General features: G+C 34.5%; 4 protein-coding genes and 1 long non-coding RNA gene across 5 annotated transcripts in view; 1 reads left to right on the plus strand and 4 right to left on the minus strand.

Moving 5' to 3' along the window:
• Positions 1-2,851: 2,851 nt before the first annotated feature.
• LOC139522146 (kelch-like protein 12) lies at positions 2,852-21,885 on the minus strand. Its single transcript, XM_071315811.1, has 10 exons — positions 21,800-21,885; positions 16,769-16,895; positions 15,839-16,022; positions 14,941-15,057; positions 14,501-14,662; positions 13,452-13,622; positions 11,748-11,856; positions 6,597-7,213; positions 3,813-3,974; positions 2,852-3,290 (listed from the first exon to the last, which is right to left on the minus strand). The coding sequence occupies exons 1-10, from the start codon at positions 21,814-21,816 to the stop codon at positions 3,151-3,153; spliced, it is 1,806 nt and encodes a 601-aa protein (XP_071171912.1). The 5' UTR covers positions 21,817-21,885; the 3' UTR covers positions 2,852-3,150.
• LOC139522162 (pre-rRNA-processing protein TSR2 homolog) lies at positions 21,703-30,247 on the plus strand. Its single transcript, XM_071315812.1, has 6 exons — positions 21,703-21,984; positions 25,460-25,550; positions 25,952-26,043; positions 27,399-27,536; positions 28,028-28,166; positions 28,551-30,247. The coding sequence occupies exons 1-6, from the start codon at positions 21,910-21,912 to the stop codon at positions 28,610-28,612; spliced, it is 597 nt and encodes a 198-aa protein (XP_071171913.1). The 5' UTR covers positions 21,703-21,909; the 3' UTR covers positions 28,613-30,247.
• Positions 30,248-35,505: 5,258 nt separating this feature from the next.
• Positions 35,506-36,030, minus strand: LOC139522178 (uncharacterized). The gene is made up of 2 exons (XR_011664356.1): positions 35,844-36,030; positions 35,506-35,587 (listed from the first exon to the last, which is right to left on the minus strand). It is a non-coding gene; the product is annotated as an uncharacterized lncRNA (long non-coding RNA).
• A 151-nt stretch (positions 36,031-36,181) lies between these two features.
• On the minus strand, positions 36,182-40,072 carry LOC139506425 (uncharacterized). Its single transcript, XM_071295454.1, has one exon. It carries the CDS (start codon positions 40,070-40,072, stop codon positions 36,182-36,184), a length of 3,891 nt encoding a protein of 1,296 aa, XP_071151555.1.
• Positions 40,073-62,747: 22,675 nt separating this feature from the next.
• The window catches only part of LOC139522355 (F-box only protein 7-like), a 14,532-nt gene continuing 5,190 nt past the window's right edge, over positions 62,748-72,089 (minus strand). The window contains exons 4-10 of the mRNA XM_071315888.1: positions 71,003-71,074; positions 70,200-70,289; positions 66,412-66,464; positions 65,745-65,868; positions 65,250-65,287; positions 64,162-64,348; positions 62,748-63,006 (exon numbers count right to left, since the gene is read on the minus strand). Of these exons, the coding sequence (XP_071171989.1) occupies positions 62,831-63,006; positions 64,162-64,348; positions 65,250-65,287; positions 65,745-65,868; positions 66,412-66,464; positions 70,200-70,289; positions 71,003-71,074 (740 nt within the window). The 3' untranslated portion in view covers positions 62,748-62,830. The remainder of the gene's footprint in view (positions 63,007-64,161; positions 64,349-65,249; positions 65,288-65,744; positions 65,869-66,411; positions 66,465-70,199; positions 70,290-71,002; positions 71,075-72,089) is intronic.

Below are 72,089 nucleotides of genomic sequence, written 5' to 3' on the forward strand. Positions count from 1 at the left end.
CACTACATATTCACTTTCGTTTCGTGGTTTACCAAAATACACAACAACATATTCACTATGTACTTGGTAACAGTAATTAATTAATTGAATAGAAAATATTATATCAAATATTATTGGATGCCGAATTGACGTCGAATAGGTGCCGATTTGACTAGATGCCAATTTAACAAGGTGCCGACTTGACTTGTACGTTTCAATTCCTCTGCGATCGTTTGCGGTATTTTCTTGAGAAAACCTATTTTCCATCATCAAAGAGAAGAAGAAACTGCTTTAAAATGATCCTGGAACGCTTCATGATTGTTAAAATAAGTTTAATTCACTCAAAAACAATTTTAAAACTTGCGATTAAACAGGAAGTTTCCAAAGCACGTGTAAAAGAAGAAATTAACCGGTGAGAGTGGAAATCCGTATATGACAGATATCCCTATAGTACGACTTTGAAAGTAAAACAGTTCAATCCTTTTGTAAAACAATCTTTAATATACCTATCACATTAATGTTTGAATGGTCTTAAGCTTATTCAAACCATATAAGTCGGTATGAAACACCAAAACGGAATGAACAATAACCGATTACGTTTTGTAGTTTACAAATTCTAAAACTGGTTCCCGTCAAACTACAACACTTTGTTCGAGCATGGAAGTAATATTTAGAAGGAATAACAACGACTAATTAGCATGTATTTATAGCATGCTGAGCTCTGTACTAAAGTCATACAATTTTATCCAATTATAGTCTCAGCGGTAAGACCCCTTTGGTTACTATCTGCGTTACCGCGGTTGTAAACTGGCATCTTGAATTTCTTATCAGTCACGTGGTTTTATCGAGTCCGTTAATTATAAAGTACCTGTGTGACATCCGCGGTTAATTAATAAGAAGGTGGCACTGTATCATATAAAACATCTACCTTCCAAACGAAGTCGTATGACGTAAAAAACTTGAAAAACGGATGAAAATTGTTCAAACTACAGCAGTTTAACATGGAAAATTGTATTTAATTTAGCTTATTTTTGCTTTTTACCATTTGTTTTAAACTGTTCTAAAAGTGTTTTCCGGTTAAAAGCGGATCCCGAGTTAAACAGGTAAATACCGATGAATCGATCAGGTTTCACATGATGTTTAACAAAATAATGTAGGCAAATGTAGGCATATATTTTTTTACTGTTGAAATGTGCAAAGTTTATCGAGATTGAATAAAATAATATTTACTTTCAAGTATTCTAAATTTATGTATATGTCATAAATGTCATTGATTGCATTATTGAAACTGGACAACTAAAACGGGGATAATATTTTCGTAAATATATATTTAAAAAGTGTTTATTGTGGAATGCTTGTATTAATATAATAAGCTATACAGCAAAACATATAACAAGCCGACGAAATGGGCTTGAATCTATCTGTCTTACGGTAAATTCATTTTTACACAAATTAGTTTATGTATCAAGAACTTAAATTGAAGGATAGAACCGTTAAGAATTGTGAATATTTTAATTGATAATAAAGGGGGTCCAAACGTATTTTTGTACAATCATCTTCTTAACTTTATACGGAAATGGTTTTTTAATTGTCTGTTAATATTAAAATTGAAATGACACAACTTTGTTCTCCAATTTCGTATGTGAAAGCTGTCGGTTTTAACTATTAGGATCAAACTAACAAAAAATATGGAAAAATTGGACTAAAATAAAAATTGAACGAATGACTTTTTTCGGCAGCGTACATCAACGGAATGTAACGATTGACTATTCGGGTTACTTCGCAAGTATATTCGACAAAACTTGTCTGTTCGTAGTTCTCCGTGAACACGAAAATGACCGATAAGTGTCAGTGATTTGATCGATCACATGCGGAGACTAAACTTCCATGCTAGATATTGAACCAATTAACAAGTTATTGAAAGATGGGCGGTAACGCAGATGAAACCTTTGAAGTGAAGTCGTTGTTATTCCTTCTAAATATTACTTCCATGGTTCGAGTGTAGTGGAATACAAGCAAAAACCAATGTAAACTGGGTCCTGGCTGGTTTAATACTACACAATGATGCATAATGATAACACAAGCAGATACCAGTTTGTTTGGAAAATAGAAAATACGAAACCAAGCGCGGTAGGCAGAGCAATGTAATGAAGTTCAGGTCGGCAGTTATGGAACAATGACTGCGTCATTTTCCAAAAACTATTTGTGTTTATCTTTTAAAACAAAAAAGTTATGTCTTTCTTTCTAAAGGGAAAATACGGCCACAAATCTGAATTTTTAGCAAATATACAAAATTTCAACCTCATTTTAATAAAAAAGTAGCACATGAAGGTATACTTTTTATTACATATTTGATTTAATCAGGTAAAAAATAGTCTATATGGAATTTTTCATCAAATGTAAATTTGGAATCAAAACTGTATCGTATGCCTAGCAAGCTAGATAGTCTAGTATTCCAATAGATGATGATGAAGTTGGTTGGATGTTTGATGTCCAGTGGCAAATTACATACACATACATGTAAATGTAATATGAAAGTGATCCTTGCTTTGTACCACACAGAAACCCTGAGCCAGATTTTGAAAGTGCTAGTTCTCAAGGTTACAGTCCTCAAGAAGACATGGACACTACATTCTGACCTTGAGCTGACCAGGCTTTGGTCCTACTTCTTAATGCCACACGGTTAGTGAAGAAGCAGCATTTTTGATTCCACCTGGTTAGTGGAGAGGCGGCAAAATACAATTTTAAAGTCTGGTTTGACCTGGTTGAACCAACTGCTTCCTGCACTCAACGCAAGAATATCCAATCCAATGGATTGTAGAAGCCCTTTTATACAACATTAGTTACGTAAGCTAAGGAAATCATTAAAACCTACTTTTTTAGTTTTATACATTTAAGTTGTTTTCAACAATAAAATTGGAAAAAACACATAAATATTCATGTCTTTCACAACTTTTTTGAGACAATGATAAAAAAATAATAATAGTATCTTATAATGTCATAAAAACACCATAACTTGAAGAATAAAGTGCTGAACTTATTTCAGGTCCAGGTAAAGAAATGCATTAAACTGTTACCGGTATGCATCATTTCTTGACAATTGTTTATCTCTCCTTATTGTATTAAAGCTATTATACAATAATAGTAAAAATTTTAAGTACAAATAGTATATCAAAACAATTCAGCCCCAAAAAGACATCTGGCCTGGTTCATTGGTGCTGTATATGTCCACATGTCTGTTTCAGGATCATAAACTTCACAGCTACTCAACACTTTTCTTGCTCCTCCTTCATATCTGGAATAGGATTTACCTGTAAAGAAAGTAGTGGTGTCAATGGTTAACTATAAAAATTAAAAAAAAGCCTTCAAACATCAACTTAAACTACAGGTTTACTGAATAATATGTCGAACAATTATCCGAGTAATTGGTTAGGCAAAACTGTACGATTTGACCAATCACTGATATCTGGCATGTGTGGAAAGTGAAAACTTGCAAACTTAAAAAAGAAAATTTAATGCGCCAAATTCATTTTCCAAAAGAATGTTGTCCTCTAGACCTAATGCTAAATGAAATTTCTAGAAATCCAAAAAGGAGAAGGTAAGCTGAAGTTACCTGTTTGGCTCTTAAATTCTTCTTCATAGCAACTGAGAGGTGATAGTGTTAAGACTTTCAAAACATTCAATTACAATTTCAATAATTTCAAAGTAGACCGAAGAAAATACAATAAACATTTAGTTCAGAAAAAACACTTGAATAACAGTTGAAATGACAACGTAACACAAAAATATATAAATCAGAAAAAATAATTTTGTATTAAACATTTTCAACTCACCACCCATTGCATAAATTTTGTAAAGGTGAACAAGACATTTGAAATGTGATCTTTCTTTATTCATACTCTCAATATATCTCCATGTGTCTGTCACTGGGTCATATCTCTCAACTGACCGTAAACGTCTTGAATTAAATCCACCAACTGCATAGATATAATCATCTGAAGACAAAAAGGATACTGTAATGTTATACTTCTCAATATTTAAAATAAAAAGTTTTTCAAAACATTTTTTAAAATCGACTTCAAACTTAGTACACATGTTCCCTATGATATGATCTTTCTAATTTTAATGCCAAATTAGAGTTTTTACCCCAATGTCACGGTCAACTGAACATAGAAAATGATAGTGCGAATGGGGCATTCATGTACTGGGGACACATTCTTGTTTTACAAATAGTCTGCTCAGCAATTACAGTGTATTTATTGGATTAGAAACAATTGTTAATTTCTTCCTGCTATAGAGTGCACATACAATTATTGTAATTTTCAAAATATCAACATTTCCTTTTTAAACGGGTTGAGATTAGAATTAACAGAATACCTCGTTCTCACATTTTGTCATTTTAAACATAAAACTTTGGATTAAAAGTTTTTGTTATTACTGTAATCCAATACTAAACTATATAAAGTGCTTTCAAATAAATTGGGAAATCAAATTTATATTAACTTTATTCCTTTGGGAGAAAAAAAGAAGAATGCTGAGCATGTTTATTGATTCAAATTAGCTTATCTGAAAAATTAAAGTTTGGTCATTAAGGTTTTATGGTCTATTAACTGATATTATACTATACCAAAAACTGCATAAAGTTTATATAAATCTGCACTTAAGATGATCTTATAATCTTTGTCTGATAGTATTGTACTTGATATCAATTGAAGTTAACTTTTAATAGTTTTATATACTTAAAACAACAAGAGTGCACCCACTGAAATGTCTTGCCTTCTTAAATAATCATTATGTTGATAGTTCTAAATATAAAAGCTTTATTACAATTAACTGTCACATAAACGTGTAGGACTCTAAAGTGCGATGGGGACACTAAAGTACGATGGATACGCTAAAGTGCGATGGTGTACGCTAAAGTAAGATGCCTTCATACGCTAAAGTGCGATGGTCCGCGAAAGTATAGACGTACTAAACGTACTTAGATTATGACATTAACAGTCGTTTATACAAACCAAAAATTAACTTGCTGGAAGATGAAATAAAAAAAAAATGGAAGCGAAAAGATGCATATTAATGTTAAATTAAGTTTACGTTAAAATATTGTCCATTTTATTGAAAGTATAAACGTCGGTAAAATTAATGTACACGTTTTCTAGCGTAAATCATAAATTGTCCATTAAAATATCAGTGGGTACATTGTAGTAAAATACATGTTTAAATACTCGCTACGAAAAAGAGGAAAGCTCGAACAACAACCCTATTCTCTCGCATTTGAATTAAAGCATGTACAAATAAATTTTATCTATTCTGACAATGACCAAATTTTGTATTTGAAACTGACTACCGGTAAAGTAAAAGCCTATCACATTATATGTTATATCATAGCAAACTAGATTTTGCACAAAAGACTTGTTTTTAAAATTAGTGCTGTTGAACCTTTCTCTTTTGTTCCATCACACTTTAGTGTGCTATACCATCGCAATTTAGGAAACAAACAACCATCGTACTTTAGCGTGAGACACCATCGTACTTTAGCGTACACCATCACACTTTAGAGTCCTACAAACGTAACATTAACAGAGTAAACTAAACATTGACCAATGAACCAGGAAAATGAGGTCAAGGTCAGTTGAACCATGCCAGGCAGGCATGTACAGCTAACAATTCTTCCATACAACACAATATAGTTGACCTATTGCAAACAGTATAAGAAAAAAAGACCGAAACTCAAAAACTTAACTATAACCACTGAACCACGAAAATGAGGTCAAGGTAAGATGACACCTGTCAGTTGGACATGTACACCTTACAGTCCTTCCATACACCGAATATACTTGACATATTGCTTATCGTATCTGAGATATGGACTTGACCATCAAAACTTAACCTTGTCCACTGATCCATGTAAGGTTGAGGTCAAGTGAAAACTGCCTAACAGGCATGAAGACCTTGTAAGGTATGCACATACAGATACAAATATAGTTATCCTATTATTTAAAATAAGAGAGAAATAACCATTACAAAATATTTAACTTTTTTTAAGTAGTCACTGAACCATCAAAATGAGGACAAGGACATTGGACATGTGACTGACAGAAACTTCGTCACATAAGGCATCCATATAAAAAGATTGAAGCATCCAGGTCTTCCATCTTCTAAAATATAAAGCTTTTAAGAAGTAAGCTAATGCCGCCACTGCCAGATCACTATCCCTATGTCGAAAATGTCTGCAACAAAAGAAGCAGGCTCAACAAAAATTAAAGAGCAGTAAAAATACAAGGTTTTTACTAGAAAGTGAAAAAAATGTTTCACAGGATTTAATGATTACTAGAAAATCTTGTGTACATATATTTAAGAATGTCAGGAACTGTCAATCATTAGTTCAAATTTTTATAGTGGGGAATAAACATTTCCATTCTGAAATACAGAGCTTTATATATATATAGGACCAAAAGGGACAATTACCAATCTTTCTCCTTAATTTGGCAAAAAATATAGTCTATACACTTCATATTCATTTTTACACAATAAAAGACACACCCTTTTTTCCCCTTCTGAAACAGACAATATCAAAAATGATTTTTTCTAACATAAGATAACTATTATCCACTGACCCATGACTACGGCTGAAAATCTAGCTCTTGGTTCTTGCATACTAGTTTTTGTTATCCATTTGTTTTCAGAGCAATCAAACATAAAAACAGAAGCCACAGGAAATATTTCTGATGCTGATATTCGTCTGTCCCCTCCTAACACATATAAATCATCTTTGTGTAGTACAGTCGCATGATTTGAGTAGGACTCCAACTCTTGAAGACTTGGTAACTGTTCTGCTTCACTGAAGCTGACCTCTCCATCATTAACTGTGCTATCAATACAGTAAATATCTGTTTCTGACATAATATAAATTTTATTGGTCCTTGGACAAACTGCTAGAGATCCACTCTTTTGTAAACAGTCATGTATAACTTTAGCAGCACTTGGAGCAAAACAATAATTTGCATCTTTCCATATGTTTTGTATATTGTCATATTCATAGAAACCTGGGGTAGAAGATACATATGGCATGAGACTATCTCCATGGCTCATTTCAAATGAAGTGGTAAACAATTTCCCATGAATATTAAAAACTTGTACACCTGATGCTAACACTGGTAAAGTCTCTGATTGTTTCCATACATTGTCTTTGAAGTTATATCTTTCTACAGTTTTTAATCTAGGACACATTGGACTGAAAGTAATATTAAATATATAATTGGTTCAATTTGCTTTCTCAATTACAATTCTGTAGTCAAGGAAAAAATAAGCAATAAAATGCTCTGCAGGTGCAGCTTGATACGATTGCAGAGGTCCAACCCTGACAGTTGGGGCAAGTATGGACACAACATTCAAGCTTGATACAGCTCTGAATTTAGATTGTGATCAAATAGTTGACACAGCATAGGTTTCTGACACAGAATGAAGGTGGTCTATGACTTTCAAAATTTTAAATTGGACATTTACCTTTTATGGTCCAATAAGTCCAAATAATTATGACGTCTGGCAAGGCTTTTTTTTTCTGGGACGGCTTCGTAGGAATTTTTTTTTTTTTTAAATAGCCTTGCCAGATGTCATAATTATTTGGACTATGGTCCAATATCCAAAATCTAAATACATGGTTAGATTCAGCATATCAAAGAACCCCATATATTCAATTTTTGTTGAAATCAAACAAAGTTTAATTTTGGACACAATTTGGACCAACTTGAAAACTGGGCCCATAATCAAAAATCTAAGTACATGTTCAGATTCAGCATATCAGAGAAACCCAAGAATTCAATTTTTGTTAAAATCATACGAAGTTTAATTTTGGACCCATTGGACCTTAATCTAGACCAATTTGACGGGACCCAAAATTAAAAATCTAAATATACACTGTTAGATTCGGCATATCAAAAAACCTAAATAATTCAATTTTTGATGAAATCAAACAAAGTTTAATTTGGACCCTTTTGGCCCCTTATTCCTAAACTGTAGAAACCAAAACTCCCAAAATCAATCCCAACGTTCTTTTTGTGGTCATAAACCTTTTGTTTAAATTTCATAGATTTTTATTTACTTATACTAAAGTTATTATGTGAAAACCAAGAAAAATGCTTATTTGGGCCCTTTTTTGGCCCCTAACTCCTAAACTGTTGGGACCAAAACTCCCAAAATCAATCCCAACCTTCCTTTTGTGGTCATAAACCCTGTGTTTAAATTTCATAGATTTTTATTAACCTATACTAAAGTTATTATGTAAAAACCAGGAAAAATGCTTATTTGGGCCCTTTTTTGGCCCCTAACTCCTAAACTGTTGGGACCAAAACTCCCAATATCAATCACTTATACTAAAGTTATTGTGCAAAAACCAAATGTCTTTTGACGACAACAACGATGACTTGATACCAATATATGAACGGAAAATATTTTTTTTGCAGCCATATAAAAATAAAATACCAGGACAATTTTCAAAATATATAACATTAAGGATTATTAGAAGGTTCTAATGATTAAAAACATGGAACACAAGTTTCAATAATGAACAACTGTTAAAATCTCCCTATCTCATTCGCTATAAAACCAGCTTCAATCCACCATTTTCTACTTTTGTAAATGCCTGTACCAAGTCAGGAATATGACAGTTGTTGTCCATTCGTTTGATGTGTTTTATCATTTGATTTTTCCATTTCATTAGAGACTTTCAGTTTTGAATTTCCTCAGAGTTCAGTATTTTTGTGATTTTACTTTTAACTACAGAAGATCCACATGTGTGTGGTCATATCACATCCAAGACAGACCTCCAACCTGAACATATGCCTTACCTATGCTTTACTGACTCTTCCATGGTTATCAAAAAGACAACAGCAGACCACCTCTTGTAAAAAGTTCTGTATACACCATGGAAGTGGTCTTATACAGTTTGCAGACTTTCATATTGACACAATATCAGTCCTTGTATTACTTAAGTTCCACTGGAATCTCTAATGCATTGAGACTGAATAGGGAGAAATGCCAAAACTTCAGTTTAAGATGAGGTTACATAAAGCCTTCTACATGTTTTCCTGGAATCTCTAATGCATTGAGACTGAATAGGGAGAAATGCCAAAACTTCAGTTTAAGATGAGGTTACATAAAGCCTTCTACATGTTTTCCTGGAATCTCTAATGCATTGAGACTGAATAGGGAGAAATACCAAAAGTTCAGTTTAAGATGAGGTTACATAAAGCCTTCTACATGTTTTCCTGGAATCTCTAATGCATTGAGACTGAATAGGGAGAAATGCCAAAAGTTCAGTTTAAGATGAGGTTACATAAAGCCTTCTACATGTTTTCCTGGAATCTCTAATGCATTGAGACTGAATAGGGAGAAATGCCAAAACTTCAGTTTAAGATGAGGTTACATAAAGCCTTCTACATGTTTTCCTGGAATCTCTAATGCATTGAGACTGAATAGGGAGAAATGCCAAAAGTTCAGTTTAAGATGAGGTTACATAAAGCCTTCTACATGTTTTCCTGGAATCTCTAATGCATTGAGACTGAATAGGGAGAAATGCCAAAACTTCAGTTTAAGATGAGGTTACATAAAGCCTTCTACATGTTTTCCTGGAATCTCTAATGCATTGAGACTGAATAGGGAGAAATGCCAAAACTTCAGTTTAAGATGAGGTTACATAAAGCCTTCTACATGTTTTCCTGGAATCTCTAATGCATTGAGACTGAATAGGGAGAAATGCCAAAACTTCAGTTTAAGATGAGGTTACATAAAGCCTTCTACATGTTTTCCTGGAATCTCTAATGCATTGAGACTGAATAAGGAGAAATGTCAAAACTTCAGTTTAAGATGAGGTTACATAAAGCCTTCTACATGTTTTCCTGGAATCTCTAATGCATTGAGACTGAATAGGGAGAAATGCCAAAACTTCAGTTTAAGATGAGGTTACATAAAGCCTTCTACATGTTTTCCTGGAATCTCTAATGCATTGAGACTGAATAGGAAGAAATGCCAAAACTTCAGTTTAAGATGAGGTTACTGTGAAAGTACTTTAATTCGTGGGTATCAATTTTCGTGGATTGAGCAATATTTACATGTTCGTGGGTTTTTTAATTCGTGGATTTTATTTTATTTTTTTTAAATTAAAAATTAAAGCCTTTAGAAACGAAGGTTACAAATGTTTTGAATGGTGGAAATTGCAAAGTAAGCATTGACCCCTGTAAATTGAAGTGATAACACTAATGAACCCATGATAAAGTGATCATCAAAGGTGTAAATTAGGCCATAAACATGTCACCTAAAGAAAATAGTAACATAAAAAATGATATAAACGTATCTTAAATTTTGAAATAATTCTTATCAAAATCAAGCCCAGTATGAATTTATTATTTCCCATATGTACGAGCACTATGAGGATATGAAATGAATACTTTATCATACTAGCATATCAATACCAGAAATCTGACTTTCATCGATCAAAAATATTTTTTATGAGAATTAAAAAATCAAAAGTTGTACAGTTTAGGCTATTAAAGATTAAATGAGTATAATCCTGCATGTGGTTGTAGTTCTGTGACTGCTATTAAAGTATTCTCAGATTTGGCGTTATTCAATATATTTTCAAGATTATATCAGTAGTCAAACCTACCGACGGGGATCTTTCCATGTCTTGATTTGGACAATGGTTGTTTTATTTCGTTGGAAACTTAAATTCGTGGATAAAGTCATCCACGAAAACCACGAAAATTGGTACCCCACGAATAAAAGTACTTTCACAGTACATAAAGCCTTCTACATGTTTTCCTGGAATCTCTAATGCATTGAGACTGAATAGGGAGAAATGCCAAAACTTCAGTTTAAGATGAGGTTACATAAAGCCTTCTACATGTTTTCCTGGAATCTCTAATGCATTGAGACTGAATAGGGTGAAATGCCAAAACTTCAGTTTAAGATGAGGTTACATAAAGCCTTCTACATGTTTTCCTGGAATCTCTAATGCATTGAGACTGAATAGGGTGAAATGCCAAAACTTCAGTTTAAGATGAGGTTACATAAAGCCTTCTTCACGTTTTCCCCTTGTTATTTTTGCCTGTTGTTGTTTTATAAGTTCCCATTTTGGATAAGTTACAGTGGGGTAAGTACTTTTTGCTTTATACAATATAATAATTTGGCTTAGATGTGGTTTTTGTTATCTTTTTCACTGTATCTTTTGTTATCTCTTTCACTGTATCTTTTGTTATCTCTTTCACTGTATCTTTTGTTATCTCTTTCACTGCATCTTTTGCTTAAAGTATAGGCATTATCCTATTTTGATTTTTTTTATGTAAATTTTGTTACTAAACTGATTAAGTTTATATGGAGAGGATAAGATCTTAAAATTGTTTCACTTTGTCCTTTGTCACAAACTCATGTGGTCAGGAGCTTTGTCAGTGGTTGTCAATTCTGATATTTGTAGAACATGGTGTTTATGGATTATCTTTAATTGATTGTTGCTAGTAATTTAGCATCAAATATTTACATATTCTTGATAATTTTTTATCTATTTGCAATTTTACTGACTATGACTAACAGCTTGGCTAAGTCGTTTATTGTATAGACATCTGATTACTGTGTTTTGGTTTTTCTTGTCGTTTGGTTGCTATTTCATTGAGTATATCCTAAAGCTTCTTTTATTTATATCTCTGTAAGCATTTAATGGCACAACTAAATTCACTTTTTAAGGTAAGAGCTAGTTTATGTCTAAGTTTCCTTACCCTGTTCTAGATTGAAGGTAACCCCCAACAACATAAATACATTGTATTGGGTGACGTGGTGGACAGTCCTTATCAGTACTTCTTCGGAAATTAATTGATGTCATTATATCTGAAAAATCATCATAATGTTACTCTTTACTACATATATGGTTCTCTTAAATGTACACTTATTTTCATTTATTTAGCACTTTAAAATCAAAATTCAACACTGAAAACACTTTCAACAAATATATCAATGTAGCAGTTCAAATGAGCCTAGATCTCTCATGTGATAATTAATTAGTGCATTCAGATCTAGCTAACTTTGACCTGATATGCAGTTTAATAGGGAGAAGCTTTGTCTTAAATAATTATTGTTTTCAAAGTACAAATGTTTTTCCTATCGAAGGTCATGGTTTTCTCCAGGCACTCTTGCTTCCTCCACCAATTAAAACTGGCTGCAATGAAATATCCTAAATGCAGTGCTTAAAAGTGGCGTTAAAACACCAAAAATCAATCAATCAAATCAAAGTACAAATGTTACTCAACTTGATGAATCACAAGGGAGATAACAATCAAACTTGTTTATCATAAGGGGGATAACACTTAAACTGATCAATGATAAGGGAGATAACACTCAATCTGAAAAATAATATGGGAGATAACACTCAAACAGATCAATTGTAAGGGAGATAACACTCAATCTGAAAAATAATATGGGAGATAACACTCAAACTGATTGATCATACCATAAGGGAAATAACACAAAAACTGGTCTAACCTAAGTGAGATAACACTCAAATTGATCAATGCTTATGGAAATAACATATAAACTGTCAATGATAAGATAGAGAACACTCAAATAGATCAATGCTTATGGAAATAACATATAAACTGTCAATAATAAGCAAGAGAACACTCAAATTGATCAATTATAAAGAAGATACTACTCAAACTTATCTATCATAAGGGAGATAACTAGTGTTGTGAATTTCGATAAACAATAACTAATGGAGTACTCATTGATCTTACCAAATGATACAGTACTCGCTCAGGAATATATCTACAACACGGAAACACAAAAATTTGTAATTTACATTTTGTGGTTTGTTGTTCAACAGACAAAAAAACCTCTGCATAAGTATCTGAGAAAAGAAATTACACACCATAATTAATCAATATAATTTAATGTTAACTTTTTACAAATTGTGATATGTTTAGTTTATAGTGTAAGCCTAGGTATAGCGGCTATAGCCCACATATTTTTGGAGGCATTTTAAATTACTATTCAGCACAAGCATTCGAAATTAAATGAATTGTATTTACTAGATATATATGATATCCTAAATCAGTGATGTCATCTTAATTTTTCCAACAATGTTCTCAAGAAGATATACTTTATATAATGAAGACACCAATATTCTAACAGGAAACTGATTAATTGAGTATCTAACTTGTCTAACATACAGGATAAATCACCCTAACTGATCAATGATTAGAGAAATAACCCTCTAACTGGTCTAACATAAGGGAGATACATTTGTATCACGATAACTGATCAATGAGAGAGAAATAACACTAAAACTTATCAAGGATAAGAGAAATAACCCTCTAACTGGCCTAAGTTAACATAAGGGAGATAATTCACAAGTTGATCAATCATTAGGGATATAACAAAATAAACTGTACATGACAAGTGAATGTGAACTAGCCATATTAACTTACCCAGATTTTCTTGCATAAACATCATTTGTTTTAGTTCATTGATAACTTGTGAGGAGACATGAATCAGTTTGACCAACTTCAACATATCTTTGAAACAGTCTATTCTTTCTGTCACATCATGTTCTAACCACCTGACTACACCCTTAAACACATCATCTTCTCCATTGTTACCTATAGGAAGACAAATATGAATCAATTAAACTAAGAAAATTTATAGTCAACATAACTAAAAATAAGTATTTTAAAAAGCTGTTTCAGAAATAAATGAATGATAAGGATGGAGGGTTAGAAGGCACTTCTATATTTTTGTATTAAAAATTTGCATTGATCTTTCAAACATGCTTCATGATGGATATGCTCCAAATTAAAATTTATTATTTACTGGATGTCTAATGGTTGTTCGTTTTTGAGGCTTGTACACAAAGGAGTAGGTCCGGTAAGGACCAATTTTTGCCTCAAATTTCAGGTTCATCTGACGAAAGATTTTGACCACTTTTTAAACACTTAAGGGTCTTTGAATTAATTAGTTTAGGCGAAAGATTTTAACAGATTTAGTCATTAAAAACGATCCAATTAAAGCTAAAAAAAATGTCACTTTTCAGATGGTTTTTGGAAAAAATGAAAGTGGCCGCATCCGTGTTCATCCTCAATCTTTATATATATGTTATGTATTATCATAAAATACAACTTACATTTCAATATTAAGGATGAACACGAATGCAGCCACTTTCGTTTTACACGAAAACCGTCTAAAATTTAACTAAAATGCTAGAATAATGAGGATTTCAGTAATTTAGCATGACTTAATGGTGCTAGTACCGGATATATGTGCATTGTATTGTCAAAAACAGCCCATATTTATGTAGCAGAAGCATTCTACTGTCCAATAAATAACTAAAGGTTTACATTTTAACAATTTTGTAAAACTGCTATATTTTGGGGCCAAAAAGGGGTCTTACTGAACCTACTCCTTTGTAATGTGACTTCCTGCAAACATATTGATTGTTTTAATCACTTCTAGGTATGATTCTTATTCATTATAATTATACCTAATGATAAGTCTTCAAACTTGAGAATTTTTCCAAGCCTTGATGATGAAATATTTAAGAATTCTTCAGTTTTTACTATAACAGGAAATCTTCTTTTCACTAAGCAAATAGCTTTCACTAACAATGTTGTACTGCCATATGTCTCTGCAAAGTCCCACATACCTATAAAAAAAAAAACAATCATTATTAATGTTAAATTTTAGGAAGCTTTGTAGTCCAACATACCTATTACAAATACAATGTAGAATATTAGGAAATATATACGCTTATTCTATGACTGATATTTCTTCTGCTTTCACCATCAGCATGCATAATATCTTCCTTTTATTTTTTTTATTAAAAACTGTTATTGATATCATGTGACAATAATTTATGTGTAATTTTAGTGCAATAACAATGTCCACAAGTACTTCATTTTAGAAAACACATAAAACAGAAACCTAAACAATTGGTGACATCCAAACTTTTCTCCATGTACAGGAAACACTGTTCTTTAACATCTCTCATTTGAAGTAAATCTGTTAATACGATCAAATCTTGTACTGTGTCATTGGTTACTGCAAAACAAAGTGAAAAGCACATAAGCACTTAGCAACAAACAAGAGCTGAAAAAATAGTGAAATGAAGCTACTTTATTACTTCAATTAATGTTAAAATGCTATATATTAAAAATAAATTTAAAAAACTTCCATGCCTGTTTAAATGTTTACAATTTGTACAATGTTAATTCAAATAATGGGGAGATAACTCTTGAAAATAAAAATAAATAATAATATATCTGATACATGTAATACATTTTGTACATGAATTAATATTATAGAGTGTATACACCTTAAAATCTGTATATTGCATTCTGATAAAATAGCTTTTCTTAGTAGAATATTTTGTTGACTTTCACAAATTCTTTATTTTTTCACCTAATTGGTATGTAACTGGTGATGTTTTATATGACAAGTATTGTCCAATGTCTCACACATATATGTATATGCATCATAATGAAACTCTTATATAATACATGTATGATGAAATAATGGTCAAAATTGGAATTCAACAAACACACTCCTATGTTACTATTTAGATTTTAGATATATTAGAAAATTCCAGATGACACATGATTTATTAAGTTAAGGTTATCTCATCATAGTGAATACCAATTTTTCTTGATATCGTGGGTACAGGTGAACCATGAAATTAAATATTGACAAATAACAAATGTTCTATAGGCTTGTATCCAGAATTTGGGAAAACCATGAAATTAAATGTCCACAAACATGTAAGTTATCCTTAATCCACAAATTGGTAACAACGAAATTGAATATATCCACAGTAACTACTTACCAGACAGAGATCCTGTATACATGTAAAGTAATAGAGATTTCAAAGCTTCAGGTGAGGCTTCATCTAACTGTATATGTGGCATGGATTGTGATGATTCTGATAAACCAATAGTAAACATGGCTTTAAAGTAGTCACTGTAGATCAACAGCATGGAACGATGGGCATATATTTCTTCATTATGACACTGGAATGAAAATTGTAATTTTAAAATGTAACACATAGCAATGAATTTATTTGATGTTTTCGTTTATACGTACTACTCACATTATATATTTTCCCTGATTTTAACTTTCCTCAGTACAAGAACTTCTATTTCTTGTTTTGGTTTATACATACTACTCACATTATATACTTTCCCTGATGTTAACTTTCCTCAGTACAAGAACTTCTATTTCTTGTTTTGGTTTATACGTACTACTCACATTATATACTTTCCCTGATGTTAACTTTCCTCAGTACAAGAACGTCTATTTCTCACCTTCATGAATATACAAATATAAAAATTTTCCTACCTTTACATTTTATGAGATATGAATCTGGATATAACCAGTGTATTCCAAACTCATGGAATGAGCCAGACAAAAAATCATTTGGACAGACAGAAATTTTAAAATATTTTGGTTGAATATATAGTAGAAAAGTCCAAATTTCTCTTTCGGTCAGACAAACCCTAAAACAGTTTGTCACAGACTGTATGACCATGAAAGATCTATGCATTATCATGATTATCTAACATGTGTAATGACCAATCTTCAATAACTTAAACTTGTAATGTACCGGTATATAAGACAAAAAAAATTACCATAAGTTTAACATCACACAATAACTTTAACTTGCAATGAATATAAGGCAAAAAAAATTACCATACATGTAAGTTTAACATCACACAATAACTTTAACTTGTAATGTATATAAGGCAAACAAAAATACCATAAGTTTAACATCACACAATAACTTGTCCTTCCACAGATTGTAGAATCCATCCAGAACAAGTCCACCAACATTCTTATTGTTAATTTTTATTCCATTATCTGTAGCTTTTACAACCAAACTTTCTCTGAAAATGAATCATAAACAGATAGTTAACATAATTTATAAAAGCTGTCTTAATATAATGTATTAAACCATAAGCAATTAAGTAATCATGATAATAAAACTACATTAATCCTTTTCTAAAATCTTCTTTAAACTTGGTTTTCTGGGTTTGAATAGGACATAACATGTTTTTTCAGGTGAACTTTTCCAGTGAAAAACTATAAAGTATAGCTGTTTGTTCCGAAAAGGAAAACAAAAAATGTGTAAAATGAGTGAAAATTTAGTAATAAATGGTGAAAAACATATGAAAGGGAGATAATACTAGTTTTGGCTAACCATCAATGTGTTCTGTTACACAAGTAACTCTTCAAACCTGTACAAATCATGTTGAAAATAAGTGTAGTATTTACATTGTTGATATTTATCAGTTCAAGTTTGTTTACGTTAATCAGCTGTCGGTACTATAACTGTATGCATCACCGGATGCAGTGACATGAGTTATGACTTTATCTTAGATTCCCACGATATGTATTTCTCCTTAATGATATTTAATGCTTGTTATAAAATCATGTGTATTGCTGTAGATGCTAGTTAGTTTATATTAAACCATGTAACCATAAAGTCGTATGTTTATTCCAAGGTGCCTTGAGCGCATACCCGTAGCCAGGTGGGGTTCGAGGGGTTCGGACGAACCCCCCCTTGAAAACTAATAAGCACTGTTAAAGTCGATGTTCTGTTCGAATTGTGACTGTTAAAGTCGAGTTTGTGAGTCAAACGAACCCCCCTTTGGAAAATCCTGGCTACGGGCCTGGAGCGCGTACACTACAATTTGGCGACGAGGAAAATGTATTTTTGTAAATGGATTTAGAATCCGGGAATTATTGTTTAGATATCTTATTCGGTGAACGTGATTACGAAATTATTATGGCAAAATTACTGGATTTACCAACTGTGCAATCTTTTGATTGTAACGGAGAACAATCTTCACTTTCGCAAAGATGGACTAAATGGAAGAAAAGTTTCGAATATTATATGACCGCATCTGGTGTATCCGAGGGAGCACAGAAACTAGCCTTACTTTTACATTTAATTGGACAAGATGCACAAGACATTTTTGAGACATTCACTGAAACAGGAGATACATTTGAAGATGCCGTGGCAAAGTTCGACCAATATTTTCTTCCGAAGAAAAATCAGCCGGTAGAAAGACACGTATTTGGGTCATTTTAAAAAAATGTCGAATTTTGAAATTGAAAAAAATATTAAAAGTTACTTATTCAAACAACCCTCTACATAAGCAAATCAAAACAAACAGTACTTTAAAAACAACATATTAAAAGATGCAATCTTAATGATGTCATACAAGAATATGTTGAAACATTTTTTGATCGGTGGTACATTATTTTGTCTATCCTGTTACCATTTTCAAAAGAAATTTTGGGCTATTAAGAAAAGGTTTAGATAAAATGTTAAGCTTGTTTTACGTAGACAATTAGATGGTTTTCAAGATATTAAACTTCTATATATATTCATTCTGTAATATGATAGATTATTTGCCAATTTTCCAGGTTGTACTGAAAAATGCCTCTAAAAATTGGTTTTCAAAGGTTGTAAAAATTACCACCAGTAATGCAAGTCTAAGATAGCAATTTATATTGTTCGGCATTTTTTCACCCTTTCAAATAAACCCAACATCAAGTAAATCCCTCATAAGTTAGTTTACTTTTCTCTATATTTCATTGGTAACAGGAACGTACGTTTCTGATATATTACTATATAAAAGTCTATCCTGTTACCTTTTTGTCTATCCTGTTACCGATATCAGTATTGCACCTGCGAATGCTTAATTGGGAAGATTAAGACGTTATAACCTTACGATGACTTCAAACAACGAAATATTTCATTCGTTTTCCACCTATATGTTAAGATAAAAAAAATAACCACGTTTTTGTCTACAATTGTCTATCCTGTTACTGTAACCATGGCAACCATTGTAACAGGATAGACATAACAGGATAGACAAATTTCTTCGTTTTTGATTGCTGTTGTGAAATAACTACTCCCTTTGGTGAAGTGATTATGTTTTTCTATTGTGAATTTGGTTTCCAACACGTTATTGCACTTTTTACAAGTATACTGTTGGTGTATTTAATAAAAATTGGTGGTAACAGCATAGACATGAAAAAAAGTACGCTATATTTTTTTCACTAAATGTCTTAAAATTTCTTTTCTCTACACTGTCGTTCAAGAAACGAGGCGTTTTAAATGTAAAGATTACTTTGTACTTTTGAGATCAACACTGACTGATTCAATATTCATAGGGAGAATAATTTAACGGCTGATTTAAGTAGCGGTAACAGGAAAGACATGAACCTCCTGTACGCAGATTCGATGTAGTTTGTAGATAATATGTTACATACAATGATAAAAAAGCTACGATTTTTCGTTAAAGTAATATTTAACGATCTTAAAAAGTCCCTTTTGCAGATATCAAGCTGATCAGAAAATCGCAAAAAAATCATTTGAAATGTGTTTTTCTGACACTGTACGCAGACAAATACCCCCAAAATGGGTCGTAAATGCAGTTTAATCTTATCAAAATAGATGTAAGGTGTGTTTATTATTAATGTTCTGAATCACAAATCTGACAAGCTTTCATTTAAACCATTACAACTGAAATTTCCATTAGAAATAAAAAAGTTAGCATGGGTGTACTGAAAATTCGACATTTTTTGAAAACGACCCATTTCGTAAATGTAAGCAGAACGAAAACGAGTCAATTGACAATTACGTAACAAGACTTAAAAACTTAGCAAAAACTTGTGATTTTGGAATAATGCTTAACGATGCCATTCGAGACCAGGTTGTTGATATGTGTTATTCTGCAAAATTAAGACGCCGACTTTTGCGTGAAAAGGATTTGACACTTGAAAAAGTACAAGATATAGCGAGAGCAAGTGAAGCAGCAGATCAGCATTCCGCACAATTTGAGGAAGTTCACATAAACAGAGTTCAAGTTAAACGCGACTTTAATCCAGCGAGACACCAGAGACATGACTATAATAATCACTCTAAAAGAAAAGATATCGAGTGCCATCGATGTGGCCGTACGGGGCATATAGCTAGAGAATGTACAGTTGCCATGGATAAGACGTGTCACAAATGTGGCAAGAAGGGACACTTTGCAAAGAAATGTAAGAGCAAGAAGACAACAAAGGAACAAGGAACGTTTTACAAGAAGGAAAAAGTTAGATACATGGAAGAAGAAAGTTCCGACGATTCAGAAGAATATGTATTCGCGATTGATCGATCCTCCGAAAAAAGGATTACTTTGAAAATAGGAGATGTTGTTATTCCATTCTTAGGCAGCAACCATTTGATTTTCTGGGGGGGGCTATGGTTTTTTTTTCTGGACAAATTTTTTTTTTCGCCTGCGGCGAAAAACAATCTATTTTTTTCGCAACAAGTCGAAAACAATTTTTTTCTTTCAATTTTAGCATTACATATAGTGGCAGCTGAGGGTGAAACAAACATTTTTTTTTTCTCATAATCAAAAACAAATTGTTTTTTTCTCCAAAAACTGGAAACAAACTTTTTTTTCCAAAAAAAAACATAGCCCCCCCCCCCCCCCCCCCCAGAAAATCAAATGGTTGCTGCCTTAGTTGATTCTGGAGCTACGTGTAATATCATAAATAGTGAAATAATGGGCAAATTAAAGAAATGTGGTGTCAATAAAATTCCGATTCAAGGTGCCTTGAGCGCGTACACTACAATAAGCAAATAAATTTCTGTGATATTACATCTAAATAGGATGAAAAATTTTGTCCTGCATATTTTTTTAGTTGTAATCTCTGTCCTGCATTTTTATTTTTCACTCTATTCGGTCCTGCCTTTTTTTTTTTTAGTTTATCCTGACTTTTTTTTACCTAAACATGCTAAATTGCCATCCTGACTTTTTCTTTTAAAGTGTCTCATCCTGCCTTTTTTTTAACTCAAAATTCCCGTCCTGCCTATTTTTTTCAAATTTCATCCTAGCCCCCCCATAAAAATCAAATGGTAGCTCCCTTAGTTCAAAACAGCAATAAGACAACATGTGTTGTGTTTATAAATAAATGCATGATATGTGTTCATCGAAATAAATACAATGTACATTGGTGTTTTTGTTTTTTTTCTCTGTTTGGCACTTTTTACAGAAAGACAATACTAGCGTAAATTGGCTTATTGGAAATTCTACATGATGCATTATATATAAATAAAAGTATGCTACAAACCGGTAACTAAATTTAACAGTATTTTAAATTGAAAAATTCTTTGAGTAATTTCTTTTCTCTTATACTTTCCTTATATTATCACCTTAATAAGTAGATAATAAAAAAATATAACTTGTCGAAGAAGTGTCTTTTTTATTTCGTTGTAAAATTATCTCCCTTTGAAATCAGTGCTTCAGTAATTATTAAGGAAAACTTACTCACTTTACTAGTACACACACATGTTTTTTCTCAAAACAAAGCAATAAATCATTCCTACATTCCATTATAATTACAACTAAATTACTTGTATATGTAATATCACTATGATTGAAAAATGATAGCTTGATTAAAATCAAACTCTTTATATAAGGGTATTTTTCCTTTTTAAATAGGTTTTCAATATGATGAAACCTTGAGATAAAACTATTTAAAAGTCAAACATTGCAATTAGATGGGGACAGATTTTTTTATTTTATTCACTAAATTTGCATTTCAGTAATAATTAAGGGTTCATGGTGTACAGTTGCTGTTGATAGATATTATGTAGGTATTCAGATGCTCCATCGCTTTTACAACAAATTTTTGTTTAATTCGATTTATTTGAGGTGGGCAAAATAAGCAAATAATCATAATACAGCAACTGATGAACATGCAATACAAAAAAAACAGTAAAAACCTCTTTTTTCCAGTCATTTTCACAATTTTCTACAGATTTGAAAACCGGATGTTGACATTTTTCGGAGGATTTCTATTTGAAGACTCTAGAGGGGTTCCAAGTTAGAAGGAATGGCAACCTCTGCGAATACCACGTTGTTTCAGACTTCACTTAGTCAAATTTTGGACAGTTGGACTGTCCTCAAGGTACATAATGCTTAATATGTACGGTTTTTATACGCCCGTCAAAATTTTGACGGGACGTATTATGGTATACAAATGTCCGGTGTCCGTCCGTCTGTCTGTCCGGCTGTCTGTCCGGCGTAAACATGTCGCACTGTAACTTGAGAACAACTTATCCAAATTTCATGAAACTTAATATAGTTGTTTCTTATAATGGTCAAATGATCCGTATACTTTTTGGTGAAAATAAGATTTAAACTTTTTGAGTTATGGCACTTTGTAACTACAACAGCCTGAACAGGGGTGTGTTTTTTTTCACATGTCGCACCGTCTCTCAAAAACGATTCTTGATTATAGTTTCAAACTTTACACACTTCTTAGTTATATTAATCTTAATATCTGTATACTTTTTGGTGATGATTCAAAATTTCATTTTTAAGTTATTGAGTATTTTGTAAAAAAGGGGGAGGGTTTTTTACATGTTGTGCCGTATCTCAAAAACAATTTATGATTATTGCTTAAAACTTTACACACTTCTTTGTTAAATTAATCTAAAGATTTGTATATTTTTTGGTTTTGATTCAAAATTTCATTTTTAAGTTATTGAGTGTTTTGTAAAATAAGGGGATGGTTTTTTTTACATGTCGCGCCGTATCTCAAAAACAATTTATGATTATTGCTTGAAACTGTACACCCTTCTTTGTTATATAAATCTAAAGATCTGTATACTTTTTGGTTTGATTAAAAATTTTATTTTAGTGATACTTAGTTTTTTGTAAAAAAACAAAACAGGGTGGGGGGGTTTCACATGTCCCGCCGTGTCTCAAAAACAATAAATGGTTATTGCTTAAAACTTTCTCAGAAACTATTGATGATTATTGCATTAAACTTCCACACAAGATGTCGAGCGTATCATGCGCTCATGGCGCAGCTGTTTATTTTTCCATGGTAAACCTAGTTCTATAATTTATGCCGTTTCTAGGTTAAATCATGACAAATGATCATTTCAAAAGTGACCAAATGGGATACATGTATACATATATGATATATTTTCAGTTCTCTTTGAGTAATAAATCTACACTTGTTAGACATATACCAAAAGGTGTAGAGATGAAGAGTGTCATATTTTTGTGTTGCAATAATATGAGGCAGGCATTACCTGTAAATGGGGACGAAGTCTATATGAATTTTTTTTTTTGTAACTTACATATTTGTTAGAAGAAAAGAAATACTGTAATGTTTCCGATTTTGGTTTTGTTGTTAGGGATTTTACTTGTGACGTTATGTCAGTTATGACTGCATCAGATAACGTTAATTCATACATGTACCTTAGACAAAGAATTATTAAAATTGAAATATTGGTATTGTGTTCCTTGAGTTCCTATATTTTACTAGACTATTCAAAGTGTCACGACAACGAGACCGGAAGAAGGAAGTAGATTTCTGCGTTCTGCACAAAGGCGGGAATAAAAAAAAGCGACAAAAAAATTTGAATGATTTTGAGTTCATTCATTCATCATGTTCACTAGTACAATGAAAATTTCCCGAAATTTTTTATTTTTTTATTGATTTTTATTGATTTTTCTATTGTAATAGGGGACTTCGTCCCAATATTAATGTTCTTGCATTTGAATTTGAGATAAAATTTGGTTTTCTGATGGGAGCCAACTGTGCTCCTCGTGTGCTTTCAAGATTGATTGATTGATTTATTTTGTTTTGGTTTTTTAACTCCACTTTTAAGCACCTCATATAGGCTATTTCCTGGCTGACAGTTTAATTGGTGGAGGAATCCTGAATGCCCTGAGGAAACCACTAACCTTCGATAGGAAAACTGACAATTCTAGTCAATTAAGATTGGAGTTCAGTGAACCTGCACGAGCGGGGTTCAAACTCACAACTAGACTGGCTAGTGATTACACAATACAGTAGTAACTACTTAGACCAAGAGGCCAACCAGGCCCCTACTTTCAAGACATGACAGCCACATTTCAATGACGTCTATAGGATGTGTCAACCCTACCACCCCCTCATCCATAGGACATATCATCCTTATTTTAAGTAGTATTTTTAGCTCACCTCGCCCTTCGGGCCAAGTGAGCTTTTCTCATCACTTGGCGTCCGTCGTCGTCCGTCGTTAACTTTTACAAAAATCTTCTCCTCTGAAACTACTGGGCCAAATTTAACCAAACTTGGCCACAATCAACATTGGGGTATCTAGTTTAACAAATGTGTCCGTTGACCCGGCCAACCAACCAAGATGGCTGCCATGGTTAAAAATAGAACATTGGGGTAAAATGCAGTTTTTGGCTTATATCTCTGAAACCAAAGCATTTAGAGCAAATCTGACATGAAATAAAATTGTTCTTCAAGTCAACATCAATCTGCCCTGAAATTTTCAGATGAATTGGACAACCCATTGTTGGGTTGCTGCCCCAGAATTGGTAATTTTAAGGAAATTTTGCCGTTTTTGGTTATTATCTTGAATACTATTATAGATAGAGGTAAACTGTAAACAGCAACAATGTTCAGCAAAATAAGATCTACAAATAAGTCAACATGACCAAAATGGTCAGTTGACCCTTTAAATTTTGTAAATTTTGTAAATTTTTATTCGTTTATGATATATATGCCGCCCATAGACCAAGTTGAGCGACACGGGCTCTTTAGAGCCTCTAGTTTTTAGTTGTGGTTATAACATAAAATTTAATTTAATTTTACACATACAATACTACTCAATGTATATTTGTATCTGCTTGCATTGGGTGCTGTGTTTTTATAGTGATCTCAATTTGTGTTTCCTTTACAATTTCTAGATGACAGCATAGTTAATACTTATGTGCATCAAAGCAATTAACAATCTTTAATTTAAAAATTATCTGATTTATACTTTGTTTTTATTTCAAACTAAACTTAAAAAAATATTTTAAAGATGACAGAAATTGATCTCCCATTTGGATGATCATTCTTACATGTATTATTTTCCAGTTGGTTTTTTTTTGCAAGATATTTTAAAACATCGAGTTATAAATGCAAGTCAGAAAATTATTTCAATATTGTATTAGATAATTTCATAAAACACATTTATACATTGTACATGTTATATTTATAATGTGCATTCAAAGAGTATAACAAATAAAAAGATGAAAAAATAAGTAAAAACAATATAAAACATTTACAAGTGATCCTAAACATTTACATGTAAATAAATAAATTTACGTCCAAAAAAAAACCATGGACAATGACAAAGTATGTACGATGTTGTCCTACATGTTAATTATATGTATGGCAGTTAGATCTTTTCAAGGTATGGCTGACACATTGTAGATCCTATGAACGTCATGGCAATATGGACATCAGCTTATATTGCAGATTAAATTTTAAGATTTTCCTAACAGATACAAATTCCAGTTCAAACTAATACATGTAATACTAATATTGATTCAATGTACTGTACATGTTTAAACAACACTTGTTTATCATGTTATATTTCCACATATAGTTGGCAGTGGAGCATGGGTTTGGTGGAGGTGAGAGCAGAGAAAAAGCTGAATGGATGGTATTGGCAATAGATCAGTGGTTTAAAGAAAATAGTATGTTATTTACATTAATTTAGAAGCTGAGTTACTGAATTTGTTCAGTCATGTTCACTTAATTGTTTGCATGAATTTAACGCTTTAATTTCAACAAATTTTAACTTATCCTTTTCCAATGAGGTGAAAAAGTGAGAGAAAAAAAACCACAGAAAATAAGTTTAATAATAAAAACATCGATGTGATAGTATTTGGATTTTAGAAACAAGAGGACAGAATTTTTCTAAATAACAAGTATTTTATACTGACATGATGGAATTCACATGTTTTTATTGACAAAATATTCACATTTAAATAACAGCCATACGTTCTGTACTCTTTGGGAAACTAATTTACTTTCATATATAGATAATGTATTACAATATGTTTATATATTGATAATGAGTTGTTTCTTTTAATAGAAAACCTGGATCCTTATGAAGTAGAAGAATTTCTAGCCGATATCCTTAATGCAGAATTTGATACAATAGCAGATGATGGTAGTTTACCTGAGGTAAAGTCAAGCTCACATTCTCTTAGTTATACTTTTAAAATAAAAGTAACAAATAGATCAGTATGTTAAGGATGTATTCTTCAGTCTCGTTGAAATCTTGTTCTGGAAATAATCATCAAAATTGGGTACTTTCATCATGTTCATAGGGCCGTAGCAAAAAAGGAAGTGCACACCTCATGATTTTTTCTTCACCAATTATTTTTTTACAGTCATATAAATATAAAACCCAAAACTTAGGTTAAGAAAAAAAGTTTAATACTAGAAATTTTGGATCTGCAGAGGTTTACATCCTTAAAACAAAATAATCTGCAGACCAAATTTAAAGTCATTCTTTTAAAAAGAAATTGTTTGAAAACATGTACCGTTTATGTATGACCAAAAATAAATTTACCTTAATTAAATTAAGCATATTGAAAAATTCAAAGTATTGCCTATTGGCAATCAGGAAGTGGGTATCTTAGTGACAAATTGAAACAATTTTCATTTTTAAAAGTGATGTCTTTCAGAGTGTATACCTCCCCTTCTGTTTCCTGAGCATTGTAAATTATTAACTTTAGACATGTGGAACTTTGTCTGATGACTCCAATCATGAGGCTAAAAAATATAATTAGGTTTCCCTACCAGCCTTTCTTGCTCTAAATGTTCATGTGTATCTGTACACATTTAAGCATAAGTACTATTTCCCCTATATAGTGTTTGTAAGATATATTTAAAAAAATGTTCAGCCAGGTAGATTGATAAAGTATATTTTTTATGAAGTAATTGATACAAAAAACTGAACTGAGCAGCTAACTTTGTAAACATGGTAAATGTTTGACCTTTCAGATTGTAAACATGGTAAATGTTTGACCTTTCAGATTGTAAACATGGTAAATGTTTGACCTTTCAGATTGTAAACATGGTAAATGTTTGACCTTTCAGATTGTAAACATGGTAAATGTTTGACCTTTCAGATCATGCAGATTGTAAACATGGTAAATATTTGACATTTCAGATTGTAAACATGGTAAATGTTTGACCTTTCAGATTGTAAACATGGTAAATGTTTGACATTTCAGATTGTAAACATGGTAAATGTTTGACCTTTCAGATTGTAAACATGGTAAATGTTTGACCTTTCAGATTGTAAACATGGTAAATGTTTGACCTTTCAGATCATGCAGATTGTAAACATGGTAAATATTTGACATTTCAGATTGTAAACATGGTAAATGTTTGACCTTTCAGATTGTAAACATGGTAAATGTTTGACCTTTCAGATTGTAAACATGGTAAATGTTTGACATTTCAGATTGTAAACATGGTAAATGTTTGACATTTCAGATTGTAAACATGGTAAATGTTTGACCTTTCAGATTGCTTCAATGATATGTGGTGTACACAGACTATGTAGTAACGGAGATGAACCTGCTGTGCGGCAGAGATTACAGCACTTACAAAAACCCTCTCTAAAACAGTGTGCCAGAGCTCCTAGTGATGATGAGGAGGACAATGTATGTGTAACTCAAATATCTTAACTTCTTTTACTCTTTTTTCTTTTCTTTGGCCTTCTTTTACTTTAAGGGTCCCTATACTTTAGAGTTAGCGTTCAGTCATGGTTAGGGGATGTTCTAGTTTAAGGTTATGTTTTAGGGTTAACGGTTTGAGCTAGTGTTAGTTTTAGGTATGGGTTAGGGTAAGGTTTGGGGTTAAGGATAGTTTAGAATAGCTCTATATGGGTTGGGACACCTAAAGTAAAAGAAGGCCGATAACTCAGTCAATTTAACATTTAGGTAACATGTAGTACAGTTATATTTTAACATTTAGGATAGTAAAAGTTCTTTTCAAATCTACAAGTTCAAAACTCATAGGAACAACAACTGATGAGCATATTTATACATCAACATAAAAGGTTGTAATGTCACTAAAATGTAGTTTCTATTTTAAATGTTATTGGTAAATCTATTTATAGTTTTACGTGAATTTTAATAAGCTATTTCTACAGGATGAAGATGATATGGATACAGGCCCTACACATCACCAAAACTCAACACACCGCCAGAACTTAACAAATCACCAAAATCCAACACAACCATCACAGTTAGAAGGTGCCTCATCAGAATCTATAACAAATGGAACAACATGTAAGTAAAGATCCTGTAAAAATATTTACAGAATAGAGTGGTTGATTTTTAGCTTAACTGTACATATATGTAGCTGATATAGAATAGGAAATTTAATCAGTAATAAAGTTATTAATAATTATAAAGCCAAGCTAGTAAAACAGGATTTATTAGTAAAAACGTCATCAGTAGAAACAACTACATCTAAATTTAAAAAGATTAAAAAACAGAACACTTAAAGAGTAGAATGAGTGCATTGTCATTAGTTCTTTCTAATATATTCACTAAATCTATAATAACTCCATATAAACATTATAAATCACAACAAAAATAGAGTTAACCAAAAAAAAATATGTTAATAATATGTTTAGAAGATTAAGATTACAAATTCATCATTTATTTCAGCAAATGAATCAGAAATGGAAGACGATGGATGGACAACTGTTCACAGAGGAAAAAGAAAATAACTTGTTTAGTATAGACATTATGTTGATATTTATGTGAAATGATTGTATAGTACTTATAAATGACAATGTTCACTGCTTTAAATTTGAAAAATGTTGGATTGTATTTTAGTAAATGTACTGCAGATTTATTTGATGCTGAAAGTGTGATCGATACATTTTAGGAGATACACAGATACATGTATCATCGTTGGCTATTATTGATATAATTGAAATGTGCTTAAATAATGCTCTAGATACCATGGTATTGGACCATTGTGATTTCCAGTCTAAGTAGTGTATAGCTATCCCAATTATAAGTGTGTTAAACCTGGTTTTTTCCTCCAATGATTATTATAATGAAAGACAACCAAGTATAGTTTAGTCATCTGTTCTCGATAGTAATCAGTTCTTGATAGCAATGCGCATGGTTAAAATAAAAGTAGTTCACGAAATCGCACATGTTTTCAATAGTCGGTTTTTCGAGGACAGAATAAAAACTCGCTTTAAGCATGCATTAATTTCAACATTTCAAGTTTTCAGACATTTTACAACAGTAAAAATAATATTTTCCAATTTTAACCTACTTTTCCTTATTTCAAAAACAACCCCAACTTCATCCCCTCGGTTCATAAATAGCAGGTTTTCAAATGTAAACAAAACTTAGCTATAAAAGAAGGTCAAGTCCACATACGTAATACACAATAGTAAGATGTGGTGTGACGTCGCTGTTGAAAAAAATCTATGGAACGCAGTTTGTGCCATATGTTATGAATTTTGAAATTAAATTCAATTCAATTATCGGAAAAGTGATGCCCTTAAATATTGTTACTGTGACAGTAAAATATTAATAGCAGCTGTGACAACATCTTATAACATATAAGAATTGGTTCAATAATTTAAAATAATCTAAAATATATATATTGAAGATTAATATTCAATGCATATTTTTGTCCTAGAGTGATAACTCCTAGGATATTGGTTAAAGATGCCTCAATTGATGGATAAGGCTAAAGTTCACCAAAAAAAATATGTTTCTAGAGACAAATGATAGTTAATTGATACTTTTCTTCTATTTGCTCAATTTTAAATCTTCTATTAATATCAAACATGCTTACCATACCATACTTTTCACACCTATTGAGAACTGATGATGTATTGCACACAATGTCAAAATTGAGCACAACAGATTTTTTTATTTTTCTTGATTTATGCAAGAGAAAATCGTGAGGATGATAGGAAATGAATAAAAGTATCTACTAAATTAACACAATCAGCTTTGACCACATTTATTTGAATAACTGGCCCTATGGAGCAAAAATTTGTTACACTATCGAGAACTGATAACGCTAGGATATACTATTCTGAATACATTTGACATAAAATCATTCATGTTATTTAAAGTAAAAATTTATCCAACTGATTAGAACCAGTTTAAATGCAAACAAAAAAAGAAAACTTGAGTAATTGTGAAAGTATTTAGGCATCAACTGCTTTGTTTTGATGTTCTGAATTAGGTATACTACTTTAACTTGAAGAAAATATTAAGAACTTTTTGTACAATGTACTGTTTGTTTATGTGTATGTTTGATACTGTTGATAAGTTTTATTGAAAGATAGTAAATGCAACATGAAGAAATAAACCATTTTACAAAACCATTATATTTTCTTCTTTGTGTTTTTATAGATAACTTTAAGGATGTACTTAGGTGAGGTTTTGGAATTTGTGTCAAATGTTCGGACACCTTGGTGTTTTTCCATATAATACAATGTAAAATATTTTGCCCCATAACACCCATTTATTTTTTCATATAAGACTTAATAGCTCATAAAAAAGTCATTTACCAAAAATTTAAATGATTCTTGATTTTCTTTCTTTTGTTTTGAGACCCAAATAATAACAATGCAAAAAAAACGTTAAAGTCCGAGTCAGCCTTTTCCCAATATTTTAAATCTCAAATATCTCGAGAAGGAGGTCCATGACCTATCATTATATTTAGCTAATCTTTATCCTTAATTTATGCTTCATTAGCTTATAGTATCAATTTCTTAATTTTTACCTAACCTCACCTAAGAACATCCTTAAGTGTTATCCCTTCTTTCATTGAGTTTCAATTAGGTCAACTGAATATGGTCTTGTTAGTTGAAAGAGGCTTTGAACTAGCTTTCAGTTCTGGTAACTACCAGCACTATTATCAATATTCTTTACTTTGTGTCATGTTTTTTTCCCTTATCTTGTTTTTTTGTTAAGCACCCATCTTCTCAAATATGCCCTTTCAAACTAGCTTTTACAATTTCTTTGAATGTTTTGCTGTTTAACCACTGTCCCAGGTTATCAGAAAGGTTTTGATTAACATTGGAGACAATAGGGTGTTTTGCTGTTTAACCACTGTCCCAGGTTATCAGGAAGGTTTTGATTAATATTGGAGACAATAGGGTGCTTTGCTGTTTAACCACTGTCCCTGGTTATCAGGAAGGTTTTGATTAACATTGGAGACAATAGGGTGTTTTGTTGTTTAACCACTGTCCAAGGTTATTAGGAAGGTTTTGATTAACATTGGAGACAATAGGGTGTTTTGCTGTTTAACCACTGTCCCAGGTTATCAGGAAGGTTTTGATTAATATTGGAGACAATAGGGTGCTTTGCTGTTTAACCACTGTCCCAGGTTATCAGTAAGGTTTTGATTAACATTGGAGACAATAGGGTGTTTTGCTGTTTAACCACTGTCCCAGGTTATCAGTAAGGTTTTGATTAACATTGGAGACAATAGGGTGTTTTGCTGTTTAACCACTGTCCCAGGTTATCAGGAAGGTTTTGATTAACATTGGAGACAATAGGGTGTTTTGCTGTTTAACCACTGTCCCAGGTTATCAGGAAGGTTTTGATTAACATTGGAGACAATAGGGTGTTTTGCTGTTTAACCACTGTCCCTGGTTATCAGTAAGGTTTTGATTAACATTGGAGACAATAGGGTGCTTTGCTGTTTAACCACTGTCCCAGGTTATCAGGAAGGTTTTGATTAACATTGGAGACAATAGGGTGTTTTGCTGTTTAACCACTGTCCCTGGTTATCAGGAAGGTTTTGATTAATATTGGAGACAATAGGGTGTTTTGCTGTTTAACCACTGTCCAAGGTTATTAGGAAGGTTTTGATTAACATTGGAGACAAAAGGGTGTTTTGCTGTTTAACCACTGTCCCAGGTTATCAGGAAGGTTTTGATTAATATTGGAGACAATAGGGTGTTTTGCTGTTTAACCACTGTCCAAGGTTATCAGTAAGGTTTTGATTAACATTGGAGAGAATAGGGTGTTTTGCTGTTTAACCACTGTCCCAGGTTATCAGGAAGGTTTTGATTAACATTGGAGACAATAGGGTGTTTTGCTGTTTAACCACTGTCCAAGGTTATCAGTAAGGTTTTGATTAACATTGGAGAGAATAGGGTGTTTTGCTGTTTAACCACTGTCCCTGGTTATCAGAAAGGTTTTGATTAAGATTGGAGACAATAGGGTGTTTTGCTGTTTAACCACTGTCCCAGGTTATCTTGAAGGTTTTGATTAATATTGGAGACAATAGGGTGTTTTGCTATTTAACCACTGTCCCAGGTTATCAGGAAGGTTTTGATTAATATTGGAGACAATAGGGTGTTTTGCTGTTTAACCACTGTCCCAGGTTATAAGTAAGGTTTTGATTAACATTGGAGACAATAGGGAGTTTTGCTGTTTAACCACTGTCCCTGGTTATCAGGAAGGTTTTGATTAACATTAGAGACAATAGGGTGTTTTGCTGTTTAACCACTGTCCCTGGTTATCAGGAAGGTTTTGATTAATATTGGAGACAATAGGGTGTTTTGCTGTTTAACCACTGTCCAAGGTTATCAGGAAGGTTTTGATTAACATTGGAGACAATAGGGTGTTTTGCTGTTTAACCACTGTCCCAGGTTATCAGGAAGGTTTTGATTAATATTGGAGACAATAGGGTGTTTTGCTGTTTAACCACTGTCCCTGGTTATAAGTAAGGTTTTGATTAACATTGGAGACAATAGGGTGCTTTGCTGTTCAACCACTGTCCAAGGTTATTAGGAAGGTTTTGATTAACATTGGAGACAATAGGGTGTTTTGCTGTTTAACCACTGTCCCAGGTTATCAGGAAGGTTTTGATTAACATTGGAGACAATAGGGTGTTTTGCTGTTTAACCACTGTCACAGGTTATCAGGAAGGTTTTGATTAACATTGGAGACAATAGGGTGTTTTGCTGTTTAACCACTGTCCCAGGTTATCAGGAAGGTTTTGATTAACATTGGAGACAATAGGGTGTTTTGCTGTTTAACCACTGTCCCTGGTTATCAGGAAGGTTTTGATTAACATTGGAGACAATAGGGTGTTTTGCTGTTTAACCACTGTCCCAGGTTATCAGGAAGGTTTTGATTAACATTGGAGACAATAGGGTGTTTTGCTGTTCAACCACTGTCCAAGGTTATCAGGAAGGTTTTGATTAACATTGGAGACAATAGGGTGTTTTGCTGTTTAACCACTGTCCAAGGTTATTAGGAAGGTTTTGATTAACATTGGAGACAATAGGGTGTTTTGCTGTTTAACCACTGTCCCAGGTTATTAGGAAGGTTTTGATTAACATTGGAGACAATAGGGTGTTTTGCTGTTTAACCACTGTCCCTGGTTATCAGGAAGGTTTTGATTAATATTGGAGACAATAGGGTGTTTTGCTGTTTAACCACTGTCCAAGGTTATCAGGAAGGTTTTGATTAACATTGGAGACAATAGGGTGTTTTGCTGTTTAACCACTGTCCCTGGTTATAAGTAAGGTTTTGATTAACATTGGAGACAATAGGGTGTTTTGCTGTTCAACCACTGTCCAAGGTTATTAGGAAGGTTTTGATTAACATTGGAGACAATAGGGTGTTTTGCTGTTTAACCACTGTCCCAGGTTATCAGGAAGGTTTTGATTAACATTGGAGACAATAGGGTGTTTTGCTGTTTAACCACTGTCACAGGTTATCAGGAAGGTTTTGATTAACATTGGAGACAATAGGGTGTTTTGCTGTTTAACCACTGTCCCAGGTTATCAGGAAGGTTTTGATTAACATTGGAGACAATAGGGTGTTTTGCTGTTTAACCACTGTCCCTGGTTATCAGGAAGGTTTTGATTAACATTGGAGACAATAGGGTGTTTTGCTGTTTAACCACTGTCCCAGGTTATCAGGAAGGTTTTGATTAACATTGGAGACAATAGGGTGTTTTGCTGTTCAACCACTGTCCAAGGTTATCAGGAAGGTTTTGATTAACATTGGAGACAATAGGGTGTTTTGCTGTTTAACCACTGTCCAAGGTTATTAGGAAGGTTTTGATTAACATTGGAGACAATAGGGTGTTTTGCTGTTTAACCACTGTCCGTGGTTATCAGGAAGGTTTTGATTAATATTGGAGACAATAGGGTGTTTTGCTGTTTAACCACTGTCCCAGGTTATCAGTAAGGTTTTGATTAACATTGGAGACAATAGGGTGTTTTGCTGTTTAACCACTGTCCGTGGTTATCAGGAAGGTTTTGATTAACATTGGAGACAATAGGGTGTTTTGCTGTTTAACCACTGTCCCAGGTTATCAGTAAGGTTTTGATTAACATTGGAGACAATAGGGTGTTTTGCTGTTTAACCACTGTCCCAGGTTATTAGGAAGGTTTTGATTAACATTGGAGACAATAGGGTGTTTTGCTGTTTAACCACTGTCCCTGGTTATCAGGAAGGTTTTGATTAATATTGGAGACAATAGGGTGTTTTGCTGTTTAACCACTGTCCAAGGTTATCAGGAAGGTTTTGATTAACATTGGAGACAATAGGGTGTTTTGCTGTTTAACCACTGTCACAGGTTATCAGTAAGGTTTTGATTAATATTGGAGACAATAGGGTGTTTTGCTGTTTAACCACTGTCTCAGGTTATAAGTAAGGTTTTGATTAACATTGGAGAGAATAGGGTGCTTTGCTGTTTAACCACTGTCCCTGGTTATCAGGAAGGTTTGATTAACATTGGAGACAATAGGGTGTTTTGCTGTTTAACCACTGTCCCAGGTTATCAGGAAGGTTTTGATTAATATTGGAGACAATAGGGTGTTTTGCTGTTCAACCACTGTCCAAGGTTATCAGGAAGGTTTTGATTAACATTGGAGACAATAGGGTGTTTTGCTGTTTAACCACTGTCCCTGGTTATCAGGAAGGTTTTGATTAACATTGGAGACACTAGGGTGTTTTGCTGTTTAACCACTGTCCCTGGTTATCAGGAAGGTTTTGATTAACATTGGAGACAAAAGGGTGTTTTGCTGTTTAACCACTGTCCCAGGTTATCAGGAAGGTTTTGATTAACATTGGAGACAATAGGGTGTTTTGCTGTTTAACCACTGTCCCAGGTTATAAGTAAGGTTTTGATTAACATTGGAGACAATAGGGTGTTTTGCTGTTTAACCACTGTCCCAGGTTATAAGTAAGGTTTTGATTAACATTGGAGACAATAGGGTGTTTTGCTGTTTAACCACTGTCCCAGGTTATCAGTAAGGTTTTGATTAACATTGGAGACAATAGGGTGTTTTGCTGTTTAACCACTGTCCCTGGTTATCAGTAAGGTTTTGATTAAGATTGGAGACAAAAGGGTGTTTTGCTGTTTAACCACTGTCCCAGGTTATCAGGAAGGTTTTGATTAACATTGGAGACAATAGGGTGTTTTGCTGTTTAACCACTGTCCCTGGTTATCAGGAAGGTTTTGATTAACATTGGAGACAAAAGGGTGTTTTGCTGTTTAACCACTGTCCCAGGTTATCAGGAAGGTTTTGATTAACATTGGAGACAATAGGGTGTGTAGCGGATCACATCATTCAGGCATCAAATTATACATAAGGCGATAACTCGAGTATGCGGTCTATAAGTATCTTTTATTTCTTCAAAATTACATTTAATTTTGGCTTCTTATACTTTATATCATATCAACCGATTCTCTACAATAAAATACAAATACACATTAACATACATCGTATTTGTCTTTTTGTAAAGTAAAAATATAACTTAAAACACGAATAGCATAATACTAATCAAACAATATGATTCACTTTCTTTCACTCTTCATAAGTAACTTGTTAAATTAAAAAGTTAATTAGAATAAATATTAATTTATATTTAAATACTTTTACAATTCTTAATATTTCTTCTTTAAATAAATATTGTTCTTAAAAATGTACATAAATTATCTCTTACCGATTATGATCTCTCTATAAAAATAACGATGTGTCTCCGAATATCAAATAATTTGTAATGAATAAAAACTAGACAACGTAACTAACGTACGTAAAAGGCTAAACGTCATAAAACTTTAAAAACGGGAAATATAACAATTCATAAGAGCGCAACGTTACATGTATGCGCAAATACCCAAAAATCGTATCTACAAATAAAATAAATAACTTCAGTAATAATAAATGAAGTAACCCAACAATTTGGAATTACATTTCAAATCTAACACTCCCCACCATGACATTTCTTAAAATTGTCATCACACAAAAAACTAATAAAATATCAATTAATTATTGTAAATTCTATTGAGAACATTCAAGTATGCATAATTTAGTTACTGGTCTTAAAAATTTTGACTCTTTTGTTTTGATCACACAACTACGTATAAGACTATCGCGGCTCCTAATGACCTCAATTACTCGGCCCAAGGGCCACTGTCCTCTCGACGTATGGTCATCTGCAACGATTACAATGTCGTCAATCTTTACATCTCGTTGTTCTCTTTGCCATTTATTTCTCTGTTGTAAAGTTGGCAAATATTCACGTAACCAACGTCTCCAGAATACATTGGCTAAGTATTGTATCTGCTTCCACCACCTTTTAGCATACACATCTTTCTCGTCAAACACCCCTTGCGGTATTGAAGTGTTGTTTTTCATTAGTAATAACATATTCGGTGTGAGAACTGGCAAATCTCGAGAATCATTACTGACTGCTGTTATCGGTCTATCATTGACGATTCTTTCGGCTTCAGCCATAAAGGTTAGTAACTGTTCATCGGTAAGCAGTTGTTCATTTGCAAGAGCTCTGAGAATTTTGCGTGTCGTACGAATCATTCTTTCCCATACACCACCACGATGACTAGCGTTTGGCGGATTGAAAGTCCAATTAATATCCTTGTGTGACATGTAACTGGATATTTTTGTTTTGTTCCATTGATCAATATATTTCCGAAGTTCCGATTCTCCACTGACAAGATTTGTCCCGTTATCACTATACACCTTTTCAGGTATGCCTCGCCTGCTCGTAAAACGTTGGAAAGCAGAAATAAAGGAATCTGTAGTCAAACTATGAGCTACTTCTATGTGAACAGCTCTTGTTGTCAGACATGTAAAAAGGCAACCGTATCTTTTAACGACTGAACGTCCAACTTTAACATTTAATGGACCAAAGTAGTCTATTCCAACAAAGGTAAATGGTGGTTTATCAGGAGTTTTCTGATCGTCTATAACAGAAGCCATCTTCTGAAAACAAAGCGGTGCTTGATATCGTCTACATCTTACACACCTGTTCAAAACTGTTCGGACAGTACTAGGTCCTTTTAAAATCCAATACTTTTCCCGTAATGATGCTAGCACTTGTGCCATTCCTGTATGACCATTTTGTTCATGAAACGACCTGATTATCAAAGTGGTCACGTGATGAGAATTTGGTATAATGACCGGACATTTGCTTAGTGACAAGTTGAGACGTCCCTTGACGCGCAATAACCCATCATGCATAACAGGATTTAAAGATGCTAAACGACTATCTTTCTTAACAGGATTTTGCTTTTCAATCATTTTGATTTCATTTAAGAATGATTCTTGTTGTACATGTATCAATATATACCTTGTTGCTTCCTGTAATTCATCAGCATTTAAGCTGTCTGTCTTTATTTCGTCGTCTCGTTTTAAGAAACGACGTATACAATATTTCTTGAAACGGATTAGCCATGCTACAGTCCGTTGTAATAATTGCCAGTTTGAAAAGAATGTAATTATATCGCGTATCGAATCAGTTGTAGTTGAGTTAATCATAACGACCCTTTTGATCTCAATGTCTTGCTCGTCTACCGTTGATACAGCTTTTGGTTTCGGCCATTCATACGAGTCTTTCAACAAGAATTCTGGTCCATGGAGCCAAAATTTGATCTGTTTATTTTCTGTTGCAAGAATGCCTCTAGATGCTATGTCGGCAGGATTTGATCTTGTATCTACATATCGCCACTGACCTGGTGATGTCAACTCGTGAATGCTGCTTAATCTGTTTGCAACAAATGTTTTAAAACGACGAGATTCATTCTTAATGTATCCAAGTACTATCATAGAGTCGGTCCAAAATACTACGCTGTCAATCTTAATCTCTAATTCGTCTCTAATTATTTCGTAAAGTTTGCAAGCAACAACGGCACCTGATAACTCTAGTCTGGGAATCGTTGTCTGTTTTAATGGCGCTAAACGAGATTTTCCCAGAATAAGTGAACAGTTCACTTTTCCATTAGTGTCTACTAGACGTAAGTAAGCGCATGCTCCATAACCAATTTCAGAACCATCGCTAAATATATGAAGTTGAGCATCAGATATTTCTTTCATGTCTTTTGTCTTGAAGCATCTAGGTATTGATATATTTTCAATTTCTGGCAGTGTCGATTTCCATTTTATCCATTCTTCTTCTTTTTCTTTTGGTATAGGATCGTCCCATCCAAGCTTAATTGGCTGTTTACTTAGATCTTGTAATATAATCTTCCCTTTTAAAATGATTGGCGCTATGAGTCCCAGTGGATCAAATATCGAACTTACCGTAGAAGTTATTCCGCGTCTTGTCAGCGGCTTCTCCTCGAGTTTGACTTTATATTTGATGGCATCATCATTTACGTCCCATATTACGCCTATTGCGCGATCGGTCGGCAAAGCTGTGTTTGACTTCAAAATTTCAACTGAAGGTGCTCGTTCCGAATTCGGTATTTCGTTTATAACGACTTTACTGTTACTTAACCACTTCGTTAATCGGAATCCACCACGTTTCATAATTTCTCGTAAATCCGTTGCAAGCTGAACGGCCCTTTCTTCCGTGTCCACTGACTTCAAGAGGTCGTCTACATAAAAGTTTCTCTCTACGGTTGATGCTATCTCTGTTTCAAATAACTCACCGTTGTCAATAGCTGTCTTTTTCAATGCGTATGCGGCACAACTGGGCGATGATGTTGCACCAAACAGATGAACCTGCATCTGGTAACATTTTGGCTGTACTTTTAAGTTTCCATTAGGCCACCATAAAAATCGTAAAGCATCACAGTCATCGTCTTTCACGCGGACTTGATGAAACATAGCCTCTATATCAGCAGCTAATGCAATGTGGTCTTGTCTAAATCTCATTAGAACTCCTACCAAGCTGTTCATAAAGTCTGGACCTTGTAATAATCGGCTATTTAGCGAAACATCTTTAAATTTGGCTGCACAGTCGAAGACTACTCTCACCTTTCCGGGTTTATGTTCATTTGTGACAGGGTGGTGTGGAAGGTACCATATGTGACTTGACTCATTACTTACATCAGTAACTTCTTTTGCATATCCTTTTTGTATATAATCACTTACCGTTGCTGTGTACATCTCATGCAGCTTCGGATCATGTGACAATTTGCGGTGTAATTGATTTAATCGAGCATGTGCTAAAGGCAAATTATTCGGCAATTTTACATTTTCATCCCGCCACGGTAATCCGAGTTTATAGTGTCCATCATCATAGGCTATTGTTGACTCCATTGTTTTCAAGGCGCGTTTATCCTCCAGAGACATGCATACTTTCTCCGTGCTAGGCTGATCGAGAAAATCAGTAGTCCAAAGTCGCTCTAACTGCTGCTGCAAAAGTACATTATCTGCATGCTCAAAATTGATGTTAACTACATCACTGGTGCTTGTGTTGTTGATTGGTCCTCTAACGATCCATCCTAAGCGTGTTCGTACGGCATATGGCTCATGACTACTTCCTGAACGCACTTCTATGGGAATATGTGCTTCTGGTGTATCGGTGCCTATTAGAAGCAGAACTTTATTGCTGCTTATTTCTGGTATATTTAAAATATCTGACAAGTGTTTAATACTCTTAATATCTTTATTATTTGCGGCTGAGTGTGTCGATATCGGTAGATTTTTAACTGACCATACCTTACTAAGTGTTATCGGACAGTTGCTGCCAACTGATTGTACATGTAAGTCAACCTCTTGACCTTCATGTCGGACTCGCTGTGCTGTTGCTGTTGTCATTTTAAATGTAACCGGTCTACTTTCGGTTTCTAGCATTTTTATCAAACGCTCGTCACATAACGTTTTATCCGCTCCATCATCAATCAAGGCATAAGTTTGACAAGTTTTTCCATTTGACCCTTTAACCTCGGCGGGTATAATTCCTAGACAATTCTTAATAACTGTCATGGTGGGGAGTGTTAGATTTGAAATGTAATTCCAAATTGTTGGGTTACTTCATTTATTATTACTGAAGTTATTTATTTTATTTGTAGATACGATTTTTGGGTATTTGCGCATACATGTAACGTTGCGCTCTTATGAATTGTTATATTTCCCTTTTTTAAAGTTTTATGACGTTTAGCCTTTTACGTACGTTAGTTACGTTGTCTAGTTTTTATTCATTACAAATTATTTGATATTCGGAGACACATCATAATTTTATAGAGAGATCATAATCGAGAATTGTAGCGGATCACATCATTCAGGCATCAAATTATACATAAGGCGATAACTCGAGTATGCGGTCTATAAGTATCTTTTATTTCTTCAAAATTACATTTAATTTTGGCTTCTTATACTTTATATCATATCAACCGATTCTCTACAATAAAATACAAATACACATTAACATACATCGTATTTGTCTTTTTGTAAAGTAAAAATATAACTTAAAACACGAATAGCATAATACTAATCAAACAATATGATTCACTTTCTTTCACTCTTCATAAGTAACTTGTTAAATTAAAAAGTTAATTAGAATAAATATTAATTTATATTTAAATACTTTTACAATTCTTAATATTTCTTCTTTAAATAAATATTGTTCTTAAAAATGTACATAAATTATCTCTTACCGATTGCTGTTTAACCACTGTCCCTGGTTATCAGGAAGGTTTTGATTAACATTGGAGACAAAAGGGTGTTTTGCTGTTTAACCACTGTCCCAGGTTATCAGGAAGGTTTTGATTAACATTGGAGACAATAGGGTGTTTTGCTGTTTAACCACTGTCCCAGGTTATAAGTAAGGTTTTGATTAACATTGGAGACAATAGGGTGTTTTGCTGTTTAACCACTGTCCCAGGTTATAAGTAAGGTTTTGATTAACATTGGAGACAATAGGGTGTTTTGCTGTTTAACCACTGTCCCTGGTTATCAGTAAGGTTTTGATTAAGATTGGAGACAATAGGGTGTTTTGCTGTTTAACCACTGTCCCAGGTTATAAGTAAGGTTTTGATTAACATTGGAGAGAATAGGGTGTTTTGCTGTTTTACCACTGTCCCAGGTTATCAGGAAGGTTTTGATTAATATTGGAGACAATAGGGTGTTTTGCTGTTTAACCACTGTCCCAGGTTATCAGGAAGGTTTTGATTAATATTGGAGACTATAGGGTGTTTTGCTGTTTAACCACTGTCCCAGGTTATCAAAAAGGTTTTGATTAACATTGGAGACAATAGGGTGTTTTGCTGTTTAACCACTGTCCCAGGTTATCAGAAAGGTTTTGATTAACATTGGAGACAATAGGGTGTTTTGCTGTTTAACCACTGTCCCTGGTTATAAGTAAGGTTTTGATTAACATTGGAGACAATAGGGTGTTTTGCTGTTTAACCACTGTCCCAGGTTATCAAGAAGGTTTTGATTAACATTGGAGAGAATAGGGTGTTTTGCTGTTTAACCACTGTCCCTGGTTATCAGGAAGGTTTTGATTAACATTGGAGACAATAGGGTGCTTTGCTGTTTAACCACTGCCCCAGGTTATCAGGAAGGTTTTGATTAATATTGGAGACAATAGGGTGTTTTGCTGTGTAACCACTGTCCCAGGTTATCAGGAAGGTTTTGATTAATATTGGAGACAATAGGGTGTTTTGCTGTTTAACCACTGTCCCAGGTTATCAAAAAGGTTTTTATTAACATTGGAGACAATAGGGTGTTTTGCTGTTTAACCACTGTCCCAGGTTATTAGGAAGGTTTTGATTAACATTGGAGACAATAGGGTGTTTTGCTGTTTAACCACTGTCCCAGGTTATCAGGAAGGTTTTGATTAACATTGGAGACAATAGGGTGTTTTGCTGTTTAACCACTGTCCCTGGTTATCAGGAAGGTTTTGATTAACATTGGAGACAATAGGGTGTTTTGCTGTTTAACCACTGTCCCAGGTTATCAGGAAGGTTTTGATTAACATTGGAGACAATAGGGTGTTTTGCTGTTCAACCACTGTCCAAGGTTATCAGGAAGGTTTTGATTAACATTGGAGACAATAGGGTGTTTTGCTGTTTAACCACTGTCCCTGGTTATCAGGAAGGTTTTGATTAATATTGGAGACAATAGGGTGTTTTGCTGTTTAACCACTGTCCAAGGTTATCAGGAAGGTTTTGATTAACATTGGAGACAATAGGGTGTTTTGCTGTTTAACCACTGTCACAGGTTATCAGTAAGGTTTTGATTAATATTGGAGACAATAGGGTGTTTTGCTGTTTAACCACTGTCTCAGGTTATAAGTAAGGTTTTGATTAACATTGGAGAGAATAGGGTGCTTTGCTGTTTAACCACTGTCCCTGGTTATCAGGAAGGTTTGATTAACATTGGAGACAATAGGGTGTTTTGCTGTTTAACCACTGTCCCAGGTTATCAGGAAGGTTTTGATTAATATTGGAGACAATAGGGTGTTTTGCTGTTCAACCACTGTCCAAGGTTATCAGGAAGGTTTTGATTAACATTGGAGACAATAGGGTGTTTTGCTGTTTAACCACTGTCCCTGGTTATCAGGAAGGTTTTGATTAACATTGGAGACAATAGGGTGTTTTGCTGTTTAACCACTGTCCCTGGTTATCAGGAAGGTTTTGATTAACATTGGAGACAAAAGGGTGTTTTGCTGTTTAACCACTGTCCCAGGTTATCAGGAAGGTTTTGATTAACATTGGAGACAATAGGGTGTTTTGCTGTTTAACCACTGTCCCAGGTTATTAGGAAGGTTTTGATTAACATTGGAGACAATAGGGTGTTTTGCTGTTTAACCACTGTCCCAGGTTATCAGGAAGGTTTTGATTAATATTGGAGACAATAGGGTGTTTTGCTGTTTAACCACTGTCCCAGGTTATAAGTAAGGTTTTGATTAACATTGGAGACAATAGGGTGTTTTGCTGTTTAACCACTGTCCCAGGTTATAAGTAAGGTTTTGATTAACATTGGAGACAATAGGGTGTTTTGCTGTTTAACCACTGTCCCAGGTTATCAGTAAGGTTTTGATTAACATTGGAGACAATAGGGTGTTTTGCTGTTTAACCACTGTCCCTGGTTATCAGTAAGGTTTTGATTAAGATTGGAGACAAAAGGGTGTTTTGCTGTTTAACCAATGTCCCAGGTTATCAGGAAGGTTTTGATTAACATTGGAGACAATAGGGTGTTTTGCTGTTTAACCACTGTCCCTGGTTATCAGGAAGGTTTTGATTAACATTGGAGACAAAAGGGTGTTTTGCTGTTTAACCACTGTCCCAGGTTATCAGGAAGGTTTTGATTAACATTGGAGACAATAGGGTGTTTTGCTGTTTAACCACTGTCCCTGGTTATCAGGAAGGTTTTGATTAACATTGGAGACAAAAGGGTGTTTTGCTGTTTAACCACTGTCCCAGGTTATCAGGAAGGTTTTGATTAACATTGGAGACAATAGGGTGTTTTGCTGTTTAACCACTGTCCCAGGTTATAAGTAAGGTTTTGATTAACATTGGAGACAATAGGGTGTTTTGCTGTTTAACCACTGTCCCAGGTTATCAGGAAGGTTTTGATTAACATTGGAGACAATAGGGTGTTTTGCTGTTTAACCACTGTCCCAGGTTATCAGGAAGGTTTTGATTAATATTGGAGACAATAGGGTGTTTTGCTGTTCAACCACTGTCCAAGGTTATCAGGAAGGTTTTGATTAACATTGGAGACAATAGGGTGTTTTGCTGTTTAACCACTGTCCCTGGTTATCAGGAAGGTTTTGATTAACATTGGAGACAATAGGGTGTTTTGCTGTTTAACCACTGTCCCTGGTTATCAGGAAGGTTTTGATTAACATTGGAGACAAAAGGGTGTTTTGCTGTTTAACCACTGTCCCAGGTTATCAGGAAGGTTTTGATTAACATTGGAGACAATAGGGTGTTTTGCTGTTTAACCACTGTCCCAGGTTATTAGGAAGGTTTTGATTAACATTGGAGACAATAGGGTGTTTTGCTGTTTAACCACTGTCCCAGGTTATCAGGAAGGTTTTGATTAATATTGGAGACAATAGGGTGTTTTGCTGTTTAACCACTGTCCCAGGTTATCAAAAAGGTTTTTATTAACATTGGAGACAATAGGGTGTTTTGCTGTTTAACCACTGTCCCAGGTTATTAGGAAGGTTTTGATTAACATTGGAGACAATAGGGTGTTTTGCTGTTTAACCACTGTCTCAGGTTATCAGTAAGGTTTTGATTAACATTGGAGACAATAGGGTGCTTTGCTGTTTAACCACTGTCCCTGGTTATCAGGAAGGTTTTGATTAACATTGGAGACAATAGGGTGTTTTGCTGTTTAACCACTGTCCCTGGTTATCAGGAAGGTTTTGATTAACATTGGAGACAATAGGGTGTTTTGCTGTTTAACCACTGTCCAAGGTTATCAGTAAGGTTTTGATTAACATTGGAGAGAATAGGGTGTTTTGCTGTTTAACCACTGTCCCAGGTTATCAGGAAGGTTTTGATTAACATTGGAGACAATAGGGTGTTTTGCTGTTCAACCACTGTCCAAGGTTATCAGGAAGGTTTTGATTAACATTGGAGACAATAGGGTGTGTTGCTGTTTAACCACTGTCCCAGGTTATCAGGAAGGTTTTGATTAATATTGGAGACAATAGGGTGTTTTGCTGTTTAACCACTGTCCCAGGTTATCAGGAAGGTTTTGATTAATATTGGAGACAATAGGGTGTTTTGCTATTTAACCACTGTCCCAGGTTATCAAAAAGGTTTTTATTAACATTGGAGACAATAGGGTGTTTTGCTGTTTAACCACTGTCCCAGGTTATTAGGAAGGTTTTGATTAACATTGGAGACAATAGGGTGTTTTGCTGTTTAACCACTGTCTCAGGTTATCAGGAAGGTTTTGATTAACATTGGAGAGAATAGGGTGTTTTGCTGTTTTACCACTGTCCCAGGTTATCAGGAAGGTTTTGATTAATATTGGAGACAATAGGGTGTTTTGCTGTTTAACCACTGTCCCAGGTTATCAGGAAGGTTTTGATTAATATTGGAGACTATAGGGTGTTTTGCTGTTTAACCACTGTCCCAGGTTATCAAAAAGGTTTTGATTAACATTGGAGACAATAGGGTGTTTTGCTGTTTAACCACTGTCCCAGGTTATCAGAAAGGTTTTGATTAACATTGGAGACAATAGGGTGTTTTGCTGTTTAACCACTGCCCCAGGTTATCAGGAAGGTTTTGATTAATATTGGAGACAATAGGGTGTTTTGCTGTGTAACCACTGTCCAAGGTTATCAGGAAGGTTTTGATTAATATTGGAGACAATAGGGTGTTTTGCTGTTTAACCACTGTCACAGGTTATCAGGAAGGTTTTGATTAACATTGGAGACAATAGGGTGTTTTGCTGTTTAACCACTGTCCCAGGTTATCAGGAAGGTTTTTATTAATATTGGAGACAATAGGGTGTTTTGCTGTTTAACCACTGTCCCAGGTTATCAAAAAGGTTTTTATTAACATTGGAGACAATAGGGTGTTTTGCTGTTTAACCACTGTCCCAGGTTATTAGGAAGGTTTTGATTAACATTGGAGACAATAGGGTGTTTTGCTGTTTAACCACTGTCTCAGGTTATCAGTAAGGTTTTGATTAACATTGGAGACAATAGGGTGCTTTGCTGTTTAACCACTGTCCCTGGTTATCAGGAAGGTTTTGATTAACATTGGAGACAATAGGGTGTTTTGCTGTTTAACCACTGTCCCTGGTTATCAGGAAGGTTTTGATTAACATTGGAGACAATAGGGTGTTTTGCTGTTTAACCACTGTCCAAGGTTATCAGTAAGGTTTTGATTAACATTGGAGAGAATAGGGTGTTTTGCTGTTTAACCACTGTCCCAGGTTATCAGGAAGGTTTTGATTAACATTGGAGACAATAGGGTGTTTTGCTGTTCAACCACTGTCCAAGGTTATCAGGAAGGTTTTGATTAACATTGGAGACAATAGGGTGTGTTGCTGTTTAACCACTGTCCCAGGTTATCAGGAAGGTTTTGATTAATATTGGAGACAATAGGGTGTTTTGCTGTTTAACCACTGTCCCAGGTTATCAGGAAGGTTTTGATTAATATTGGAGACAATAGGGTGTTTTGCTATTTAACCACTGTCCCAGGTTATCAAAAAGGTTTTTATTAACATTGGAGACAATAGGGTGTTTTGCTGTTTAACCACTGTCCCAGGTTATTAGGAAGGTTTTGATTAACATTGGAGACAATAGGGTGTTTTGCTGTTTAACCACTGTCTCAGGTTATCAGGAAGGTTTTGATTAACATTGGAGACAATAGGGTGCTTTGCTGTTTAACCACTGTCCAAGGTTATCAGAAAGGTTTTGATTAATATTGGAGACAAAAGGGTGTTTTGCTGTTCAACCACTGTCCAAGGTTATCAGGAAGGTTTTGATTAACATTGGAGACAATAGGGTGTTTTGCTGTTCAACCACTGTCCCAGGTTATAAGTAAGGTTTTGATTAACATTGGAGACAATAGGGTGTTTTGCTGTTTAAATACTGTCCCTGGTTATCAGGAAGGTTTTGATTAACATTGGAGACAATAGGGTGTTTTGCTGTTCAACCACTGTCCAAGGTTATCAGGAAGGTTTTGATTAACATTGGAGACAATAGGGTGTTTTGCTGTTTAACCACTGTCCAAGGTTATCAGTAAGGTTTTGATTAACATTGGAGACAATAGGGTGCTTTGCTGTTTAACCACTGTCCCAGGTTATCAGGAAGGTTTTGATTAACATTGGAGACAATAGGGTGCTTTGCTGTTTAACCACTGTCCCTGGTTTTCAGGAAGGTTTTGATTAACATTGGAGACAATAGGGTGTTTTGCTGTTTAACCACTGTCCAAGGTTATCAGTAAGGTTTTGATTAACATTGGAGACAATAGGGTGCTTTGCTGTTTAACCACTGTCCCAGGTTATAAGTAAGGTTTTGATTAACATTGGAGACAATAGGGTGTTTTGCTGTTTAACCACTGTCCCTGGTTATCAGTAAGGTTTTGATTAACATTGGAGACAATAGGGTGCTTTGCTGTTTAACCACTGTCCCTGGTTATCAGGAAGGTTTTGATTAACATTGGAGACAATAGGGTGTTTTGCTGTTCAACCACTGTCCAAGGTTATCAGGAAGGTTTTGATTAACATTGGAGACAATAGGGTGTTTTGCTGTTTAACCACTGTCCCTGGTTATCAGGAAGGTTTTGATTAACATTGGAGACAATAGGGTGTTTTGCTGTTTAACCACTGTCCCTGGTTATCAGGAAGGTTTTGATTAACATTGGAGACAATAGGGTGTTTTGCTGTTTAACCACTGTCCAAGGTTATCAGTAAGGTTTTGATTAACATTGGAGAGAATAGGGTGTTTTGCTGTTTAACCACTGTCCCAGGTTATCAGAAAGGTTTTGATTAACATTGGAGACAAAAGGGTGTTTTGCTGTTTAACCACTGTCCAAGGTTATTAGGAAGGTTTTGATTAACATTGGAGACAATAGGGTGTTTTGCTGTTTAACCACTGTCCAAGGTTATTAGGAAGGTTTTGATTAACATTGGAGACAATAGGGTGTTTTGCTGTTTAACCACTGTCCCAGGTTATCAGGAAGGTTTTGATTAACATTGGAGAGAATAGGGTGTTTTGCTGTTTAACCACTGTCCCAGGTTATCAGAAAGGTTTTGATTAACATTGGAGACAATAGGGTGTTTTGCTGTTTAACCACTGTCCAAGGTTATTAGGAAGGTTTTGATTAACATTGGAGACAATAGGGTGTTTTGCTGTTTAACCACTGTCCCAGGTTATCAGGAAGGTTTTGATTAACATTGGAGACAATAGGGTGTTTTGCTGTTCAACCACTGTCCAAGGTTATCAGGAAGGTTTTGATTAACATTGGAGACAATAGGGTGTGTTGCTGTTTAACCACTGTCCCAGGTTATCAGTAAGGTTTTGATTAATATTGGAGACAATAGGGTGTTTTGCTGTTTAACCACTGTCCCTGGTTATCAGTAAGGTTTTGATTAACATTGGAGACAATAGGGTGTTTTGCTGTTTAACCACTGTCCCAGGTTATTAGGAAGGTTTTGATTAACATTGGAGACAATAGGGTGTTTTGCTGTTTAACCACTGTCCCTGGTTATCAGGAAGGTTTTGATTAACATTGGAGACAATAGGGTGTTTTGCTGTTCAACCACTGTCCAAGGTTATCAGGAAGGTTTTGATTAACATTGGAGACAATAGGGTGTTTTGCTGTTTAACCACTGTCCCAGGTTATCAGGAAGGTTTTGATTAACATTGGAGACAATAGGGTGCTTTGCTGTTTAACCACTGTCCCTGGTTATCAGGAAGGTTTTGATTAACATTGGAGACAATAGGGTGCTTTGCTGTTTAACCACTGTCCAAGGTTATTAGGAAGGTTTTGATTAATATTGGAGACAATAGGGTGTTTTGCTGTTTAACCACTGTCCAAGGTTATTAGGAAGGTTTTGATTAACATTGGAGACAATAGGGTGTTTTGCTGTTCAACCACTGTCCAAGGTTATCAGGAAGGTTTTGATTAACATTGGAGACAATAGGGTGTTTTGCTGTTTAACCACTGTCCCTGGTTATCAGGAAGGTTTTGATTAACATTGGAGACAATAGGGTGTTTTGCTGTTTAACCACTGTCCCTGGTTATCAGGAAGGTTTTGATTAACATTGGAGACAATAGGGTGTTTTGCTGTTTAACCACTGTCCCTGGTTATCAGGAAGGTTTTGATTAACATTGGAGACAATAGGGTGTTTTGCTGTTTAACCACTGTCCCAGGTTATCAGTAAGGTTTTGATTAACATTGGAGACAATAGGGTGTTTTGCTGTTCAACCACTGTCCAAGGTTATCAGGAAGGTTTTGATTAACATTGGAGACAATAGGGTGTTTTGCTGTTTAACCACTGTCCCAGGTTATCAGTAAGGTTTTGATTAACATTGGAGACAATAGGGTGTTTTGCTGTTTAACCACTGTCCAAGGTTATCAAGAAGGTTTTAATTAATATTGGAGACAATAGGGTGTTTTGCTATTTAACCACTGTCCCAGGTTATCAGGAAGGTTTTGATTAACATTGGACACAATAGGGTGTTTTGCTGTTTAACCACTGTCCCAGGTTATCAGGAAGGTTTTGATTAACATTGGAGACAATAGGGTGCTTTGCTGTTTAACCACTGTCCCAGGTTATCAGGAAGGTTTTGATTAACATTGGAGACAATAGGGTGCTTTGCTGTTTAACCACTGTCCCAGGTTATCAGGAAGGTTTTGATTAACATTGGAGACAATAGGGTGCTTTGCTGTTTAACCACTGTCCAAGGTTATCAGGAAGGTTTTGATTAACATTGGAGACAATAGGGTGTTTTGCTGTTTAACCACTGTCCAAGGTTATCAGGAAGGTTTTGATTAACATTGGAGACAATAGGGTGTTTTGCTGTTTAACCACTGTCCAAGGTTATCAAGAAGGTTTTAATTAATATTGGAGACAATAGGGTGTTTTGCTATTTAACCACTGTCCCAGGTTATCAGGAAGGTTTTGATTAACATTGGACACAATAGGGTGTTTTGCTGTTTAACCACTGTCCCAGGTTATCAGGAAGGTTTTGATTAACATTGGAGACAATAGGGTGCTTTGCTGTTTAACCACTGTCCCAGGTTATCAGGAAGGTTTTGATTAACATTGGAGACAATAGGGGGCTTTGCTGTTTAACCACTGTCCAAGGTTATTAGGAAGGTTTTGATTAACATTGGAGACAATAGGGTGTTTTGCTGTTTAACCACTGTCCAAGGTTATTAGGAAGGTTTTGATTAACATTGGAGACAATAGGGTGTTTTGCTGTTTAACCACTGTCCAAGGTTATCAGGAAGGTTTTGATTAACATTGGAGACAATAGGGTGTTTTGCTGTTTAACCACTGTCCCAGGTTATCAGTAAGGTTTTGATTAACATTGGAGACAATAGGGTGTTTTGCTGTTTAACCACTGTCCAAGGTTATTAGGAAGGTTTTGATTAACATTGGAGACAATAGGGTGCTTTGCTGTTTAACCACTGTCCAAGGTTATTAGGAAGGTTTTGATTAACATTGGAGACAATAGGGTGTTTTGCTGTTTAACCACTGTCCAAGGTTATTAGGAAGGTTTTGATTAACATTGGAGACAATAGGGTGTTTTGCTGTTTAACCACTGTCCCAGGTTATCAGTAAGGTTTTGATTAACATTGGAGACAATAGGGTGTTTTGCTGTTTAACCACTGTCCCAGGTTATCAGTAAGGTTTTGATTAATATTGGAGACAATAGGGTGTTTTGCTGTTCAACCACTGTCCAAGGTTATCAGGAAGGTTTTGATTAACATTGGAGACAATAGGGTGTTTTGCTGTTTAACCACTGTCCCTGGTTATCAGGAAGGTTTTGATTAACATTGGAGACAATAGGGTGTTTTGCTGTTTAACCACTGTCCCTGGTTATCAGGAAGGTTTTGATTAACATTGGAGACAATAGGGTGTTTTGCTGTTTAACCACTGTCCAAGGTTATCAGGAAGGTTTTGATTAACATTGGAGAGAATAGGGTGTTTTGCTGTTTAACCACTGTCCCAGGTTATCAGGAAGGTTTTGATTAACATTGGAGACAATAGGGTGTTTTGCTGTTCAACCACTGTCCAAGGTTATCAGGAAGGTTTTGATTAACATTGGAGACAATCGGGTGTGTTGCTGTTTAACCACTGTCCCAGGTTATCAGGAAGGTTTTGATTAATATTGGAGACAATAGGGTGTTTTGCTGTTTAACCACTGTCACAGGTTATCAGTAAGGTTTTGATTAATATTGGAGACAATAGGGTGTTTTGCTGTTTAACCACTGTCCCTGGTTATCAGTAAGGTTTTGATTAACATTGGAGACAATAGGGTGTTTTGCTGTTTAACCACTGTCCCAGGTTATTAGGAAGGTTTTGATTAACATTGGAGACAATAGGGTGTTTTGCTGTTTAACCACTGTCCCTGGTTATCAGAAAGGTTTTGATTAATATTGGAGACAAAAGGGTGTTTTGCTGTTTAACCAGTGTCCCTGGTTATCAGGAAGGTTTTGATTAATATTGGAGACAATAGGGTGTTTTGCTGTTTAACCACTGTCCCAGGTTATCAGGAAGGTTTTGATTAATATTGGAGACAATAGGTTGTTTTGCTGTTTAACCACTGTCCCTGGTTATCAGTAAGGTTTTGATTAATATTGGAGACAATAGGGTGTTTTGCTGTTTAACCACTGTCCCAGGTTATCAGAAAGGTTTTGATTAATATTGGAGACAAAAGGGTGTTTTGCTGTTTAACCACTGTCCCTGGTTATCAGTAAGGTTTTGATTAACATTGGAGACAATAGGGTGTTTTGCTGTTTAACCACTGTCCCAGGTTATTAGGAAGGTTTTGATTAACATTGGAGACAATAGGGTGTTTTGCTGTTTAACCACTGTCCCTGGTTATCAGGAAGGTTTTGATTAACATTGGAGACAATAGGGTGTTTTGCTGTTTAACCACTGTCCCAGGTTATCAGTAAGGTTTTGATTAAGATTGGAGACAATAGGGTGTTTTGCTGTTTAACCACTGTCCCAGGTTATAAGTAAGGTTTTGATTAACATTGGAGAGAATAGGGTGTTTTGCTGTTTTACCACTGTCCCAGGTTATCAGGAAGGTTTTGATTAATATTGGAGACAATAGGGTGTTTTGCTGTTTAACCACTGTCCCAGGTTATCAGAAAGGTTTTGATTAACATTGGAGACAATAGGGTGTTTTGCTGTTTAACCATTGTCCAAGGTTATCAGGAAGGTTTTGATTAACATTGGAGACAATAGGGTGTTTTGCTGTTTAACCACTGTCCCAGGTTATCAGTAAAGTTTTGATTAACATTGGAGACAATAGGGTGTTTTGCTGTTTAACCACTGTCACAGGTTATCAGAAAGGTTTTGATTAATATTGGAGACAATAGGGTGTTTTGCTGTTTAACCACTGTCCCAGGTTATCAGGAAGGTTTTGATTAACATTGGAGACAAAAGGGTGTTTTGCTGTTTAACCACTGTCCCTGGTTATCAGGAAGGTTTTGATTAATATTGGAGACAATAGGGTGTTTTGCTGTTTAACCACTGTCCCAGGTTATCAGTAAGGTTTTGATTAACATTGGAGACAATAGGGTGTTTTGCTGTTTAACCACTGTCCCAGGTTATCAGAAAGGTTTTGATTAACATTGCCATGGAGACAATAGGGTGTTTTGCTGTTTAACCACTGTCCCAGGTTATCAGAAAGGTTTTGATTAACATTGCCATGGAGACAATAGGGTGTTTTGCTGTTTAACCACTGTCCCAGGTTATCAGGAAGATTTTGATTAACATTGCCATGGAGACAATAGGGTGTTTTGCTGTTTAACCACTGTCCCAGGTTATCAGGAAGGTTTTGATTAATATTGGAGACAATAGGGTGTTTTGCTGTTTAACCACTGTCCCAGGTTATAAGTAAAGTTTTGATTAACATTGGAGACAATAGGGTGTTTTGCTGTTTAACCACTGTCCCAGGTTATCAGGAAGGTTTTGATTAACATTGCCATGGAGACAATAGGGTGTTTTGCTGTTTAACCACTGTCCCAGGTTATCAGGAAGGTTTTGATTAATATTGGAGACAATAGGGTGTTTTGCTGTTTAACCACTTTCCCAGGTTATAAGGAAGGTTTTGATTAACATTGGAGACAATAGGGTGTTTTGCTGTTTAACCACTGTCCCTGGTTATCAGGAAGGTTTTGATTAACATTGGAGACAATAGGGTGTTTTGCTATTTAACCACTGTCCCAGGTTATCAGGAAGGTTTTGATTAACATTGGAGACAATAGGGTGTTTTGCTGTTTAACCACTGTCCAAGGTTATTAGGAAGGTTTTGATTAACATTGGAGACAATAGGGTGTTTTGCTGTTTAACCACTGTCCCAGGTTATCAGGAAGGTTTTGATTAACATTGGAGACAATAGGGTGTTTTGCTGTTCAACCACTGTCCAAGGTTATCAGGAAGGTTTTGATTAACATTGGAGACAATAGGGTGTGTTGCTGTTTAACCACTGTCCCAGGTTATCAGTAAGGTTTTGATTAATATTGGAGACAATAGGGTGTTTTGCTGTTTAACCACTGTCCCTGGTTATCAGTAAGGTTTTGATTAACATTGGAGACAATAGGGTGTTTTGCTGTTTAACCACTGTCCCAGGTTATTAGGAAGGTTTTGATTAACATTGGAGACAATAGGGTGTTTTGCTGTTTAACCACTGTCCCTGGTTATCAGGAAGGTTGTGATTAACATTGGAGACAATAGGGTGTTTTGCTGTTCAACCACTGTCCAAGGTTATCAGTAAGGTTTTGATTAACATTGGAGACAATAGGGTGTTTTGCTGTTTAACCACTGTCCCAGGTTATCAGGAAGGTTTTGATTAACATTGGAGACAATAGGGTGCTTTGCTGTTTAACCACTGTCCCTGGTTATCAGGAAGGTTTTGATTAACATTGGAGACAATAGGGTGCTTTGCTGTTTAACCACTGTCCAAGGTTATTAGGAAGGTTTTGATTAATATTGGAGACAATAGGGTGTTTTGCTGTTTAACCACTGTCCAAGGTTATTAGGAAGGTTTTGATTAACATTGGAGACAATAGGGTGTTTTGCTGTTCAACCACTGTCCAAGGTTATCAGGAAGGTTTTGATTAACATTGGAGACAATAGGGTGTTTTGCTGTTTAACCACTGTCCCTGGTTATCAGGAAGGTTTTGATTAACATTGGAGACAATAGGGTGTTTTGCTGTTTAACCACTGTCCCTGGTTATCAGGAAGGTTTTGATTAACATTGGAGACAATAGGGTGTTTTGCTGTTTAACCACTGTCCCTGGTTATCAGGAAGGTTTTGATTAACATTGGAGACAATAGGGTGTTTTGCTGTTTAACCACTGTCCCAGGTTATCAGTAAGGTTTTGATTAACATTGGAGACAATAGGGTGTTTTGCTGTTCAACCACTGTCCAAGGTTATCAGGAAGGTTTTGATTAACATTGGAGACAATAGGGTGTTTTGCTGTTTAACCACTGTCCCAGGTTATCAGTAAGGTTTTGATTAACATTGGAGACAATAGGGTGTTTTGCTGTTTAACCACTGTCCAAGGTTATCAAGAAGGTTTTAATTAATATTGGAGACAATAGGGTGTTTTGCTATTTAACCACTGTCCCAGGTTATCAGGAAGGTTTTGATTAACATTGGACACAATAGGGTGTTTTGCTGTTTAACCACTGTCCCAGGTTATCAGGAAGGTTTTGATTAACATTGGAGACAATAGGGTGCTTTGCTGTTTAACCACTGTCCCAGGTTATCAGGAAGGTTTTGATTAACATTGGAGACAATAGGGTGCTTTGCTGTTTAACCACTGTCCAAGGTTATTAGGAAGGTTTTGATTAACATTGGAGACAATAGGGTGTTTTGCTGTTTAACCACTGTCCAAGGTTATTAGGAAGGTTTTGATTAACATTGGAGACAATAGGGTGTTTTGCTGTTTAACCACTGTCCCAGGTTATCAGGAAGGTTTTGATTAACATTGGAGACAATAGGGTGTTTTGCTGTTTAACCACTGTCCCAGGTTATCAGGAAGGTTTTGATTAACATTGGAGACAATAGGGTGTTTTGCTGTTTAACCACTGTCCAAGGTTATCAGGAAGGTTTTGTTTAATATTGGAGACAATAGGGTGTTTTGCTGTTTAACCACTGTCCCAGGTTATTAGGAAGGTTTTGATTAACATTGGAGACAATAGGGTGTTTTGCTGTTTAACCACTGTCCCAGGTTATTAGGAAGGTTTTGATTAACATTGGAGACAATAGGGTGTTTTGCTGTTTAACCACTGTCCCAGGTTATAAGTAAGGTTTTGATTAATATTGGAGACAATAGGGTGTTTTGCTGTTTAACCACTGTCCCTGGTTATCAGGAAGGTTTTGATTAACATTGGAGACAATAGGGTGTTTTGTTGTTTTACCACTGTCTCAGGTTATCAGGAAGGTTTTGATTAACATTGGAGACAATAGGGTGCTTTGCTGTTTAACCACTGTCCAAGGTTATCAGGAAGGTTTTGATTAACATTGGAGACAATAGGGTGTTTTGTTGTTTAACCACTGTCCCTGGTTATCAGGAAGGTTTTGATTAACATTGGAGACAATAGGGTGTTTTTTGCTGTTTAACCACTGTCCCAGGTTATCAGGAAGGTTTTGATTAATATTGGAGACAATAGGGTGTTTTGCTGTTTAACCACTGTCCCAGGTTATCAGGAAGGTTTTGTTTAATATTGGAGACAATAGGGTGTTTTGCTGTTTAACCACTGTCCCTGGTTATCAGGAAGGTTTTGATTAACATTGGAGACAATAGGGTGTTTTGCTGTTTAACCACTGTCCCTGGTTATCAGGAAGGTTTTGATTAACATTGGAGACAATAGGGTGTTTTGCTGTTTAACCACTGTCCCAGGTTATCAGTAAGGTTTTGATTAATATTGGAGACAATAGGGTGTTTTGCTGTTTAACCACTCTCCCAGGTTATCAGGAAGGTTATGATTAATATTGGAGACAATAGGGTGTTTTGCTGTTTAACCACTGTCCCTGGTTATCAATAAGGTTTTGATTAATATTGGAGACAATAGGGTGTTTTGCTGTTTAACCACTGTCCCTGGTTATCAGGAAGGTTTTGATTAATATTGGAGACAATAGGGTGTTTTGCTGTTTAACCACTGTCCCAGGTTATCAGGTAGGTTTTGATTAATATTGGAGACAATAGGGTGTTTTGCTGTTTAACCACTGGTTATCAGGAAGGTTTTGATTAATATTGGAGACAATAGGGTGTTTTGCTGTTTAACCAATGTCTCAGGTTATCAGGAAGGTTTTGATTAATATTGGAGACAATAGGGTGTTTTGCTGTTTAACCACTGTCCCAGGTTATCAGGTAGGTTTTGATTAATATTGGAGACAATAGGGTGTTTTGCTGTTTAACCACTGTCTCAGGTTATCAGGAAGGTTTTGATTAATATTGGAGACTAGGGTGTTTTGCTGTTTAACCACTGTCCCTGGTTATCAGGAAGGTTTTGATTAACATTGGAGACAATAGGGTGTTTTGCTGTTTAACCACTGTCCCTGGTTATCAGGAAGGTTTTGATTAACATTGGAGACAATAGGGTGTTTTGCTGTTTAACCACTGTCCCAGGTTATCAGGAAGGTTTTGATTAACATTGGAGACAATAGGGTGTTTTGCTGTTTAACCACTCTCCCAGGTTATCAGGAAGGTTTTGATTAATATTGGAGACAATAGGGTGTTTTGCTGTTTAACCACTGTCCCAGGTTATCAGGTAGGTTTTGATTAATATTGGAGACAATAGTTTGTTTTGCTGTTTAACCACTGTCCCAGGTTATCAGGAAGGTTTTGATTAATATTGGAGACAATAGGGTGTTTTGCTGTTTAACCACTGTCCCAGGTTATCAGGAAGGTTTTGATTAATATTGGAGACAATAGGGTGTTTTGCTGTTTAACCACTGTCCCAGGTTATCAGGTAGGTTTTGATTAATATTGGAGACAATAGGGTGTTTTGCTGTTTAACCACTGGTTATCAGGAAGGTTTTGATTAATATTGGAGACAATAGGGTGTTTTGCTGTTTAACCACTGTCCCAGGTTATCAGGTAGGTTTTGATTAATATTGGAGACAATAGGGTGTTTTGCTGTTTAACCACTGTCCCAGGTTATCAGGAAGGTTTTGATTAATATTGGAGACAATAGGGTGTTTTGCTGTTTAACCACTGTCCCAGGTTATCAGGTAGGTTTTGATTAATATTGGAGACAATAGGGTGTTTTGCTGTTTAACCACTGTCCCTGGTTATCAGGAAGGTTTTGATTAACATTGGAGACAATAGGGTGTTTTGCTGTTTAACCACTGTCTCAGGTTATCAGGAAGGTTTTGATTAACATTGGAGACAATAGGGTGTTTTGCTGTTTAACCACTGTCTCAGGTTATCAGGAAGGTTTTGATTAACATTGGAGACAATAGGGTGTTTTGCTGTTTAACCACTGTCCCAGGTTATCAGGAAGGTTTTGATTAACATTGGAGACAATAGGGTGTTTTGCTGTTTAACCACTCTCCCAGGTTATCAGGAAGGTTTTGATTAATATTGGAGACAATAGGGTGTTTTGCTGTTTAACCACTGTCCAAGGTTATCAGGAAGGTTTTGATTAATATTGGAGACAATAGGGTGTTTTGCTGTTTAACCACTGTCCCAGGTTATCAGGAAGGTTTTGATTAATATTGGAGACAATAGGGTGTTTTGCTGTTTAACCACTGTCCCAGGTTATCAGGAAGGTTTTGATTAATATTGGAGACAATAGGGTGTTTTGCTGTTTAACCACTGTCCCAGGTTATCAGGAAGGTTTTGATTAATATTGGAGACTATAGGGTGTTTTGCTGTTTAACCACTGTCCCAGGTTATCAATAAGGTTTTGATTAATATTGGAGACAATAGGGTGTTTTGCTGTTTAACCACTGTCCCAGGTTATCAGGTAGGTTTTGATTAATATTGGAGACTATAGGGTGTTTTGCTGTTTAACCACTGTCCCTGGTTATCAGGAAGGTTTTGATTAACATTGGAGACAATAGGATGTTTTGCTGTTTAACCACTGTCCCAGGTTATCAGGAAGGTTTTGATTAATATTGGAGACAATAGGGTGTTTTGTTGTTTAACCACTGTCCAAGGTTATCAGGAAGGTTTTGATTAATATTGGAGACAATAGGGTGTTTTGTTGTTTAACCACTGTCCAAGGTTATCAGGAAGGTTTTGATTAATATTGGAGACAATAGGGTGTTTTGCTGTTTAACCACTGTCCAAGGTTATCAGGAAGGTTTTGATTAACATTGGAGACAATAGGGTGTTTTGCTGTTTAACCACTGTCCCAGGTTATCAATAAGGTTTTGATTAATATTGGAGACAATAGGGTGTTTTGCTGTTTAACCACTGTCCCAGGTTATCAGGAAGGTTTTGATTAATATTGGAGACAATAGGGTGTTTTGCTGTTTAACCACTGTCTCAGGTTATCAGGAAGGTTTTGATTAATATTGGAGACAATAGGGTGTTTTGCTGTTTAACCAATGTCCTTGGTTATCAGGAAGGTTTTGATTAATATTGGAGACTATAGGGTGTTTTGCTGTTTAACCACTGTCTCAGGTTATCAGGAAGGTTTTGATTAATATTGGAGACAATAGGGTGTTTTGCTGTTTAACCACTGTCCCTGGTTATCAGGAAGGTTATGATTAATATTGGAGACAATAGGGTGTTTTGCTGTTTAACCACTCTCCCAGGTTATCAGGAAGGTTTTGATTAACATTGGAGACAATAGGGTGTTTTGCTGTTTAACCACTGTCCCTGGTTATCAGGAAGGTTTTGATTAACATTGGAGACAATAGGGTGTTTTGCTGTTTAACCACTCTCCCAGGTTATCAGGAAGGTTTTGATTAACATTGGAGACAATAGGGTGTTTTGCTGTTTAACCACTGTCCAAGGTTATCAGGAAGGTTTTGATTAATATTGGAGACAATAGGGTGTTTTGCTGTTTAACCACTGTCCAAGGTTATCAGGAAGGTTTTGATTAATATTGGAGACAATAGGGTGTTTTGCTGTTTAACCACTGTCCCAGGTTATCAGGAAGGTTTTGATTAATATTGGAGACAATAGGGTGTTTTGCTGTTTAACCACTGTCCCTGGTTATCAGGAAGGTTTTGATTAATATTGGAGACAATAGGGTGTTTTGCTGTTTAACCACTGTCCCAGGTTATCAGGAAGGTTTTGATTAATATTGGAGACAATAGGGTGTTTTGCTGTTTAACCAATGTCCTTGGTTATCAGGAAGGTTTTGATTAATATTGGAGACTATAGGGTGTTTTGCTGTTTAACCACTGTCTCAGGTTATCAGGAAGGTTTTGATTAATATTGGAGACAATAGGGTGTTTTGCTGTTTAACCACTGTCCCAGGTTATCAGGAAGGTTTTGATTAATATTGGAGACTATAGGGTGTTTTGCTGTTTAACCACTGTCCCAGGTTATCAATAAGGTTTTGATTAATATTGGAGACAATAGGGTGTTTTGCTGTTTAACCACTGTCCCAGGTTATCAGGTAGGTTTTGATTAATATTGGAGACAATAGGGTGTTTTGCTGTTTAACCACTGTCCCTGGTTATCAGGAAGGTTTTGATTAACATTGGAGACAATAGGATGTTTTGCTGTTTAACCACTGTCCCAGGTTATCAGGAAGGTTTTGATTAATATTGGAGACAATAGGGTGTTTTGTTGTTTAACCACTGTCCCAGGTTATCAGGAAGGTTTTGATTAACATTGGAGACAATAGGGTGTTTTGCTGTTTAACCACTGTCCCAGGTTATCAATAAGGTTTTGATTAATATTGGAGACAATAGGGTGTTTTGCTGTTTAACCACTGTCCCAGGTTATCAGGAAGGTTTTGATTAATATTGGAGACAATAGGGTGTTTTGCTGTTTAACCACTGTCTCAGGTTATCAGGAAGGTTTTGATTAATATTGGAGACAATAGGGTGTTTTGCTGTTTAACCAATGTCCTTGGTTATCAGGAAGGTTTTGATTAATATTGGAGACTATAGGGTGTTTTGCTGTTTAACCACTGTCTCAGGTTATCAGGAAGGTTTTGATTAATATTGGAGACAATAGGGTGTTTTGCTGTTTAACCACTGTCCCTGGTTATCAGGAAGGTTTTGATTAACATTGGAGACAATAGGGTGTTTTGCTGTTTAACCACTCTCCCAGGTTATCAGGAAGGTTTTGATTAACATTGGAGACAATAGGGTGTTTTGCTGTTTAACCACTGTCCCTGGTTATCAGGAAGGTTTTGATTAACATTGGAGACAATAGGGTGTTTTGCTGTTTAACCACTCTCCCAGGTTATCAGGAAGGTTTTGATTAACATTGGAGACAATAGGGTGTTTTGCTGTTTAACCACTGTCCAAGGTTATCAGGAAGGTTTTGATTAATATTGGAGACAATAGGGTGTTTTGCTGTTTAACCACTGTCCCTGGTTATCAGGAAGGTTTTGATTAATATTGGAGACTATAGGGTGTTTTGCTGTTTAACCACTGTCCCTGGTTATCAGGAAGGTTTTGATTAATATTGGAGACAATAGGGTGTTTTGCTGTTTAACCACTGGTTATCAGGAAGGTTTTGATTAATATTGGAGACAATAGGGTGTTTTGCTGTTTAACCACTGTCCAAGGTTATCAGGAAGGTTTTGATTAATATTGGAGACAATAGGGTGTTTTGCTGTTTAACCACTGGTTATCAGGAAGGTTTTGATTAATATTGGAGACAATAGGGTGTTTTGCTGTTTAACCACTGTCCAAGGTTATCAGGAAGGTTTTGATTAATATTGGAGACAATAGGGTGTTTTGCTGTTTAACCACTGTCCCTGGTTATCAGGAAGGTTTTGATTAACATTGGAGACAATAGGGTGTTTTGCTGTTTAACCACTGTCCCAGGTTATCAGGAAGGTTATGATTAATATTGGAGACAATAGGGTGACAAGTTGTTGTTTGCATGCTTGTCATTTTTCTTTTGGATTATATTTTGTTCTCAATAAGAATCATACCACATCTCTTTGTTTTATATTGCCATACATTATTGATTATATTTGGTATGTGGATGCATTATATGAATCACAAGTTGAGCCACATGTCATACGCTTCATATTAGTTTCATAACCAAATCATTTGGTATAGAAAATTCAGATGTCAGCTATGTGTCAAGGGAATTGAGTTAAATCAGTGTTGGCATTGTTCTTCCATCAGCCTGAAATTGGTTTCATTAACTAGCTGAAGTTTCCCAAACAAATTTGGATTGTAATGAGTTATGTCCCTTTGTAAATAGAATAATTGTCAAATTTGCTGTTTCTACTTTCAACTTTATTTGGCCTCGACCAAATGTTAATTTATCTCAACAATACTTATTACCACCAAACCAAATGTTATTTTATCTCAACAATACTTATTACCACCAAACACAGTTCATGTTGAAGTTTTTGTGCCGTCACTTTCACCGCTCTTGAGTTATGTCCCTTTATAAATGGATTATTTGATGAATTTGCCAAATATTTTGAATAGGCGATATATTCTTTTATTCAGTTACTAAAATAGTAAAAGTGCACATGTCTGTCTCTTTTATATCATCTTTGAGGCATTATGCTCTAAATAGTTCAAAGAATTAGTGTTGACTATTGCCTTTTCTTTTTTTTTATCACTTGTTCTTCATACATGTTGAAAGTTGCTTTGAAGTCAGAAGGTATACACTTATAAAAGGATGAAGATGTGATACATTTACTAATGAGACAACTATCTACCAAAAACAAATAACTTAAATCGAGGATGAAACAAGTGTAAGTCACCATTAGGCTTTAAGTAAATAAAACCAATACCACCAAATTGCAAACAGCAAAAAGTGAAAAAATAGTGAGTAACTTGACTTAAGGTAGATGGGGTGTCTAAATTATAATCCATAGAATTTTTTAATAATTTGCCAAAATGAAGTTTATATTATGCTTTTTAAAAAAAAGTAATAAAAAGAATGGGTCACCGGGCTTTTTTTCATGCTACACGGTGTTCAAAATTGTCAAATTTTGTATAGATTATGCATGGAAACCCCAATTTTCTGCAATAAAGCGTAAACTACACCATAGAATTTTGAGATAAAATATGAGAAGATAGCTTTAATAGTATGCTTTCAGTTAAGAAAAAGAAAAAATGGGGTCACCGGACCTGTTTTCTTGTTACATAATAAAATAGAGAAATTCCTAACACATTCTTTTGTAAAAATACCTTAATCTGAATTATCTGCCCTTGCATTTGAGTTGCCTCCCCTTATGTGGCAAAGTTGGAAAAAAATTGTTCAAACAAAAAATTTCTGTTTTTTGTAAAATACAATCATAAATATGATAAAACATGTCATTTTCTATGTAGAAGTGGAATTTCTTATACATGAATTATCTACTTCTCTAAAAATTTGCAAATTCTATTAAAGATCTAGACCTTGTTTTCTGGTATTTCCAAATCCAAGATGGAGGAAGACACCCTATCTACCTTAACCCATTTGATGGATTATGAAATTAAAGTCAAGTTCATATATCAAACCAACATCAACTTATCTGCATATCAAGTATTGTTGACCTGTCATGCGTACCTGAAGGTACTGCAGAACAGATTTCATCCTCAACACAGTCTTGTTTTATAAATACAATACTAGATAATTGCAAGGATGTGCAAATGTAAAACTGGTATACATTGTAACTCCACCAAATTGTATCTTGTCAAGCTATCAAATTATATACCTGCACCTTGTCCAGCTATCTGGACAATTGTTGTTTCTTGTTAAATATTTGCCTTGTGTCTTTTTTTTTACGAATGAGTTTTTTTTCTGATTTGTGTGTCTAGTGACATGTCCAAAATAGTTGTAATTCCTGTTATCCTTTTGTATGTTTTATTGAAAAAAACAAAGCACTTCATATTTATAAATAAAGGTATAATTTTAACAGATTATTCAACATATCAAAATAGTAACTGATTTTTCTTCAACTTTTAATTAAAAGTTTAAAAAAATCTGGGTCCTCCAATTCTCCCAAACATTCCTCTATTGTCTCTTAATCCACCACCCCTTCCAGGCCGAAAACTATGACCCGGTCCTAAAGGATCAAATCGTGGCTGTAATGGTTGTAATGGATTATGTCCACTTCTCCGACCACCAAAACCACCAACACCGCCAGGACCTGAAACAGAAAATAAAATTTTCTGTTAAAATTTTATCACATGTATGATCTTATTATTCTGTATATTGTTAGTTTTTCAATCCTTTGTTATTAGTGGAACACACAGATAAATAGATCACTCTTATTTTTCTCTAAAAATTCTAATAATAAAAATATTGCAAGAATTTCCAAATTTTTTTTTACAGCATCTTAAAACAAATTGGGTCTAATTAAGGTGGCTCAGGCTCTAATTAAGGCTGCTCGGGCCTATTCAAAGTTTTTATCAGAAGTACCATATTATTTGTTATTTTATTTTCTATAGAGATTGAATCAAATTGGTCTGAAAAAAATAGGGGGTACCGTCCCGGACCATTTAAGCTCAAAATATTATTTTTAAAGAGGTATGTAAAAGGGACCGTTTTTCAATGAAATGATAGGGAAAATAGAGGTGTTGACATAATTTTATCAGAATATCAAAAAAACATTCTATGACACTTGGTCCAAAAGTGTAATATAAAAAGCTGAAATATTGCATCAAAGAATGAACAAATAAAAAACACAGGTCACCGATAAGGAAAAAAATATTTGGCCTTTATCCCAATATTTTAGCGGGAAAATGGTGAAATTGGGTGAAAGGTCATTTTGAGTCTTTCACAGATACACATAATAACGATAATAATTTGTAAGTGACAAAAGTACAATAATTTAACATTTTTAATCAATCAAAATATTTGAAAAAATAATTGTGAATTTACGACACAAACTTTTCGTGTGCATGGTAATTCATGCGTGAAATTATACGCAGACGAATAGTCCCAATCCACCTTGAGAAGAATTTCAAGGAGAATAAGCATTCTGAGAGTATTGCATGGCAATATATAGTCCCCTATCAGTTAAAAATTCATTATAATGAAGCAAAATTCTGACTTGATCTATAACTTGTTATGGTGTATTTAACTTCATCAAAATATCAAGTCAATATCTTCAATCTTGAGGGAAAAACTGTTGAAAACTGATTATTTAAGTGATATTTTATGTCCAAAGACCATTACTTTGTACAAAATCATCAGACAAGAACAAAATTCCAACTTGATCTGTAACTTGTAATGATAAAACTTCTTCACTTGGGAACTAAATAGTTTGTTTTAAATATGACATAATGTGTATTATTCTTACCTTGGAACTGTGGGAAAAGATCAAAATCTCCTCCAATCATTCCTGGTGGATAAGAGGGTAGTGGGTTAGGGAAACCTGGATCATGATCTGGTCTAAATACAGGAGGCACAATACAGGTCATCTGACTTAGAAATCTACGTCTATCTTTCTCTCTCTGTTTCCGTAACTGAAATTCTGTCTTATAGATCTATAATGGGAAACATACATGTAAACAGGATTCTGTCTTATAGATCTATAATGGGAAACATACATGTAAACAAGATTCTGTCTTATAGATCTATAATGGGAAACATACATGTAAACAGGATTCTGTCTTATAGATCTATAATGGGAAACATACATGTAAACAGGATTCTGTCTTATAGATCTATAATGGGAAACATACATGTAAACAGGATTCTGTCTTATAGATCTATAATTGGAAACATACATGTAAACAGGTATATATTTCAAATTCTACTTAGTATAATATAAATGTAAAAGTAATATATTTGGCTTCAAATAAATAAAAAGTTTTTATATGATAGCAAACATTTACCTCATTTTCATAATTCATGTGCTCAGTACCTACTGTCTATTTTTATTAGAATAGATAAACTTAACTTTAGATATTACTTCACTTGACAAAATATTCATAGATTATTTAATGAAAATGACCATGTCCCTTTTTATTTCAAAGATACATTGACAACAAAAGTTTATACATGGTCTGCATCCAAAGCACTTTCCTGGATTTAATATCACCAGGAATGCTAAATACCAAATATCACCAGGAACGCTAAATACCAAATACTTAAAAGCCAAAGATGTATAAAACCCAAAACATGTCCAAAACATCAAAACCACAGTAGAATGTATTTGAAAGAAATAATTGCAGTTACCTCCCCTTCTGTCTTAAATTTTTAGATTTATTTTTTATTTCTTTGGAAGATAAAAGTATCAACATATTTGTATAAATGAAACTTAAAATATTTCAGCCCCTTACAACCTTAAAACATTGTATCAAAATAATGATACTTGAACTAATGAGAATACATGACAGATAGTAGCCATCAATAAATATTGTGTATAAAATATTATGTACTTACTGTATACCAGTCTTGTGATAAATCATTATTCTGTCTATCTAAAATACATACAATGTTAAAATTACTCCTTTCCTTAGCTCAAACATAATCTTATTTACTTGAGGCATACATTTTTGAATATCAGTGGACCAATGATTTTTAAACAAAATATATATAGGCACCAAAACATGTCGATCAATAAATTTTCTGCAGCAGTCCCTTAAGTGTTGTTGTTATAAGACTCTCTGAAAAATATATATATTTTTCCCTTGAAATAAAAGTATTTTTTATAGGAACATTTATGTGTGTGTAAAATTATTCGGTGAAGTGGTGACATTATCTGTTAGTAAATATTTCCCTGTTAATATAAATGCATTGTATAAGTCTGTAAAACATGAGCAATGAACATTTGTATTTGAGGTTAGGTAACTGTTTATATTTTTACAGTGACTGCTAACAAGTTAATAAATCCTGGTAACTACACACATATTTCCACAAGGCTCTCTACATACGTACTTCCAAAATCTTTGAGATAATGTCTGCGCCATAAATATCTATCTTTACAAATCTGTTGGAAATCTTTACATGTATCCATCATTCTTACAGTGCTTGGCACATCAAGGAAACTAAAAACTGTCAACTATAAAGAAAAAAAGGTGTGACTTTGTTTAAACTAATGGAAATCAAATTGTTGGTTAAACTATGAACCATTTCATAATACTAATCACACAAATCTTACATAAAATGCAGAATAAATCGTGATGAAACTGAATGGCGGATCCAGAAACTTTTATAAGTGGGGGCCCACTGACTGCCTAACTGGAGGCCCGCTCAGGTCATGCTCCAGTGATTCACTATATAATTAACCAAAGAGGGGGGGGGGGTTGCACCCATTGGCCTCCCCTCTTAGTCCGCCTCTGAAACTTGTGTCAACAGATCATACCTTATGAACATTGAACATGTATATTTTTTCCTGTGTATCTTACTCATATTTTCTGGGTATTTTGTTTATACTGTTTCTGTTGAATATATCTTTTTATTCTTTTTTTAGTAAATAGAGCCATTGATAAGTTGATCAGCTGCTAAATGACTATGAAAGAACCATTTAATTTCCCTTTGACTGATGCACTAAAAAAATATTCCCAATTATTTACTTTATTGAGGCAATGAAAGGAGAACTTACTTTGATTTCGTGACTTAATGACATAATACCACTCAACACAGGAAATCCATGATCTGTAAATAAATAAACACAGTTAATATACCTTCTCTTTTCTTTAAAACACAAAAAGTAGCTTTCTATACATGCTCTTTACTATCTGTATTTGTTATAGAATTGGTAGCTTTCTATACATGCTCTATACTATCTGTATTTGTTATAGAATTGGCAGCTTTGTACCATTATTGAGGGGGAGGACAGGGGTAAGGGAGACAGGGAGAAAGGGGGTAGGAGAAAGGAGAAAAGGGGTGGGAGAAAGGAGAAAGGGGGTAGGAGAAAGGAGAGGAAGGCTGGGAGAAAGGAGAAAAAATAAAATATCTCTCCTTTTAAATTTTTTTCTAATATTTCAAGAAAAAATATCTCAAAAGGAGATGTTTTATTCTAATGGGAGAAAGGAGAAGAGGGGTGGGATAAGGGAGAAGGGTACCCCCCTGTCCTCCCCCTCATTATTACCACAAAACAAAAACATCCAGGAAAATTGAAAGCCTTGAAAATTAATAAATTTATAATAATTTACAATTAAAGTCAATGTACAACAATTACGGAGTAGTTCAGTGTATCTGGGCACGTAAGAATTTTGGCTACATTTCGGTAAACTCATAGAACCAATCATCAGATAATATCTTTATACAATATGTTTGTCTAAAATTAGGGAAACCCCTGGTTGGAGTTCCTCAGATGAAAGTGGATTTCATGCATTGTCACCTTGAAATTTGAATATAAAAAGATTTCATACAACAAAATACACTTCAGCTTGAATCAAACAGCGTGTTTGATTCAAGCTGAAGTGTATTTTTTTATTCCACCTAAAGTGTTTTTTGTGATTCAAGCTGAAGTGCATTTTGTGGCATAATTCTTTTATTAAATTTAACAATTTCACGATGACATGCACAAAATCCCCTCTCACCTAAAAAAAAAACACACCACACTCCAAATATGAAATGCAGTGCAAAAGTTATTTCATTTTTATAAAATTTGTCTTGAAAGGAAACCATATAATCTAAAGATGTTAATTTTTTAATGGAAAATGGTTAAACATGGGATTACAATTATATATTTATATATGCTTGAACTTGACTTGAATTTACACATTGTCTGTTCCTCGTGTAGACAAATTAACCCTTTCCCTTTCATGCATTTTAGACCTTTACTTATCGAAAATACATTATCAAAGTTTAAATGAATACAGAATTCGCATCAATGGTCATACACATGCCATGTTGGGGTCAAATGAAAGATAATTGGTAAAATATTTCAAAAAATTAAGTTTGACAATAATTCGTCATTTTTTGGTCACGTGGTATATTTCCAAAAGTCACGTGACTGTTGGAGAAAAAGTGAAAAAATACGAAATCCTTGGGCAAAAAGTCGTGCAGAGACATATTGGTGGACTAATAGGGTCAGGTTTTGATGGAAACACAATGCCTCGAGTCTGTTGAAGCCATATAAGTTATCATAGTGGTATAAATAGACGCATAACTTGCTGTAGGCCTTGAAATGTCGATGTCCGTAACATTTAAAATAATTGATTTTAGACGCTCTTTTTGTCCGATTTCAAACTTGGACCCTAGTTTTATTTGTCTTATTCGTTTTCAATCAATCAGCAGTCTTAACTTTGTTTTTACAAGGGAAAATTCATTGAATTACCAATGCTAGCTCGATCTGGGACACCCTTGACCGAGCCCGATGGAGAAAGTGGGTAAAAAAAAGGGGGGGGCAATTTTGCACACACATTCTTTAAAAAAAAAAATATTTGTAGGTTTATTTTAATTATTTTAATTTTAGTTTCTTGTGTACAATTTGGAAATTAGTATGGCGTTCATTATCACTGGACTAGTATATATTTGTTTAGGGGCCAGCTGAAGGACGCCTTCGGGTGCGGGAATTTCTCGCTACATTGAAGACCTGTTGGTGACCCTCTGCTGTTGTTTTTTATTTGGTCGGGTTGTTGTCTCTTTGACACATTTCCCATTTCCATTCTCAATTTTATTCCTTTTTGAAATTGAAAGTAAAGTTAAGTTAAGTTACATTTAATATAGGAAATTGTTTTTTCAACTCCGGCAGTGAGATTCGAACTCTCAATCTTAGCGCCTTGAGATAGATCAGCGTACCCCTGCGCCACTGACATTGTAGTGACTTTATCGAATTTTAAGTACTTAAGTCTACTACTACGAAAGAAATGAAAAAAAAAATAATATAAAGATTCTCACCCAGTTTGTTTTCTTTTTGGAATTATGTGTTCAGATGATAACTTTTTGTTGCCAAATGCATGATTTTTACGCAAATCTAGGAGGAATCCACTCTTTAAACTGTCATTTTTTCATTGACATATACATGTTTCTTCATTCAAACAAAAGTGTTTTCAACTTTAGTATACCGCAACATTTACGAAACCATGTTTTGTTACATCTATTTTCAGATTGTTAGCGTAATTCAAGTTTGTGATTGCGCTGCTACACTAAAAATTACATTTGCAACTAGTGTACAAGTTAGAACTATTAGTTTAATACTATTCTTCAAAAACTCACTGCACAGTTATTGAAAAAAGACATAAATCCTCTTAAAAGAGCAGTTTTCTTTGCACTTCTATTTGAGAATATCCCTCAAAATTCGAAGAAAAATAAATGGTTTTTACAGAAAAATTACACATCAGTAAGGGGCGACTTGTTTATTAACTAATAATGATAGAGGTTTGATGCACATTAAATCGCATTGCTGGTTATCTGAGGATTAATTTGAGCCCTTAACCACATCTGTACGTCAGCAAATGGCGATTAAACATGTCTAAATGTCCCAAAAAAATCTTGAAATTGGTTTCACCGGTAAGCTGTATCGGTGTGAAAGGGAGAGGGTTAATACACTAACAAGAAGGATTTTATTCATTGTGTCTATGACAGATCAGATTATGCACACTATCACTGAACAGACACAGGGGATTCCACTGTTAATTGTCACTGAACAGACACAGGGAATTCCACTGTTAATTGTCACTGAACAGACACAGGGGATTCCACTGTTAATTGTCACTGAACAGACACAGGGAATTCCACTGTTAATTGTCACTGAACAGACACAGGGGATTCCACTGTTAATTGTCACTGAACAGACACAGGGAATTCCACTGTTAATTGTCACTGAACAGACACAGGGAATTCCACTGTTAATTGTCACTGAACAGACACAGGGAATTCCACTGTTAATTGTCACTGAACAGACACAGGGAATTCCACTGTTAATTGTCACTGAACAGACACAGGGGATTCCACTGTTAATTGTCACTGAACAGACACAGGGAATTCCATTGTTAATTGTCACTGAACAGACACAGGGAATTCCACTGTTAATTGTCACTGAACAGACACAGGGAATTCCACTGTTAATTGTCACTGAACAGACACAGGGGATTCCACTGTTAATTGTCACTGAACAGACACAGGGAATTCCACTGTTAATTGTCACTGAACAGACACAGGGAATTCCACTGTTAATTGTCACTGAACAGACACAGGGCATTCCACTGTTAATTGTCACTGAACAGACACAGGGAATTCCACTGTTAATTGTCACTGAACAGACACAGGGCATTCCACTGTTAATTGTTGTTTTACTAAAGGATAACATTCATTTCAAATCACATTTAAAAAGAATATAATGGCTTGCAGTACATTCTCTAAGTGTAAGACGACTTGGTAACCCATCTATTTACATATGACTATAATATAACTGACCAAATAAATTGATCAATAACTTACTTTGTCTATAGGTCTGCAGTAGCGGTAATGATATATTATCTTTAAATATCATTGACAACTTTGGTAAATTCTTATATACTTTATTTATTTCTGAAATATATATATATATATATAGATAGATAGAGATATGACATATTTTGCATAGGCTCTTCTCACAGTCATATGAAACAAAAAAATAATTTAAGAGAAGCTTTATTATAACTATTGACATAATTTCACCAAATATGAAGATGTTTCTTGTGAGTGCACATACTTTGCTAATCTAAAATATACTTAAAACTTTATTTTTTGAATGCCTGGTACCGTAGTCAAGTTATGACAAATTTAAGAATATGTATGATAACTTTTAAATTTGCAGTAATATTTAAGTCAGACAAGCCTGTACTCCTTTCATAGAGATCCATACACCTAAGCTAAAGTTATAGTCCAGAAACCAAATGTCATCATACCAAGACAACAACTCCAACGATGATGAAGTGATAGCATTATACAAGTTCAATTTTTTTGCAGTCATATATAAAAATTGAACATTACAAAAATGAACCTTTACATTGCTTATTATAAGTGAGGTTTGGGTTGAGAAAAATTAAACCTTATTCACCGCAAACAGTTTAAAACATATTTTGTTGTGAAATCAAGGCAACAGAGTTAAAAACAGCCTAAGTTGACTGTATAGGGTTTAAGCTGTTTTCTGTGTTATGGATAGATCCATCTACAATATCTTGAGCATTTATTGCAGAAAAAAATGAAAATCCAATATCAGGACAAACTAATCTTTTGTACATTAGTATATTTGTTCTTACCACCATCAATGGATTGTATGAAGTCAGAAAATGTTATATTCAATGGTATATCTTCTTTATCTGGGCTTCTACCTGTAAAAGAGAAGCCATCTCTATAAGTTACCAAAATTAACTGACATTTAAAAAAATACCAATTTAATACATTTCATAGACTGATTTTTTTGTATTTTAATATTAGGCAGTTCTTTGATAGTTTCAATTATATTTTTCGCATCTTTTTTTCAGATTTTGCCAAAATGTAGTACGGTACATATTGATATATGTTCAAAAATATAATAAAAATGATAGGTCTCTGCACATTTTTTCAAGCTACAGATTGTAACAAAATGATAAATTTAGTATGGATTATACAGGAAAAATAATCATTATGGGATTATAAGCTAAACTAAATGATAGAATTGTAAAATAAAATACGAGAAAATAGGTTTTAGAAAATGCTTTGAGAATATCAAAGAAAAGATAGGGCCACCGTGCATTTTTTCCGCCTAAAATACACAATAGCAAAATTCCATGTAGATTCCTTCAGAAATTGCACATTTTCAGAGTTACCCCCCTTATTTATAAGATTACAACAATATTAATATTGATACATGTGTAGATACTGTGTGCTTGATTTTTATTGTTTTTAAATTGAAACTTTAATTAAGGGGGGTAACTCTGAAAATGTGCAATTTCTGAAGGAATCTACAAGGTCCAGATTTTCAATCAAGTTAGCAAAATCTGGACCTTATACCGGCGTCACACAGCAGCATATAATTCCAACAAACGCTGGACAAAGTAAAAAATGCAAGGGCTGTATAGCCAGTCAAGGTTGTTAAAAACTTCCATTTGTTGTGGTAAAAAATCATGTACGTTGCCAATACGCTAGACATTTTGAATGCATTCAACCTGTCAATCATATCTGTATCATGTGCACAACGAACTTTAAGCGTGTATTGGGCGTACAAAAAGGGACTTAAGCGTTTATCGGGCGTACAAATAACGTAACGTATTTCTGGCGTTTGTCTTACGTAGATGGAATGCATGCTAAGAAGGAAAAAAGTTTCTTGAACATAATTGAGACGCGTCCCAGTCGTATCTGGGACAA

The sequence above is a fragment of the Mytilus edulis genome, chromosome 1, assembly GCF_963676685.1.
Source record: "Mytilus edulis chromosome 1, xbMytEdul2.2, whole genome shotgun sequence".
NCBI lineage: Eukaryota > Metazoa > Mollusca > Bivalvia > Mytilida > Mytilidae > Mytilus > Mytilus edulis.

Bases quoted from the DNA above. Each gene is read 5' to 3' on its own strand.
- LOC139522146 (XM_071315811.1), bottom strand. The intron at 14,663-14,940 runs GTTTCTGTTTTA...TTTTTTTTATAG, and splicing joins GGATGTCACCAATTGTTTAG to GTATGTGGGACTTTGCAGAG. The intron at 11,857-13,451 runs GTAAGTTAATAT...ATGATTTTTCAG, and splicing joins GTTTATGCAAGAAAATCTGG to ATATAATGACATCAATTAAT.
- LOC139522162 (XM_071315812.1), top strand. From the start codon at position 21,910: ATGGCAACCTCTGCGAATACCACGTTGTTTCAGACTTCACTTAGTCAA. The intron at 25,551-25,951 runs GTATGTTATTTA...TTCTTTTAATAG, and splicing joins TCAGTGGTTTAAAGAAAATA to AAAACCTGGATCCTTATGAA. The intron at 28,167-28,550 runs GTAAGTAAAGAT...CATTTATTTCAG, and splicing joins TATAACAAATGGAACAACAT to CAAATGAATCAGAAATGGAA.
- LOC139506425 (XM_071295454.1), bottom strand. From the start codon at position 40,072: ATGACAGTTATTAAGAATTGTCTAGGAATTATACCCGCCGAGGTTAAA.